Source organism: Peromyscus leucopus, chromosome 10, assembly GCF_004664715.2.
Source record: "Peromyscus leucopus breed LL Stock chromosome 10, UCI_PerLeu_2.1, whole genome shotgun sequence".
Classification (NCBI taxonomy): Eukaryota; Metazoa; Chordata; class Mammalia; order Rodentia; family Cricetidae; genus Peromyscus; species Peromyscus leucopus.
The window spans coordinates 88,702,940-88,775,028 of record NC_051071.1 but is presented as its reverse complement, the minus strand read 5'-3'; the positions used below and the strand labels follow the sequence as shown (position 1 = coordinate 88,775,028).

The window sequence follows — 72,089 nt, the reverse complement described above, 5'->3', positions numbered from 1 at the left end:
GTGTCAGTAAGCCTTACACCGTGAAATCAGGGTGCATTTAAATTACTGAATTTATATCATAGTTGGGCTTTCCTTAATGCTTACATTAGCCTGTAGTTGGGCAAAGCCACCAGCATAGCCTCTTCTATAATAAAGCATGGATTATCTCATGCAATTAGTTATTGAGCCTCTGTGTCTGAAAGATACTGATGACACACTGCACTGTAGACTGTCTGTTCTCATGCCCACGATTGCCTGCCAGCCTTCTGCTCCTGCTTGGAATTTTTGAGGGTCTCGGAAAAGATCATGATCAAAATCTGATTGCTACTTCTATGAAATGCAATCTGAGTTCATGTAACTGTAGAGTAGTTCAAAAAGTTAATCATAAATTGGGGAATCATCTGTATGTACTCAGTTGCCCCAAGATCTGAACTCAGGCATGCACATGTTACAGCTTCCTCTCTGGCATCTGTCTTCTTATGCTAGGGATCAAATCCAGAGCTACAGATTTACAAAGCAAGCACTCAGCTACTGGACTGTGTCTCCATCACTCTGCCCAGTAGTTAATATTTAATTCCCACCTTGGCCATGCTGTGAACTTACCTTATGCCTAGCCTAGGATGCTTTTTATAATACTGGGTTTATTAATGAATTATTAATTAAAAATAAATACCTGTCAACAGGGACCAGACTTGAAAAAATGTCAGGAGATCCTAGCATTGAAATTCTATGCAGCGTTAAAAAACCAGTGGGCAGCCATTGTATATAACTTTTGCTCATCTATTGTCCTTCAGTAAAGATGAAATTATGGAGAGTAAGGAATGTCAGCAGCATCAATGTTCAATAACAAAGCAATAATTCATAAGAAAATAATCTGGAAAAATACTGAGTCATCTCAACAATACACGGAACAAATTCTGGTATACTTATATAATCAAATTTAAGAAGATTAAGAAATAGTCACATGATAAAATGACATGAGAGAAATGCTAAAAAGAATAAAGTCCAATACTGTTTTTTACAATACATGTAAGCAGTAGACAAAGAACTAGAAAAAACATAAAATATTTTTCCTTTGTATTTTTTTGTTTTTATGATTTTACTTTTTCTATATTTTCTTTTTTAAATTTATATTGTTGTTTACATATGTATTTACATTTTATTTACTTTATTTTACTGTTTTATATATTTACTTTCATAATTTTACTTTTATGGTCAGAAATATTATTTCATAAAGTAGCTACATGTCAACAGACCCAAGGCTTCTTTTCATAGCAAGAGTAAGCTAAAATAACGAAGCACCTTCATTCACTTGGGGCTCTGAAGAAGCCTTGGGCCACATCCAAGAGTTAGAGACGAGTTCTTTTTCCAGCGGTCAAGGGACCAAGGGAGCTTTCACACTGGTATACTCCCTCTTCATTCCACCTGTTGTTTTGAAGTCTGGTGGTGATTGGGGCCCATGCCTGAGGAGAGCTCATAGCTTCACTTAATCTGGACGCTTGTGGACCAGAGAGCTTCAACACTGACCAAGGACCAAGGCCAGCTTGGCGGGGGACTCCCACATATCCAAGGAATATTACTCAAAGACTCTACAGACTGAAGTTTCTGCTCACAGTCAGCAGATCTTGTCAGCACTCGGAGCGTTGAGCCATGTGAAGCAGGACACGCCACTGCCAGCTGCACACGTAACTCTTGCTCTTTTACACTATCAAAGGCCACCTCAGTTCCTCCTTCTCTCCTCCTCACACTCCGCTGTCTTTTACAGAGACAGGTGGTGTTGAGCAATTTGGGATATCCTTCCTGAATTTCCATTCAGTGTGGGACCAGCAGCACATCACGTCTGATACCTAACTTTTTACACAGAGTTGTGAACTAAGGGAGGCAGGCATACACTTCCAACAATGTCTCTGCCTCCTGAGTGATAGGATTAAGGGTGTGTGCCACCACTGTCTGTTCCCCAAGAGCTGGTCTAGGGCCACCTTGACCTGTGTGATTCTCTTTTACTTGTTGATGTGCGATGATATCTATAAAGAAGAGTTCTCTTCATCGGAGACTGAATTATCCCCCAGTACCAGGTTAGTAAGAAGTCTGTAGGTCCATGGACCTACAGGGGACCCAGAAAATGATTTGGAAGTCACTGAAAAAAAAAAAAAAACACCCATGGTAGTGATTTCAAATATGGGCTCATAGTCATCTGAAGACCTGTTACAAATGAAAACAATAGATTCCCTATTCATGACCTTCTATCATACATGTTATTCCAAGATTGGTGCCAGACCACCCCCATCAGAATTGGCTGATAAAATGACTGCTTGGTTTAATAGGACACACCCGCCACAGCTTCCAGACTCCCTCTGCCTCACTGTCTTCAGTTTAAAAAAAAAGTTTAAATTAAAATTATTTAACTTCTGTTACTAATCCATTAACAACCCAATCTATAAAAAATTCAAATACAGCACCAGCTATATTTCTAAGTATGGCAGTGCATAATAAACTATACCATGGACTTTAAATCACGGTACATTGAGTGGCAGCATCTGCTTACAGTTCTTCCTTCTTGGCCTTTCTTATCCAGTGTCCATGTATGAACTTGCCTGAGGATCAGAGGACAGAGTCAGCCACTAGATGAGACACAGAAGCCAGTCAGTGGTGGCGCACACCTTTGATCCCAGCACTTAAGATCTCATGCCTTTGTTTGGAAAGCACACACACCTTATGTACCTTTCTCTGCCCAGACATCACTTCCTGGGATTAAAGGCATGTGTGCTTCCCAGTACTGGGATTAAAGGTGTGTGCCACCACTGCCTGGCTCTGTTTCTAGTGTAGCCTTGAACTCACAGAGATCCAAACGGATCTCTGCCTCCTGAGTGATAGGATTAAGGGTGTGTGCCACCACTGTCTGGCCTCTGTGTCTAATCTAGTGGCTTGTTCTGTTCTCTGATTCTTAGGCAAGTTTATTAGGTACACAATGTATCACCACACACGTGTCTAAGGTGAGTCTTCCTCCATCCTGCTCTCTTGAGCCCCCTGCTCACCACTGCAGCCTCCCAGTCCTCTGACTGAGGGAGCTTTCTTAAACTCTAAAATACATGTTGTACCATTTAAGGCCGTCAACTGCAAAGTTCTTATCTACCTGTAGATATGTAGTCTGTGTAAACATGTCATTCTTAATGTCCTCTGCCTTATCCTGTGTGTGTGTGTGTGTGTGTGTGTGTATGAGCGTGTGCCCGCACGTGCGCATGCTCACACACGAGTGCCTATCTGTGTGATGTATGTACATGTTCCAGATTGTGGAGTGTAAGCATGTATTAGTGAGGGTGTGCATGCACATGGGTGTGTGTGAGTAGGCCAGAGGTTAACTTAAAGTATTTTTCATAGTTGTTCTCCACTTTCTATTTTGAGACAAATTCTCCCACTGAACTTCTGAACTTGGAGCTCATCAATACATCTAAGCTTGTTGGCCAATAAGTTTTGGGGCTCTGCTTGTGTTGGCATCGCATACCCAAGCTATCTCCTTGTATCCTGCCTTGTTCTTGACCACCTTTCTCTTTAGTTACATTATCCATTCAGTAAAGCCCAGGAGCATTTCTTCCCTTTTGAGCTTCACAGAATTTTGTAAAATGTCTTCGTTTCGTGGTTTTTGTTCAAGCTTAAGAAGCTGAACGGGATTGCGTAGTCTGCCGTGATTGACTGGAGTATTGGGCGGCAAACGGAAGACAGACATTTACAAACAGAGAAACCCAGGCAAGTGGCTTGCAGGGAGTGCACTGCAGGCAGGCCGATAAATGAGACCCCACTGCCCCCACAGCTGGTAATGGACAGTGTTCCCTTTGGGGCGCAAGGAGGCAGACTGCATCCACTTTTCTCAGTCCTCCAAAGGCAGCTGTGTTTATTTATGTATGAATGAAGAAGGTGGAGCTGAAACATGAGTGTAGACACAGCAGAGCGTCCTGTGAGCTTCTGCAGTTCTGGATCTGTAGCAGTGCCCCCGTGTGGGCATTCACGGCAGCACGTTGTCATGGGGAAGCCCTCCTTCCTTCCTTCCTTCACTTATAAAGAAGCAGATGTATATACCTCACCAGGGCTTTGGAGGGCCGCACACTAGTGCTCAGACATGGGGAGAGGGAACACTCTAGCAAGGGAACTGAGGTGTGCAACCGTCCCCCTAGATAACAGATAAAACCACGGCCCTTGGAGTCCCCACAAGTAAAGAGCTAAGATGGCATTGCTTTCTTCATCTATTTATGACTTTCTCTCACCATCCCAAGAGTTTCCATGTGCTCAGACCATTCCTGTGTAAAAGCTACTGGGTTGGTTTCAATTTTTTTATTTATGATTTAAATTTGGTTATGATTTCTCTACTTAATTGCTTTCAGTGTGCTTTTTCTTTTTGGTCAAATAGAATTTTTTTTATTTAAAAAATGAGAGTACCAGGAAACAAAACACAGATTCCACACAGAACACACTGGTCAGGATGTCTGTTGTTTGAGAGTCTATGAAGAGCAGAAGAAATAATGCCCACATTTCTTCCTGTATCTTCCATCCCTCCTTTCCTTTCCTGGATGTTCACTGTTTAGGAGAACGTTGAGAAAGGAGAAGTATATTAGTAATGAATTCAGAGTGGGCATCGGTAACAGCAACACACTGACGCCCAACATGAGGAGAGCCAGTGTTCCGGCACACAGGATGTTTGAGGCAGGAGACTGATGGAGCTGACCCTGTGGCCTTTCTATGCTTACGGGCACACACTGGCTCCTACACATCCAGACATCATGCTCATGCTAAGCCAAGGAGAAGGTTGAAAAAAGAAAACGAGGCACCAGCTGGGTATGTTTCTCTTGCCATGAGACAAAAGCTTTCCTCAGCAGGAGACCTAGGTCCCCTCTCCAGACCTGTGCTACAAGACCATCTTGACCAGAAAACCTCCTCTGCTCAAGAACGGGAGAAAGACACAGAGCTGGGAATACTTTGGTAGTGGTCAGCGCGTGGTATCTGTGAACCGGTCCTTGTCTGGCTCTCTCGTTTGTGTGTCTCTCCCAGTCTACCATGGCACTTCATCCCAGGTGGAGGCAGAACCAGCCAAAGTGATCATGAGGTTGGTTTCAGAAACAAAACCTGCCGTGTAGGACACTGTAAATGCACATCGTGAGGGAAGAGCACAGCCAGGCCACCAACCCGGAGATGCCGTTATAGCACAGTCAGGGAGTGGTTCCAGCCTTGCTCTGGGGAGTCCTTTCACACATCACCTCTCTGCTCGAGGTGGATTAACCTCGTTCATTCTTCCATTACCGCCAACAGTCCCCTAGAGATCATTTAACTACAGACGATCATAGAAAAAGCACATTTATTTTCACTCTGAAGAGCACACAACACATCAAGGCACACATGACATCCACGGGCCATTTTAAGGTGTCAGCTATCCAAATATCACCTACAATATCAATTCTTAATGAAATTTTTATTTAAAAAAAAAAAAAAGCATTAGAACTTTGAGTAGAAATCCTTCCTATAATGGTTATAACAACACAACGTCCCGGAGGGAACCAGGCTTGTTAGCTTGCTCGGTTCCGGCTGTGACCGCTCTTCCTCCAGGACGGGAGCGGAGGACTGGTCCAAATTCCTGGGGACTAGTCACCTTCACTCTCACTTGAACTGTCACTGGACGACTCACTGCTGTCTCTCCTGACCGGGCTAAAGCGCCTGTGGGCATGAGGCCTTCGGGAAGGCCAGGCGCCTCTCCGCTGCGACATCCCTTTATTCCGTGTGGAATTATTTTGTCCATGGAGTACATAATGGTTTTTTCTGCTGTGTGTGATTATAATCCCCTCACTACTGGGAGCATTAGAGGAATCGCCCTTGCTTTTAATCTCATTGCCAAGACTGTGAGAAGGAAGAACCTGGCCCTGGCTTTTGCCTTTTCCTGGAAATCTTTGTTTTTCAGTCCAGGTCACTTGGTTCCTGTGGGATTCTTCGGCGTCTTTCCTAGAACTACCTTTGCCTCGCTTGGGAATCTCATTGTAACTGGCGCTCCCGGTGCTGTCCCGGCTGCCCCCTTTCGGTTTCTCTTTGGAGGGCCCTCGTGGGTAGTGAAATTCAACTTTCCCTTGATGGGCATTTTGGCTGCCGGCATCAACTCTGTTTCCTTCTTTTCCAGGGAGTTCCCTAAAATTAGTGGTGCCTGTGATGTCGTTGCCGCCCTCCGCAAGCCTCACACCAGCAGCACCTGCCCGTGGTGCGGTTTCCTCTCCGGTTGCAACGACATCGCCACCATGTCTTTCGCTCTCTGGGATCTCGTTAGAATCCAGTCCACTTGTTTGTGGGTCACCAATCTCAGCTTTGTCAGAGCCCGAGAGGCCCGTGTGACTAGTGGAGCTGTCCAGACCAGGCCCGACAGCACCTCCTCTGCCAGGAATGTCCAGGAAATGTTGCCCATCCCCACTGAAAGGAGGGACATCATTGTCCCCCCTCACTTGAGTGTATGGGGAGCCACTGCCTTCAAAGTCCCCGGGGATCTTTCTGATTTGGGGCAGATAGTGAGTGCTCCGTCGGACCTGATGGGTATGTTTGCTTTTTACTGAGCTGTTCTGGGATAGCAGATACCTCTGTTGATTCTCTTCATCTTTGAGGTGGTCTTTAGCATCGTTGATACCTGCTGGAATCATGCCTGGAACACTCTTAGGTTTCTTCTCTCTGTTTTTGTCCCTCCGTAGTTCAGTCCTCGTCATCAGTCTCTGTATAGGCTGTGGGATACTTCTGATGAGAGCGGCACCATACCTTTCCTGGCCAGGCCGGTTAAGGAGGGCATCCCCTACATTCTCCGCTCCTTTATCCCCTGTGGGCTCAGGATGCATAGATGCTGTTAAGTCCCCATGGGCGCTGCCTTGGTTGGTGGTGCAGTCCTCTTCATTCAGCATCTGTGGATTTACAAAAAGATTGGGGGGGGGGGTTGCTACTTTTGTTACTTCCATTGGCTTCAAAAAGAGACAAAGCTTTCTCTATTTTCTGGGTAATGATTTCTTTAGGTGTTGACTTGTGATTTTTTTTTTCCTTTGCCAAGCTGGTGAAAAGCAATATTGTCTCTGCCTTTCTCTTCTTGCTACAGTAAAATTTTTAGCATAAAGTGATTACTTTATGTTAAATTTAAAAAATCTGATAATTTATAAAAAAGTGTTTAAAGCATAACTCATAAAAAGTGTTTAAAAACTGTAATATATTTAATGAAAAGGCTGCAACCCAGTGAGGATGGAATAGAGCAAAGCAGGTTGCATGGGAAAAGAAGAATGAGGCAGATTTGATGGCCAGGCAAGACTCAAACATTCAGAAGCAAAACAGTGAGAAAATTTTAAGACTAAGTGGCAGAATCAATGTATTTTTCGACACGCTTCAGTGTGTTGGCTTTCCTTGAACATGTTAACATCTTGGTCATGGTAATTAAAGATATGAATAGATGAAAGCTCCCATGTGGAGAAAAAGAAAAATCAGCTAGAAACTTACACCTTTACGAAGTACAAGTAACTGCTAAAGTAGTTCGGGCAAGCAGGGGCCGTGGTGAGCTGCATCAAATCAGACAGCAGAGAGAAGGGCCAACCGTTTTGATTCTCACTGTTTTTAATGTGTGGAGGTGCTTTGCCTGTATGTGTATCTGTGATGCCCACAGAGGCCAGAGAGACCGTCAGATCCCTTGAAAGTGGAGCTACAGATGGCTGTAAGCTCCCGTGGGAGTGTGGGAAGACAGACACATCCTGATCCTCTGGGATGGGCAGTAAGTGTTCTTAACTGCCTGATCATCTCTCCAGCCCGCAGACAGTTTCAAATCTCTCACTTCAGTGCATACTGAAGCAACTGTGCTAAAGGTACCACCTCATCTGCCATCCCTCTTCGGGCCGGGCGAGCTGTGGAGACATGTGACCCAAAGGGGTACATGACCCAGGGACGCTACTTTGCTTTTTTGAGCATCAGATTTTTCACTACAAAACAAGAAAATAAATTCATTTCAGGATTTTAAAAAGACATAATTTTGTTAAAGGATATAATGCAAACAAAGCATCTATCACAGTGTCTCTCATCAACCAAGATCTATATAAATGATGCTAGCAGTCATTCAGACAGGATCATGTGATGCCCTTGATGCAATGCTAGCTTGCTTTCCTACACAGTGGCAACAGCAATCATTTCCTCGTAGGATGCACAACTGTCCTCTCCTGTCTTTATGGTTTGCACAGTGGCAGCCAACTGTGGACTCTTCCTTCACTCCCCCTGCATTCTGAATGCCACCCTTTGGCTGTGGGTTCCCGAGCTTGTGGCCACTGATCACACATGGTCTAAGATAGAGTTGTGAGATCTTCCATCTCTAATTAGTAATACTGTGTGTGCGCACACGTGTGCGTGTGCGTGTGCATGTGTGTGTGCATGCGCGTGTGTGCGCGTGCGTGCGTGTGTGTGCGCGTGCGTGCGTGTGTATGTGTATGCACGTGTGCGCGCTGAGGGGCTGGGAAAGCCTGCTCGTGTCAATACCCACATATGAATGGATGTTTAACTTGTGAGAGTTTCATCTCACCTTGCACCGTGTGAGTTCTGGTGACAGTGTTCAGGTTGTCTGGTTTGGTGGCCACTTCTGAGCCATCCTGCTGTGCCCCTCCACCCCTGCTTGCTTTAAAATGTATCCGACTAAGTGTTTGGAATTGTGAGCCTGTTAATTCCGCACACACTTGAACTGCAGGTAAGAATCTGGCAGAACTTGTTAGCAGGAAGTCCCCAGAAGTGTCCATTTGTCTGTCTGAACTGTAAGATATAAACTGAAATGATCTTACATATGGAAATGATTATACCATTATTACTCACTAGCTTTTATAGTTCCAAGCTTATTTGGGGGAAAAGGTAAGATTTTTGTTATGAGGAAAAAAAAAAAGAACTGCAGTGGTTTACTTCTGAATAGAAAACATTCTAAATACTTCGCTTAAGCCTTTGAGTCTCAGGAAGCTGGCCTTGGGCATTTATGTTTATTTGCTCATTTCTGATGAGACATTTAGAGCTGAACAGGTGGCTTAGAAAAATCAGCATAGTATCTTAAATTAAATTTAAATTAAAAAATTCTGAGGTTTTTTTTCCTTCTTACTCTTAGAGGAAATTTTGTTCCATTTTGGTGTTTCTATTAGTTTTTTTTCTTTTTCCTCTTTTCTCTTTAGAAAGGTAGCATGCTTACTAATGACTGGTGTACATTTAATTAGAAGAGCAAATAAAACTGTTGTATAGAAGAGCAAGAGGCTATGTTTTAATTTTGGCATAAGACAGTTAACCACTTGTCTGAGAAAAATATTTTAAAATACAAAAGCTTCTTGTTGTACATGTACTCAGGAAAGTGGTTTCCAGTCCATCATCAGCTGCATGACCGGCTATGAGTCAGCCGGCTGGTCTGTCTCCTCCTTCCTTCCTTCCTTCTGCGCCTTAGTCCAAGGCATTCTTTCATTGGAGAACAGCCCTCCCACTCACTTCTGTCTCCTCCCCCCACAACCTAGCTCACAGTTTCCATTCTGTAGCTTTCCCTGAACACCAGCCCAGAACTGCTATCTTTCTGCTCCCCACCCCGATGGAGATTTTTTATCACTTGTACCACTCACATGACACTTTCCACATCCTGTCTTGGGTTCTCCGTATCTCTCCTCTATCTTTAAGTTCTGAGAGAGAAGGAATTGTATTCCCTGAGTTGTTTCAGCTGGCATTATATCTCACATAGCAGGAATCACTAAAAACCTCTGTCACCCCAGAACCAAAATTAACTGACATTAATAGACAGATCCATACAGCCGTAGAATTGGCCATACAAAGAATATCTGGCCAAGGAAAACAAAATTCTACAGAAGAATTCTCACTTCTGGGGGGAAATGAAGCCGGATTTAGGAAAGTAAACTGTCTTTTAGTTGGAGGCATTTGAAGCTGTTTGAAGGTCTTTGGGCAATGAGTCTGCAAGAAGCCACTGAGTGAAAGAATTATTGTCATCCCAGTGACAAGTGCCTCACTCTCTCCAGTGAGACTGGACATGGATGAGGTCATCTGTGGAGTGAGTTTAAGATACAGAGACATGTGCCACTCTTGAGTACAGGACGGCCTGTCGTAGTAACTTCCTTCCCCTGGGAGTCTACCCTGTCCTAGTGTATGGTGGAGTCTGCTCAGAACACCTCCTCCTGAGAAGCAGTGCTATTGAGACACGGCACAATGACATTTGCGGGGCTCTGGGGCCCACCAAGGCCACACTTGCCCAAGTAGGTCTGCTGTGGATATCACTCTATATAAATAAAACACTGGTGGCCAGTGACCAGGCAGGAAGTATAGGTGGGACAAAGAGAGAGGAGAATTGGGGAAACAGGAAGAAGGAGGGGAGACACTGCAGCCACCGTGAGGAGAGGCAAGCTGTAAAGACGCCGGTAAGCCACCAGCCACGTGGCAAGGTATAGATTTATAAAAATGGGTTAATTTAAGATAAAAGAACAGTTAGCAGAAAGCCTGCCACGGCCATACAGTTTATAAGTGATATAAGCGTCTGAGTGATTATTTTATAAGTGGATTGTGGGACTGCGGGGCTTGGGGAACCTGGAGAGAAGCCCTCCAGCTACAAATGGCGCCCAACGGCTCGAGTTTCCACCTTAAACCTGAGAATATTTAATAACCAATTCTAAACAGAGCCAAAACCAGGTTCCTGCTTCTTGTCTCATACGGGCAGCTAGACTCTGCAAAACGCAGGTTTGAACACTGGCGGGTTCCTGGCGTTTGCGTTTGACCGGCAGTATGGCGGGGATGAGGCGTCTGCCAGCGGCACATTACGCTGTGTGGTAGATTTAGTCTTTACTAGTATTTAAAAAAAAAAAGAGGTTTCTGGGCTACATGCTGCTTTGATAAAAGCTTAGACCCACTATTTCTGAGACTTGATGACTCCCAGAGCTGGCGGAAAATGTACCACTGCCATGTTGGGAAGCTGAAGTGGGCGGAGCCAGCAGCCACAGTGCCTTTTCAGTCTTAGAATGGTACAGTTTAAAGCAATAGGCTCAAGGCTCAAGGTAATATAAAAATTAAGCCACGTAAAGATGGCTACCACACAGAGAATCTGGATTATGTTCTCTTTGATATTCGTAACTAAAGAAAAACATTTGATTACAAAAGCTGTTGAGTTATGCCAAAATGTATATTTTAAAGGTACCTTGACTTCAAAATTTGGATATAAGGATATGTTACTTTGGAAAAGAGGTTCTGCTTTTGTTTCCACAGAAAGCCAGAGGCTGTGGATTTGTTCCAGATTAAGATACATCAGGTTTGACCAGCCAAGACCCCCTGAAAGGTCTCCGATGACACCATGGCCCAGATGATCCAACATCCAGAACGGCTTCAAGGCAACTGGCTCCCACAATACAGCCTCACGGACTACCCCATAGGCCTAAAATTTTCTTTGCGTCCCCATAAGATACAGCGCCCCCCTCCAGCAGGAAGTAGTAAGAGATGCTACGCCCAAATTCCCAAATATACCAAGCTGGCTTTAGAGGTGGAATTGGCTCACTCCCCCTCTAAACCCAGACATATTGCTTAAAAAAAAAAAAAAAAAATGGTTAAGAGATTCTTGTGTCCCAAATCAGAAGAGCCCTCTGGTGTGGGACAGAGAAAAACCAATATTTTTATTTAAAACAGGTTGATTATAAATGTGATCTCTTTCTAAAAAAGAAAAGGGGATATGATATGGATATATAGGATATGGAGATGATAAGATAAAAGGGTAGATTAATGAACCTACTTTTAAAGAACAACTTGTTTAAAATGTTTTACATTGGTATAGATTTTAGTTTATGTTTAAAATGTTTTACATTGGTATAAATTTTAGTTTATTGATACAAACTTGAAGTTAATTTTGTTATACTATATATATATATATATATATATTTCTATTCTTGTTTGAGGTATTATGTTTATGTAACTCATTTAAAATTGTAATGATAATTAAAAATAGATTAATAATTAGTCATCTATGATAATCATATTTGTAGCCATGTTAGTTAAGTCTTCTAGGTATACATAGATATATTTCAGATAGATAGGTAATCTTCAAACACTTCATAGACCTAGAGAATATGGCATTTAAATAACTTAGAATTCTGTTGACGTGAGACACAATTGCTCCTGGCTACACCAATTGATCCCGAGAGAATGTTGGGCTTCTAAGACATTTCCATTTGGAAGTTTGTCTTTTTGGCACAAAATGGCCTACTGGGCAAAGAACTGCCCTTGCCTTGACGGCTAACAGTATGAATACAATGCTGTCCTTTCTGGACAAGCGGGACACAAGGAAAGCGACCACTGTACTCTGCCAAGACAGGGTAAGATGGTCTTTCAGAATTCCTGCTTCTAAAAATGGTCTGTCATATACTCTAGGCCTGTAGCCAATTTGAATGCACCAACAATGCTGAGAAACATCATTAGGTGACTGTCCAGGCTGCCAGCTGTCTTGGTCTACTTTTGCAAGATTCCCGAAAGTTGCTTGCATCCATCTACCATTTCTCAGGTACCATTATGTTCCTTCTCAGGTCTTTGATGTGGTTGAAAACTAGATAGTTGTAATTTCCTCAGTTATGATAAAAGATAAGTTAGATATAAAACCTTAAACTCACAAATATAAGATAGATAGGACATCTTCTTTAATATTGTAACTATAATTCTTGCTCGGTAATTGTTTTGTTATATGTAATTTTACCATGTTAAAGTTAAAACCTTCCTTTTTAAAAAAAGAAGAAAGGGGAAGTGCTGTGGATATCACTCTATATAAATAAAACACTGGTGGCCAGTGACCAGGCAGGAAGTATAGGCGGGACAAAGAGAGAGGAGAATTGGGGAAACAGGAAGAAGGAGGGGAGACACTGCAGCCACCGTGAGGAGAGGCAAGCTGTAAAGACGCCGGTAAGCCACCAGCCACGTGGCAAGGTATAGATTTATAAAAATGGGTTAATTTAAGATAAAAGAACAGTTAGCAGAAAGCCTGCCACGGCCATACAGTTTATAAGTGATATAAGCGTCTGAGTGATTATTTTATAAGTGGATTGTGGGACTGCGGGGCTTGGGGAACCTGGAGAGAAGCCCTCCAGCTACATAGGTCCTAAAGCGGAACATGGTTTTGGCCAAAGCAGTAGATGGGGGTAAGGAGGTTCTGGAACGCAGGGTTGCATACCACAGTGGCTTCAGAACCTGGTGGGGGAGGGAAGGAAGGCAGCATCCACAGCTGGAAATGCCAGACCACCTTGTCTCTGCTGAGTTCCCCTTGCGAGTCCAGACTCAGGCACTCATCTTTATGTTACTTTCAGAGTAGACATATTTTTCATGGTGACCCTTATCAATGACGCAAAAACCTACACCATTATATTAAGGTGGTGTTTTTTGTTTTTTTGTTTTGTTTTTTGTTTTGTTTTGTTTTGGTTTTTTTTTTTTTTTTTTGGTCTCAAGAAATTTTCTGGATTTCTTCCTAATACTACAGGATATTTTTTAACTTGAGAAAAATCTGATTTTGCTTCTGAAAATGGGTATTACCTCTTATAACCACAGGAGGGCGAGCGTTGGCCACTCTAGAAGACAGCCACCTCGGCTCTCTTTTGTATAAATCTTGAAATATATTTTTCCTGCATGTCACTGTCAACTGTTTGTCATAACACGCTGTGTCAATTTCACTACCATATTTCAGTGGAACAGCAACACAAGGAAACACTTCCAGAGCAGGATGGAGAGGACATTAGAAGACAGACAGCTTTTACTGGGCTCGTGGCTGAGGTCCAGCAGGCAAATGCCACCACATGAGCATTCTGGCTTTCAGGTTTGCTGTGTGGACCTTTGTAATTTTCAGCTGAGAGTTTCGGAATGAAGAATTGGAACTGCCAGGACAAACCGTGGAAGAAATGAGCTGTAATGTGATGACATGCAAATCTGATGGTATTTGCTTACCTTTCTTGATATAAGTGGAAAACCAACTCCATGGGAGCCCAATTCTCTACAGAAGCCCATTAACCAGCCTCCCCCGACTTTCTTCGCTGCTGGCTGCTTTCACATACAGCACACATGGGGAATAGCGTTTGCTAGTGACACTGTCCCAGAGGTCTTATTGTGACAGTGTCCCAGAGGTCTTATTATCCCTCTGAAAGTTGTGCAGTCGACCATTGTTCCATTTGAAGGGTGAAATCCCACTGACAAGAAGCCATCAATATGTGGACATTTTCAATCATCTACCGTAGGAATTATAATTATAGATAATTATAGCATGTGTCATGATTCTGCTGGATGATGTGCACTTCTAACCTAGGCACCCAAGAACATTTTGGCAGTTAAAAATATTCCCTCTCTGGCTTTTTTTTTCTTTACAGAGCATTTTAATAGGTATTGGAAAGGAAAAATTCTGTTTGCTCTCTGTTCTTCTACACAGCCTTGCCTAGTTTTCACAGTCTGTGGTTGAAATTCTGCAAGAAAACAAGGAACTCAATTTCACCACACAGAATATTCTTTCATTCATTTCTTCAAACAACAAACATTTCACTTCTTTTTCTTTCTGTGGATTATATTAGTGTGGAAAATCATCCTGACTGAAAGAGGACTGGACTCACTCTTCCTTAAATGTGTGCTGGGAAAGAAAACATCGTTTTCCTCCCCACTAGGTGGCAATGTCATCTCTACCACAGAGTCAAGTTCCAGTGTGGAGAAGTGTCCCCACAGCATGGAGGGGAAAGGCGGGCATGGTGCTCCAGTGTCGCGGAGTAAAGGCCACTGGAATCCACAGGAAAGAGGCGTTCACTTGCAAACCCGAGTGTTAGGTGTAAGGGAGGTAACTCGGAGTTCAGAAGGTGTGGTGGTAGTGTAAGTCAACGGCTGGGTTACGATGTGGTGGTGCCCAAGAAGTGCAGCACCCACCATAGCCCTGTGTGCACAGGGGCACAGTCGTGACTAGTCACCATCACAGCCCTGTGTGCACAGTCGTGACTAGTCACCACCTCAGCCCTGTGTGCACAGTCGTGACTAGTCACCACCTCAGCCCTGTGTGCACAGTCGTGACTAGTCACCACCTCAGCCCTGTGTGCACAGTCGTGACTAGTCACCACCTCAGCCCTGTGTGCACAGGTACACAGTGAAGCCTAGTTACATGGCAAACCATTTTGCTCAGGCAAGTCTCTTTGATCAGTGTCGAATGTCAATGTTTTTCTTGAGCATAGGTGACTCATCTACTGAAGCTTACTGAAGTACATAAAGGCCAGACACTGAGAAATAGATATGATAGCTGCCTCAGGTCTTGGAGTCAAGGCCGTGTGAGATGTCACACAAAATAAAGGACCTAAGGATCCTGGGGCAAGTTTTCTGTGAACAAAATCGTGTAACAATTCTTTGAATCTTAGTATTTCCGTTTCCTTATTTCTTTTGGATATTTCTTGCTTATCGCTGTTGTGGCAAAGGGAAAAAATGGGTGGATTATGCTGGTGTCATGTGTATGCTAAAGTGAAAGCAGGCATCATGATGGATCAGTCACAGAAGAGACAGAAGCCCCAGGGGAAGATTTAAAAAAAAAAAAAAAAAAGGCAAGCAGTCTGAGGACCACCTTGTCCACCTGTCCTATTGGCCTGAAGTATGCTTTTCCTAAACAACACTCAAAGCCTTGGGATTGTATTTCTGTGGCTCTGCTCTGATTGATAAAAGTCTTCACAGAAATATAAAATAGGTGGTTAGTGAAAGTATCCCATTATTTGGACTACTATTTCATTTCATCCTAGAAACAAACAATTGCTTTGTCAGTAACATCTTATATTTCTAGGACACAATATATTTCAGAGAATCTCACAGTTTGCAAAGGACTTTTGCGTAAAAATTTCACTTGAGTACTTTAGCAACCCCTTGGGATGAGCAGTAGCAAAGAGAGCACCCACACAGACACAGGTGGGATGGAGAAGGGGGGGTGCCCCACCCCCAACCTCTTCTTCCAAAATTCCAGGACTGAAGCAATAAAAACAAAAAATTAAAGTAGCTTTATTTGAAGGGATGTTTACTAATATGGAGATATGTTCCTGAAGTTTATGTCAAATCTTCAAGATATATTTCATAATTTTTTCCTTATTGCATCTATTTCTTATTGTTAGTTCTTCCATGGTTCTGTGAAAATAAATTTAAACTGTTACCTCATTTTAGTACTATCAGATGAGCTATAGGAGGAAGAATATAGAAATAACATGGTGAGGTCTAACAGTGAGGGTATTACAGCAGGAGAGTCTTCTAACAGAGCTCGCTTGCCTGCACACTGACGTTTGTGTTAGAACATGCACTTGCTGCTGTGGATTAACCCAGTATAGTTCCTAATCCACTGTGACTTGGATCAAAGCCTCCCTCACTGAACTGCATATGATGGATATTAATCGAATGTTACTGCTTGATCTGCCCCTTCTCTTTTCTCACACTTGAAAACTGTTTGAATTTGGGTTATAATTATGATGCATGCACATGACTTACTATAGACTCATTTTTTATATCAACGATCTACGACCAACTAATTGATTTAATTTTTCAAATGGAATGCATATGTCTGTGAGAAAAGATGACGCTGCAATTCATAGTGCCCAATTTTGTCCCTGTTCCCCTACTAAGACTCTTTAATTTGAGATCTGCAATCCTCCCTGTTTCTCTGATACCCACTTGGCAGTTGCCTTGCACTTGACTGTGGCCCTGTAATGGATAGGACATTGTCTGCCCCAAGAAGGAAAGCTGGCAGCCTCTTTGGACTGGCGGTCACTGGATTGATGTTGGTCTAGCACTTTACTGGAAGCTGGTTAGAAAGGACACTTGGGCCGTTCCCTGGAATGTGCGGTTCAAAATAACTCAGCCTCAGTTGGTTGGACTGAAGTAGGTCAGCAAGACCCACTCGACCACCACCCTGCTTAGTGCATGCCTGTACGGTCCTGACTGACCTCATGTGGGTTGGGTGGGACTGACTGGTTCAGTCAGCACAGCCCTTGTTGCAGTTTCAGGGCTGTGCATGAAGGGGGTGGTGTGATTCCCTCAGTCCTGCTCCTTCAGCAGATGGTTCGTCCTTGTCAGTCTGGTTACCCAACTGCTCGCCCACTCCCTCGGGACCTATATTTAAGCATGGTCAGCAATGCAGTGAGTACTTGTTTCCGTAGCCACTCAACCCGGAAGGTGACTCTGAGAACTCGGATGCTGGTAAGACGTTATCTAATTAGCCGCATGTCTGAATTGCAGAAAAAGTCTGTAGGGCTCAACTTTGTCACAGGATAATTTAGTCCCATCCTGAGTGCTCATCTGGGTGAGTCAGAAGAAAGATACAGGAGGCAATAGAAGCTTGATTTAGGTTAGGTTCACGGGTATCAGTTCCATTTTAGCCTCACCAAAGAAGGGAACATCTTCTAACAGGCATCCACTGTGCCAGGATACTGCCAGATAACAGACATTCTAGCTCCCTCCCAGTCCCATCTATTTGCAAAATGTATTTAATTAGCCTTACACATTCATGTCAAATTCTCCAAGGTTCTGGGAAAATATTACAAGGCTCTTTTGATACATTATGGTTCCAGGCTTTGAGCATAACTCATGAATCTGCTCTGACTTGGAACACAGTGGCCGGCTACTAGTTTTCTCAGAGATTCCTGGAAAAGCAACGTGGTGCCATCCTATAGTTTACATGCTATGCTGGCAGGCTTCTGCACTGCATGCTCCATGCTTCACTTTTTAACACACACTGCTTGAAAACTAGAGAGACAAAGAGAACATGGGACACATAAAGGAATTGGCAAATGCTTACCGGTGCTGCCCAGGTCACACTGAAGAGGAGCAGTCCAACACACACGGCCATGGCCTGCGTCATCACCAGTCTCCCTGGAAAAGTAACAAAACCTCTCTTAGCAATGCCAGTTATGAGCTACAGACACAAACACACATGTGTGCAACATCCCCCCCCTGTAGTTCATTTCCTTTTAATATATAGATTACATATCTTATATATAATTACATCTATAAAATTAGCATCTATATAAATATATGTAGTTTGCACAGTTAGTTCATAGTTAAAAGTTTATATTTTAATCTATTTTTATGTCTGATTATTATATAAAACAAAAATCATTGACTATAATTATTCCAATTATCAATTAATAGAAATTAATTGTATAGACATAATTATTTGTTCTGTTGGTAACCTGACATTTCCCTATGTGCGTAGAAAACTATCATTAAATGCTTGTATAATTGAAAGCAGTAAGGCAACATTTTAGCTCCTGACTGAATCATTAAGTGTGTCAAGACAGCAGATACAAAGGTGAGCAATGAATCTTATCAATTCGAGGCTAGTACCCCAGTGGCACACCTTCATACTCATTAGCAACATTAGTCACTATGTAGGGGCCAGAGAAAGAAATGGTTGGAGCAATTTTTACTGTAAGCATAAGCATTACTAAACAATAAAATTAGCTAAACATCATTCTAAGAATTTTCCATGTGTTTATTTATTTGAGTCCCAATACAAAATTATGAGCTAGGTGACTTTACCAGTTTTATAGACTAGGACACAGACTCAGAAATGTCATGTAACATGTTCCATAATTCATGAATATTAATGAGCAGAATTGGGGTTAGTATTCTGGCAAAGTAGCTGTTCCTAACTCTATGTCACCTAAAGTAAGATTCTGTTATTCCATCTAATTAAATAAAAGCCACATGCAGTCAACTTAAAGAAGATCCTATTTTATATAAAGTTCAGCAGAGCAAACTTTGGAATACTCGCTTTTAGTTATGGAGTAAAGCACATGTGTGTGGTGTGATGGATATTTCACTGGGACCTGGTGAACTCAGCTAACTCAAGCAGCCATTACACTGAAAAATTACCAGCGTAGCTCTGGACAGCAATCTGTTGGTCTTGATGAACATTACATATTTTACTGACACATAAACATATAACAACCAATATAAAAATAATAATGTGATTGGTTGGAAGAAAATACTTTTATAGGGAAAGTAATTTAAATGTTCTTACAACATTTAAACATTTCATAGTAAAAACTTTTGCTCAGCAAAATAATGCAACTAAGATATATTGTAAAAATCCTAGTTTGTATTTTTCTAACTTAATGTTGTCTTATGGATCTACACCTAAATTCAAGCTACAATTTTGGCTCCTAAGTATGTAGATAAGGACAGTCTACACATTCATCAAACAGCTCCGTGCTGGTAGATGCGTCAGTGCGGTGTTTATCACAGCACAGCTGGCTTCTCCTGTGTCTGGTGTGTCCATGGTGCAGCTCCCAGTTCTTACCTGATGATAGTGATAGTCAGTCCATGGGCCAATTTGCTGCCAAGACACGCAGTTTAGTCAATGATCTCTAGCACTCTACCTATCGTATAGACCAAAGCGCTGAATTTAGACAATTATCCTCAGCTGAGAACAGTCCCAGTTTGCACTTCTTTTCAATTAAGCAGACCAGTATGGCAAGGAAACTGGAAGCTTAAGCAAGCATTTTCAGTCAAGAGCATTTCTCTGTAAGGAGTAAATTACCTGGTGTCATTGGCCTTTGGCAAAGCTCGGCTTCTTCAGGTTTAGCAGTTCCTGGGCACTTGCCGAAATTTAAAGTTTGTTAGAGCCCCCAGTGTCCAATCAGCATGGCCCACTCAGGACCAGCGAGGAGTCTGTCACAAGTGCCCACAGATGACCACAGGGGGCAAGGTAATTTTAATCTAAAAATGTTTTTGTGGTGGAAAGCTGCTATCAAATGTTCCAGAGAGTAGAATAAACAGAAAAATATAAATATCTCAGTTTGGACATTATGCTGCTAGATAATTAGAATTGATTTCAGAACTATTAACTAGAAATGGGTGGATAGCTTGCATATTTATAAATAGAAAATATTTGTAAACCAACAAATTTGTAAGTATTTTTATTAAGTAAGTTTATAAACTTAATTGTGTCTGAATAAGATTCAGAAACAGCTAACAATGATGTTTTGAGTGCCTACTCCATGGCAGGCATTGGAGAAGCCTCAGTGAGTGAAACAGAAAATAACTCTGCCTCATGGGGCTCACCATCCAATGAAGAAAACAGACAACAAACTACATTGTATTAGAAGGTAACATAGATAAAGTTCAAGCAGTATTGCAGAAAGATATCTCAAGCATTGGGAGTAAGAACACAGGGTTGAAATTTACATAGAGAATCCTTGGAAGGTCTTAAACATGTGTATTACTCCAAAATTTATATCATAGAACTAAAACTCTCATGTGATAGCATTAAGCTTTTAGAATCTAAGTTATCAGGTGAGAATCGTCATGAGTAAGATTAACCACTTTAAAAGAATGAAGGAAACAACCTCCACCCTTCTGCATTCCACCTGTCTGCCACGTGAACACACGGCTTTCATCCCATCATATCCCGGGGAGGAAGTAACAAGATGCCATGTTGGAAGGTAAGACAATTATCTTCCACTGAACAGTGAACCTTCCAGCACCTTTATCCTAAACTTCCCAACCTCCAAAGCCTCAAGAAACTGAAACAGTGAGATGTCAACTTTTGTTCTCTTTAGATTACCAAGTCTGAGGTAGTCCATTACAGTAGCATGAACAGATTATGACAGAATGGTAGCTGCATGACTTTGCATGGGAGAACATTCCAGACAGAAGGTCTAGGAAGAGCCAGCTCCAGTAACAGGGACCTGCTGGCTTATTCCAGAAGCCAGCCACTGAGCTGGAGAGGCCAAGCAAAGGAAACGGCAGAAAATATGAGACAGGAATTCAACAGCAGAGGGCCAGAAACCTGCAGGTCTTTGCCCTAAGAGGTAAAGCCCCTACAGGATTGGGAAGGAGCTGTGACATAGAGGACTTACCTACTCTACCCATGGCCTCAGATTCATTCTCAACACTACTTAAATAGAAATAAATGGGCAAAATTTAATGAACTCATTAATTTAATTTTAATTCCAAGTCGAGAAAGCTACTAGAGATTTTTGAGCAGAGATGAGATTGAAGGTGTGAAGTCTGGACAGAGTAGAGAAGGCAGCCTAGAGTTATTGCAATGATCTAAGCAAAGGCCAATGGGTCTCAAGGCAGGCAGGAGCAGAGGAGTGAGGAAAAGTGGTCATATGCAGCATGGTTTCAGAAGAAGGACCATAGGACTTGGCTGCACCAGGGACACTCACACCAAAGGATGCTCACACCAGGAGAAGCTCACACCAGGGGATGCTCACACCAGGGAAAGCTCACACCAGAGGATGCTCACACCAGGGGATGCTCACACCAGGGGATGCTCACACCAGGGGATGCTCACACCAGGGGATGCTCACACCAGAGGAAGCTCACACCAGGGGAAGCTCACTGGGAGACTCAGGCAGAGGCAGAACGAACCCAGGATCTTGCCTTGTGATGGGAAAACTGAAGTTGCTTTTTATTGAAATGGGAAAATATTCAAAAGATACTTTTGAAGGATGTGTTGTGGTTTTAATTTGGATGAAGATTTTTATTAAATGGTTAGGACATTGAGTCTGTGCTTCCTTTCCTTGGTGGTAGATGCTAAAATCAAATTGCAATTCATGTTCACAATAGTTAGGGAGGTTTTATTTGGTCTAAAAATATAGTAATGTCTAGTGGGATGACTCACATTAGGTTTATGTGTAAATCTACCAATAAAATGTTATGTAAGTTTTTAGACTTATACTTTATAAGAGCTACTTGTGCATAAATACAACTTTATAATCCGCTATAAATAACATGTAATGAATTTTAAGCACAAATCTCTGATTTCCCCAAACTCAAATAGGCAAAATAATAATAATAATAATAATAATAATAATAATAATAAGCAGAAAAAAAGCAATATATCGCTGATACAGTTTTGGTTTGGACAATGATAGTTTGTTTAGTATTAGGGTACACAATCCTTCTTGCTTCATACACATTCTACAGCTTCTCTTCTAAGGATCCTGAGTTGATTTTAAAGACCTAAAGAACTTCAAGCTATTGTGTGTGAAGAGAACCACGTTGATTTGAAACCATCTAACTGAACGTTAAAATATTTGGTCACTGTCATTGGCAGTGGAGACTCTTAGCCTCATAGTCATGTACTTAAACACATCTGAGCTCAAACCCAGATGTGAAAAATTGCTCAAACAATGAAATTGAATTTTTTCAGCCTCCTTTTCTCCATCCAAGTATTATTCTAACTTATTTAATCCATGTAACAACTCTGATGTAGATAATATTATTATCCTTATAGCTTTTAGTGATGAGACACAAAGTGCTTCAGGAATTTTTTTTAAGTTCTCATAACCAGCAAATCAAAAAGCCAGAAATAGCATAGAGAATCTGGCTAATTAAGGCCAGTGTGTTATGCTGACACATAATGTCAGCATGAACATTACCAAATTCTGCAGGGTGCTTAGTCCACTGCCTACTTGCCCGGCTCACCCATTGTTCCTGTTACTAACAACTGTCTGCGACCCAGGTGGAGCAGGCATGCTTCTTCCTGTTCCTGCCCTAGTCCCCTGTTGGTTTTCTTACCATGTCTTGTAGCACAAATCTTAAAAGGTCCTATTAATAAAAAACACTCAGAAGCCAGATACTGGGGTGAATGCTGAAAGATCAGAGAAGCAGAACAAGCCACATCCAAACTCATCTTGCCAACTCCTCAGCTGATCTTGTTTCCTCAAACTGGAAGCCTCTGAGTCCTCATCCGAATGGATCTCAGCTGAACTGCTGCTCAAAAGCCTAAAAGCTTAAAAAGACCTAAAAACCTCTAGGTCCTGGTCCTCATGCCTTATATTCCTTTCTGCTTCCTGCCATCACTTCCTGGGATTAAAGGCGAATGTCTTTCTGAAGCAAGACATGAGATCTCAAGTGCTGGGATTAAAGGTGTGTGTCACCATGTCTGGCTGTTTCCAGTGTGACTATGAACTCACAGAGATCCGTATGGATCTCTGCCTCCGGAATGCTAGGATTAAAGGTGTGTGTGTGTGTGTGTGTGTGTGTGTGTGTGTGTGTGTGTGTGTGTGTGCGTGCCACCATTTTCTGGCCTCTACGTCTGTCTAGTGGCTGTTCTATTCTCTGACCCCAGATAAGTTTATTAGGGTACACAGTATATTGGAGGACACAATATCATCACAATGTCTTCTGTGGTTTACCTAATGGGTGAACAAATTCAGAGAGGGCTGAAGTTTAAGGACTGGAAGGTGTATTTCCCGAGACATCATACACCAGCTTCATCAGTGCTGAGTATTTGGGTGACAAGGGACAGAACTAATAAGGAGATGGAAATCAAAAAAGAAAAGCAATAAGCAACAGTGAACCAAAACACAAATGGTAGAAAAGAGAAAGAAAAAAAAAAGAAAGATAAAAGCACTTATTTGTAACAATATTCTATTAAGCCAATAATCAATTCAGAAAATTTTACAATTGACAGGTCATTCAGTATTTTATGCTTTTAGACCATTCATAACTTTAATGATTCACACAGTGTTTTATTTGTGCCTCATATATAGATGTCAAATGGCTTTTCATTGCTATACGCTTATAAGAATTTCATATGTATGCAACTGTACTTTTTCTCTGTTTTTCTTCCTTTACAAAGAATGTTCCTGTCTATGAAAGAGATTTCCTATTATATATAATATGAGATATAATATATATTATTCTGGTTTGAAAGAGCACAAGTTCTAGGAAGAGAAAATTCACAAAATTTTAAGACTTCCTGACACAGCTTCTTGTCCTACCAAGGAGCGGACTGAGTGGAGCTAAATATACATGTTCTCAAAGCTGAAATGAATTCAAAGGAAAACATTCAACTTAAGTCTTAAACTTAGAACCTACAATTGACAAAAGCAAAAATAGTGAGACCCCTTTCTGGCTAGAGGTTTGGAGAGAGACATTCTGGGAAGAGGCATCTAAGTGATTAACGCTGATGTTCTGGGAGACTGGCATTTTGTTTCTCTTCTCTTAGAACCCTGTCCTCTCTGCTGAATTTAAAACAAACAGATAATAATCCTGGAAATCATGTCCTGTTTCAGAAGAATAAGATGTTTTTATTTTAAATATACTTGTTCATAAGTATCAATATTCATCCTAAGCTACAAAAATGTCACTTTCAAATACATCACTCACTGATGACCAATTTCTCATTTTCCTCCAAATTATTTTTATCTTTAGAAAGAATTATTTTCCCTCAGTGTTGGGCATTTCACTCAAGTGCAGTACCATGGAGTGCCACAGAACAGCATGAAGCTAGTTGTATCCATTTCCCCAGACCACATACCAGTTCAACTATTACTACCAAAGAGAGGGTATGTCAATATAATTTGCCTTTATTTTTATATTAGAAAGAAGTTTTATTACAACTTAAGATGATGACTCAGAGGATGTAGTTAAAATGTAATTATAATGGTATTAGCTTTTCCTTCAGGACGTGGTGACATCTTTGGAGGTGGCTACAAAGCTCTCTTGTGTGACTTCCAGGGAAAACACTGCTCATTCTCAAAACAGTGTTCCTTCCAGAGGTTGCTGCTGCTCTGTGCTGTGAGACCACAGGAGGCAGAATGTGACTTTTACCAGCTACTCTCTGTGTGGTGGATACACATACATTTTCTTACTATATTGGGGCGTATATAGTTTTCTCTTTATCTTTGCAGTTGGTGTTGGTTTGCATCGTGTTAATTTAGCTTTTCCTTAGTGATTTCCTTAACTCCTGTGGATGCAGAGTCATTCTGTCAGTCTCTGTCCTAGTTAACAACTGCTGTCTAACGTATTTTGAAACAGTACGTTAATTTCTTTCAGGGTTATCTGCATGGGTGTGGTTTGGCCTGTGCGTTTTCACTTGCTGTCTCTTACAGGACAGCATAGGAGTAGGGGTGGACACTGCCTGCAAAGCTGCCCAGGCTGAGCATCCAAGATGGCGCCTTTAATGCTGCTGCACACATGTGACCTTGTTTTCTGGCAGAATAAGCTGGACTTCTTTCATGGTGGCTCTCAGCATTAGGAATAAGTCTCAGGTGGCAAAAAAAAAAAAAAAAAAAAAGAGGCCAGGACTGCAGCTGAAGTGTCCACACAACGCAAACTTACATTTGGTCAGGAGGGTGTGCTTGGAAGAGTGAACACACGCCGTGCATTGGGTTGTTATTCCAACTCAGGTGGTGCCTCTGTCCTCCACTGGTCAGGGTCTGACCTCACAGTCTTAATTTAATTGGCAATAATTGGTACACAGGAGAGGAGGTAGGGAGAGGAGCCACTGCTCCAAGAAGAAAAGGATTACAACTCCACGCCACCAAATTCCTGGAATACAGTGATAAGCCTTTGTGAATACAATGGCTTCCCTGGGTGGGCAGGGGATTCAAACATTTATATAAAATCTTAAGAGGTGGGGGAGATAAAAAGATTGGAGTTCCTTGTCCTAAACACCAGTTGTATGATATTTGCTAGAAAAGATTCATATTTGATATTTCTTACAAAGGCACAAAATACTCTGGGTTGAAAACTCTTTAGCTAGAGTTGTGTTCCATGAAAATTACATTATTTTGTCCTTTCTCAGAAGATTCTCCTCTTCTTGTTTGAGAGCCTCAAGTCCCAAGAGCAGAAAACAGGGACAGTCAGTCTGTTTTGTGGACTACAGCTGTCATGGAGTCACATTTTCACATTGTGTCAGAGCAGTCAGGATGAGTGGGGTGCAGGAGTAGGCCCCCACACTCTGACTGTGGAGTGTTGGCATCACACTGTAGCTCGTAAAATGGGAGTATGTGTTATAGCCATTTTGGGAGAATACAGGATGCCCAGGTCAAGACCTGGTAGACAGTTCTGCTGTGGAATGTCGTTCTATATGTTGTGAATGTGTTGCTCTGATTGGCTGATAATTAAAGCTGTTTGGCCAATGGTGAGGCAGGATAAGGTTAGGCAGGACATTCCAACTAGAGAGAGAAAGGCAAAGAGAGGAGACGCTGTTAGCCACCACCAGGAGAAGCAAGATGTAAAGTACCAGTAAGCCACGAGCCACATGGCAAAGTATAGATTTATAGAAATGGGTTAATTTAAGATAAAAGAGCTAGCTAGCAAGAAGCCTGAGCCATTAGGCCATATAGTTTGAAAATAATATAAGTCGCTGAGTGATTATTTTATAAAAGGCTGCAGGACTGTGGGTGAGAGATTTGTCCCCACCGTGGGCCAGGCGGGACACAGTTCAGGTATTTGTCATCCAGTCAAGGTTAGTTTAAAGAGGACAGGAGGACTGACTTTGACGGCAACCCTGTCTGCACAACTTGAGCTGCGGTTCATGTCTTACCGTTGACTTCACATGATGCTCCCGTTGCTACAATCAAGATCAAGATTTTTTCAATGCAGTCAGTGATCTACAGAATTTCAAAGGATGACATAGTGGGAAAATTATTTTTAAATATTACTTATTAAAAATTAGTATGTTTATATCCAGAAATGTTGAGAGACAGCCACCGATTTCCACCAAAAATATTAAATAAAAAAATTCACATTTTTAAGTAAAGTTTGAAATGAAGATAAAAGCTTCAAGCTTAAAGAGGAAAAAAAATGAAGAGAACAAAAAATGAGTTCGCTCACAGTTTGTTTATAGCTTAAATAATTAAATGTGCATCAATTTTTAAAAATAATCGTTACAGTTTGGCTTATCTAAAATCAAGGTTGGCAAACTGTAGCTTGTGGGCCACATTTGAAACATCACCTCTTTTCAGGATCCAAGTCTTCTTGGTGTTCTTCTGTACCACACATATTTACATACTGCCAAGGGCTGCCTTCAGCACAGTGAGAAAGAAACCATGTGGCTCCTAGCTATGCTGCAGAAATATTTGTTATCTGGTTCTTGACAGAAAGAAAATTGCTGAATTTGACTTTACAGAAAAAGAACAAAGCTTGACTAAAATACTTAGGATAGAATTTATATTTCAGAAAGAAATAAGCAAGATCTATCCATGTTACTGGATCATTTTTCTTCTTAGATGTTTGGAGTCATGACATTAAGGGTAGAAGCCCTGTGAAAAAGAATATAATGTAATAAAAATTAACTTACATGAGAACTTTTTATTATTTAATCAACAAATCAATAATGTTAAGCCAGTGAATATTTTAAAAAACATAAAGGCAAAAATACGCCATTGTTCTTAGATAAATAAAAGGTCTGAGTAATTATTCTCTGGTTTACTTTTAATAAAGTTTCATTCTTTTTTTAAAAGTAAGACCCATTATTCTTGACTTTTTTTTCTGAAAAAGTTTGTCTAGTGTTTTTAATTTTCCTCATACTTATGCTGTTTATTCTCTTCATTCAAAGAGTTACTTAGAATCGTGGCAAACTTTTTAGTAAAAAAAAAAAAAAAAAAACAGAATGCAATCCTAGCCACGTCTCTTTCTTTACTGTGGGATAAACTCTCAAAGCCTGCATTGAAAACGGTGATTTTTGAAAATCAAAATTACAGTTCAGCAAGGGGGAATATTATAAACAAGAAAGCATGATGGAAATCAACATTAGCCTGGAAAGATGTAGATGCAGAGCGTATATTACAACAATAAACTAAATCATAGAGAAAGGTTTTGTGTTCTCCAAAGCATAAACCTGGGTTGTATTTGGGTTAACATACAGAACACTTGACTGAGACGTGAATTGATGAAACTCAGAAAGACTGGAAATGAGCAGATAGGATACAGGGTGACCACAGGGAGGGCGCAGTCATCTTTTAGAAGCAGCTGCTTTGTGGTCCTATCAATATTCCCAGGTCATCAACTCACATCCAGCCTTCCCTGCCTGCCCTGACTGTCTGTCTGTCTGTCCTGCCTGTCCTGCCCTGCCTGCCTGCCTGCCTGTCTGTCTGTCCTGCCTGCCTGCCTGTGTCTCCCTGGTGTGGATCAATTTAAATGCATCAGTCTAACAACTTCAGCAGCATCACGGGCCTGTTACAAACTCTTCTGTTGTTTAGTAACTGAGACACCCTAACAAGGTCTAAGAGTATGTAGTCCTGGAAGTCTACATTTCAGTGGGAGTGGAATATGATGAAACACACTTAATTATACAATTTACCAGAAAACTACCTGGGTTATTTTGGGAAACATGATGAATAAACTGATTTGGCTTCCTGGTAGCATCAAAATAAATGCAAAATAAGTGAATAAACAAATATACCCTGAAGCCAAGGACTGAGTGGAATTCTACAGCCACAAAGGGAACTCATTTCCACAGACAGACAGAATTTAGAAGGTGAGACTCCAGGAAGGAAAACAAACTGAGGCTTCTGATGCTGATGTGCAGCCTCTAAAGAGGAGAGAGGAGAGACGAGCCAGTTCTGAGTCCCTGAGGTGTGTCACACTCTAGCAGCAGCCTACTTGATGTTATAGGGGCCTGGGGAGCTAATGACTTACGGGGGTAAATTAGCTGGCAAGACCAGACTCTCTATCTCCAGCGTTCCTGAGCTCTGCACCATATCCTGCTGCCTACATAGCAAGATAAACCAATATAGGAGAGGATCCTGGCTCTGAAAACGTTCAGCATTCAAGTCATAAAACCTGGCTGGTTCTAAGCATGTTGTGATTCATTTCCAAGCAGTGTGCCCTGCACTAGAGGAGCCCTGCCCACCCACTGCAGACGAGCATGGCAGTGAGTGCTGGATAATGGTAGAGCCACCCTGACTCTGTTTAACCCTGCCTGGCCGTTCGTGATTTCCTCGTGCCAATTGTTCACCAGTAAAATTGAGGATGATAATAAGTGGGAAACTTAAGATGTTTATGAATGACACACTTTTAATATTACGAGATATTCTTGCCTATGTTAAAATTCTTGAGAATGAGACTAGTATTATGCTTATACAGGATAAGTCATTGTTATGTGGGGGAGGAGAGTGGGAAATAATCTTACCATGCAGACCATGGTGGCCTGGAAGTCGCCATCCTATTGCACCAGCCTTCTGTGTACTAGGATTATACGCATAGACCATCCTTCCTGGTTAATTCTTTGTAAAATTAATACTGAAGTATTGATGAACCATAATGATCTCTACAAACTCCTCTTCAATGGTTTTGCAAAGAATTGTGTACACAACACACACACACACACACACACACACACAGGGGGGTATGATGAGAATAAATGTGACAGAATGCTAACTAGTCATGAGTTTAGGGGTTTAATGTTAATTATCAACCTGAAAGAATCCCAAATCCTCTGGGAGATGAGCCTCTGGACATAGGACATGCCTGCTGGGGACCATCTTGATTTTAACAGAGAAGGGGAGCCCCTCCCACTGTGGGTGGCACCAATCCCTGGCTGGAATCCTGGACTCTACAGATGCAGAAAGCATTCTTGACCGATTGTGGCTACCATGTGACCTGCTGGTTCAAACTACAGCTGCCTCGACTTCTCTGCCATGAGAGCTGGCTGGTACCCTTGAACTGTGAGCTGAAATAAACACTGTTCCCTTTATGATGTTTATGCCAGGGTATTCTATCACCTCGACAGGAAGAGACACTAAGGCAGTGAGGGAGGTAGGAGGTGCTGTGAAGGCACTTACTGACCAGTCTCCCGACTCTGCTGTCAAGGTCACTGAGCCAGTGATGACAGAACTGACAGCAATCAAACCAAAACCATTCGGACAAGATTCTACATTTTCATGTGCTGGATGTCTAAACATTGACTATGTGGGTTCACATATGTCATAATGAATAAATTAAAGGATAGTCAATTATGGTCATCTTGCTTCTTTCAAATGTCTATATGCTTACTTGAAGTTTGTTTCTAGGTTTATATTAAGGAGTCAATTGCTGTCAAGACTTTGTATATTAATTGTATGTGTGGTGGGTGGTGGGTGTGTTTGCACGTGTATATGTGTGTGCAGTTTTGTGTGTGTTTGCATGCATATATGTGTGTGGTTTGTGTGTGTGTTTGCGTGTGTGTGTATGTGTGTGTATAGTTTGTATGTGTGTGGTTTTTTGTGAGTGTGTATGTAAGAGTTTAATTACCCCATTGTATGCCCTATCTCATTTAAGATCAAATTTTCTAGGGATAAGTTTACCAGAAAAACACAGGACACCCAGTCACAGTTGAATATTAGATAAAGAATAAGTCATTTATTTAGCATAACTTTGTTCCAGATATTTCAGAGACTAATTATTCATGAGGGGGCATTTGTATTAAAACCAATCATTGTTTATCTGAAACTGAAATTGAAGTGGGCATCATACAGCATGTATTCATGTTTGTTAAATCTCTAAGTGTCATTCATTCCCTAGTCTGTAAAGCTGATTCTGCCTTCAACTGTCAAGCCTTAGTCCTGCAGATTTATTGAAGAGAGGATGTTTCCAGATCCTCTGAGTTTTAAACCCTAATGGAAATAAGCTTGCTTTTTAGCTGAATTGTCCCACCCTCTTTAAACTCATGTGCTTCCCAATGCCCTCCATTCCTTCTTAATTATAATATATTTCAAGAACTGCGTATTTATTTGAGATAAAACCCATGCATACAGGTCACATAAAATACATGAGGATGAGAATTAAACCTAATACAGTATTGGCTAGGGGGTGTGATATAGGAACTACACAACTATTGTCTACAGTGTTGTTTATAAGTCTCTCTCTAGGAGCCTTGTTGCACGAAGAGTATGTTTGGTCTGTTAGCAATAATGCACACAGCACAAATACTGGAGAGTTACAACCTCAAAGCATTCCATCCGGTCCCAGCTCAGAGATGGTGTACTGTTTGACCAATGGCCCTGACTTACAATGACCTTTCAAGTGACATTCCTGGGAAAATTAAAAAGAAGCCATTACAAATAGAAGCATTTGCAGAGATCACTCGGGGACTGTAGCACCACTCCACATTGTAAAATGCACCTGTGTTATCTTGCACCTTCCTGAGTTGAACTTTGAAAATAAATGGTAGCCAGATGCAATGAGAGCATGGGGAATTCACCCCAGGGGGACCCTCACTGGTGGTAGTAATAATCTTGACCATCATAGCCTTCATAGCCACGCCCCTTGTAGTAGCTGTATTCGTCCTCATAGGCGCGGTAATTGTCCCCGCGAGGCTCCCCGTTCTCGTTGTCGTAGACTTGATACTCACCGTTGTCTTCATTGTTGCCCATTTGTTCGTATTCCCCCCCATACTCAGCGGTGGTGGTTTTTCTGAATGGTGGCGGGGTGGTCCCGTAGGCTTCGGGTGGTAGGGTGGTATGCTGAAACTCGTCCAGAAGGTCAGCTGTCTTGGGACCATCGCTGATCAGCTCCCTGCCCGCTGTGGTCCCTTCAGTGACACTCTGTTCCTGCCCTTCTTCTCCGTTGTCTCCTCCACTGCTGCCGTTCCCACCGTCCACGTCGGTGGAGTTGGTGCTGGTGCCGTTGACGACCTGCTCGTTTTCATCTACTTCTGCTTCTTCGTTTTCGTTTTCTTCCTCCTCTTCCTCTTCTTCTTCATCGCTTTCCTTCTTTTTTGCAGGCTCGCTTTCTGCATCTCCAGCCTGAAAGGCAAAGTTTGAAATCATTCAAATCTAGTTTCTGCAGATGGCCTTGTTATGGATGCTGTTTTGAGTGAATGATAACTTAATTTGTGAAAGAATTGGTGATGACTTTAAAAATTCAGAAGAGATACCTTTGTAATGGGTTTTGATGGGTTGGGGGCATGTACCCGATAAGCCTGCCCTCTGCACAATGCTTCCTTTGCTCTGCTCCCCCCCCCACCACACACACACACACACACACACACACACACACACACACACACACACACGCTTTCTGCCTTGGAAGTCGCACCTCTGAAGTGGGATGGTACAATAGCTTGGGGAGGAAATTCACAGAATATCATTCCTCATTTGTAATCAGGGAAAGCCTATCTATTCTTGCTTCTTTAATGAGGTAATAATATAAGTAAAGACGGTATGAATATTATACGAATAGTGTCAGGGAGACTTAGACATCAGCAGAGAGATCAACATTGGGACTCATTACCTTCTTGGGCAGTTGGAGTGCAGCCAGCTCTACAGTCCCAGTTCCCATCGTGGTCTCCGCCCCATAGGCAGCTGTTACACCAGAGAGTGTGGTGTTCTCCGCCTCGGCCTCCTCGTCTTCATTCCCCTCCGAATCTTCATTGTTTTCCTCTTCATTTGAAGTCTCCTGGTGAGAATATCCAGAGTTCAAAATTTACTATAGCTGGAATAGAGCTCAAGATTTGTTGGGTCTCCAAGGCACTATTTGGAAATGCCCTCAGCTGGCACATAACTGCCTGCCTGTGTGCCATTTCCCTTCTTACTTCTAAGAACTCAACGCTACTTAATCCCATTTATCAGCTGGTGGAATGCTGCAGTTATTTATACTTTCTATTTTATCAACTTAACAGTATTTGTGCTTTAGACATTTGGTGCACAATTATTTCTTCTGCACAAGAAATTCATAGTAGTGTGTATGATATTACATGAAGATGATTAAAAATTAAGACTTGGACAAATGTACATTATAATCTTTAATGTTTTATTCTTTTATTTATGCTATGAGATAATAGTTTGTAAACTGACATAATCTATCAGTATAATTAATACCTACTAGTAAAAAATCTGGATTTTATATGTTTAAATTTAAATAAATAAATTTAAATAAATGAGTAGTGGAGAGTTGAATTTACTTGAAATGTATTTCTGGGAGATTGTGATGTTAGGATAATGTTAAGATTTCAGGAAAATGAACTAAATCTGAGTTTGATCTTTCTTTTGAAAACAAATTGACTAAAGCAGAATTTTTCTTCTTAAGTTTGTGAATGCTATAATTTCAGTGTAGGGTTTGATACAACCCAAGCCTCCTTTCCAAGCTAGGTGTGCCCAATATCTCATGAGTGGTATACCATTTGTTTTTGTTTTTTTTCATAATTCATTCAAGCAGATTAAACTTTTTAGTGGTTTAAGGAGAAATTCTTAGTGTCATTGGAGAGATTCTATGAGGCTATGTTAGTTGGCTCTTGTTCCCTCATTTCATTGATGAAAATGCTGACATGCAGTGATACAGTGACCTGTATGAAGTCAAATGGGTAAGAATTCATAATCATTCATTGGTGGCAGAGTCAAGACTGAAGAGTAGCCATTGTACACAATTTCTCCTCTTAGATTCTTTCTTGGCCCAGAAACTTAATTTAAGAATGTTCTTGTGCAAACAAATTAAAAAGGAAATGGGCTGAACTATTACTATATTGGGCTTCAAATACCTTATTATATAGAAAAGTTATCCATATCCATGGCCCCTAGAATGGCCAAAATGAATGAAATAAACAGGTGTTGGTGAGAATGGGGATCAGTAGAAGCTTTGTATGAGGAGAGGGGGCGTTGCCCGACAGCTCCTACTTTGGAGAGCCTTTAGTAAAGCTGAACATATGCACATCTTTTGACTCAGAAACTATGCTTTTAAGTAAAATAGCCTCCCCAAATCAATGTGTAAAGTCACTTGAAGAAGTTCTAGAATTTTCCCAGCAGTACCACCTTTATAGCAATCCTAATTTGGAAACTAGCAAAATACCCATTTTCAGATGACTCATACATTGCAACACATTGATACAGTGAAATAATGATCGGAAACCTGGGTACTCAAAGAGGAGAGGATAATTTGGAAGAATCCCTGAAGGTCAGAACAACAGAAGCTCTTAAAAAAGAATATATAGTGTGTCGTCCTATAAGTAGAGTATGTATATGTATAGAATATATAAAATATATAAAGTATTGTGTATTAAAAACAGGCAGAAATTAACCTACTCAATTAAAGTCAAACTCATGGTAGTCCATGGTGGGAGTTGATTAATGTAATATTGGACATGTTCTATTTTTTCATAATAGTGTTGATTTACTTACATATTCAGTTTCTGAAATTTCAATGAGCTGATAATGTTATCATGTGTGTTTCAATTAAACAAGTCTGAAGTGCTTCAAGGTGTGTGTGGGGGTGTTATCATCAAATAGAAAATGTGCCCAAGTAGTTTCCTCATATAAATACAATCCCTGGGGTTTGTACACCTAGCTGGAACTCTCAGTTAAATTTTAAAGAAGACATTAAGATGAAAGCATGTGTAGAATCTTGCAAGTGGAAAATCCCCAAATCTATCCACCTTTCTATGATTACTGTAAATGAATGATCTTTGGAGCATCTCTTCCTTTGACATTTCAAAACCAAGTCATCAACTATTTCCTGGGCATCATATATGCATCAGAATTGTGCCAGGCAGTATGAGGAGTTACAGCAGGAGGCACGGAACAGTTCTTCCATGAACAGAGTTTAACACAGCGCTATTGGGTCTTAGGGGATTTGAACAGAAGAAATGGGAGGGCCTACATATTCAGGGGTGGCTGACAACGTTTTGGGTGGGCATAACTTTGCCAGAGGCCTGTCTTCACTTCCACCACAGCAACCAAGAACTGCTGCCAAGAGATGCATGGTGGAACTGGGACATGCAAAGTCTGCTTCACAATCGCTGGACAGAAAACAGCTGTAGTAACATGGATGAGGCTCCCTTAGCTTTGGAGTCTGACTGAGCTGCAGCAAGATTTTAAAGGATGTAGGCCATACAGGGTTTCTGGTCCTGGCCTGGCATTATTTTTAAGGCCTTCCCTCCACGGTCAGGGTAACTATAGCACAGGGAATGTTACTTAACCAGAAGGAAAAACTAATACTTGGTCACCATTCAAGTTGCCACATCTTTGGCTTTCAGGATACCTGACACAGATGTTCCATTTTTGGCTATAATTTTCTACTCATAAACACCACCCAGAAATAACTGAATTTGGAAGGTTCCCAAGCCAGGAGTAGTGAATGAATTTTAGCCATTAAGTACAGTAATTTAACTATTTAGGAAGATGTTTATACATATTGAGTATTTTTGTTTCTGTAATCTAATAATTAGACAAAAATCTATTAAATTACTATTAAAGAGACTGACCATATTCTGTAGATTAAATCAGGACACCACTGTAGAGGTATCAGTTGGCTTCACATCCTGCCCACCAAGGAAGGTGCATGGCGCCAAGCTTGAGATTACTTCTTTCTTGCTTACTGTCATAGGCATCCAATATAAATAAACATCATGCTGCTTTTCAGTGGGTGTTACACTTCCCTTAAAAATGCAGCCACCTTTGTTTTTGGGTACCGCATCTAGGTGGCTTCAACCCCACATTGTGATGGTGTTTAAAGTGAGTTGCTTTAGTTACTTATAACTCAAATAATATTCCGCCTGTCCAGGATAGCTGGTTATGGGGAGCTGGCAAGGCAGCAGTGGGTATTTGCTGGGCCCAGACTGCATGGAATAGTTTCCTCTTAGCTCCTTGTGTTGCCTGCCTTGCTACAGAAGATACAGAAAATGTCTTACCTCTTCCCCCTCTTCCTCTGAACTATCACCATCTTCGTTTTCTTCAGAAGAGTCACTGCCTCCCTAAAACATATATATAAATATATACATACACATATACATAGTATGTGTGCATGTGTACATACACATATGATGCATAACAGCAACTGAAGTTTCCTGATGATTAAAATGTAACAGGCAGAGATATTTACTTATGCTTATTAGTATTATCAGCTTGGTTGATTTGTTAGCACAGAACAGTGTCAAGCTAAAGTGAGAAAGATGTGAGCACATTTGGGCAAATATGAAACGAGGACAGAAACCGCTGTTTTCATAATGAACAGCCTATGAATGAGGTTACTCACTTTCAACCTCCCAAACATAGACAATATGTTGAAATATTACATTCTATGCAAAAACCAGAATAACAAATCACAAATTGTTTAGTTTTGAAGGAATGAAGGAACTACTGAGTTCTTCCTCCAAGAAGGAACTATTCAAAAAAGTGTGATTTCCCCAACCATTTCTAAGCAGGTCTCAAACTAAGATATAGATTGCATAGTCTTATTTTCTTACAAAATACAGGTGATAATGATTTATTTTACTATAAAGTGTAAAGTGTTATTTGACAGTTCTCTTAAATACTACAATCTAAATCATAATTTGATATAGAGAAACTAAATTTGTATTCCTAGATCCTCAATTTAATTAAAACTAATTTTAAAATTGTGTTCATTGATAAATGCACAGTTAAATTAGATGAAAGATATAAAAGCACTTACGATTTGACGGGGTGATAATAAAGTAAACCAAGGATCCTACATATAAAACATGAGTCAGTGAGCTTTATTGGGGTCTTCATTGTTGTTGCCTTTATATTGTTTTGTTATATTCTTACAGTGCTGGGATCAAACTCGGGGCAAATGCTCTACACATTAGACACACCCTAATGCTGGGCTTTCTTCTTTTTATTTTTTAATTACATGTAAATCTAAACATGCATCAGAACTTCCAAGTCAAGAGGAGAGACCCTTGATCTTTCTACCAAAGATAACCCAAAGGGAATCTCCCTTCCTATTCCACACTCAGCCCCAACAGCCTCAGAGATCCATGCACGCCTAGCTAGACTGCCATTTCTGATGATCTGATTCTGATGATCAGTTAAGCATCCTGTCCTGAAAGAACATGACTGAGAAGGACCATTGACTTCTGAGTTAGGAATAAGTCTGTAGAGGAGGCTCATCCCTGTGCTGCTCATGGAGTCCCTGTTGGCCTCATTCTCCAGGTGGCTGTGTCACCCAGCCAAGGAAAGGGAGCTTGCTGCCTTGGGCCAACAATGACTTTGGGTGGAAGAAGAGTAATTAGACCCTCACTACACTGCCATGACCTAGTAGTTACACTGTTCCACACCCAGGGAGGAATAAAATAAATTGTTATGTTTGAGCTATTTCCACTTATTAAGTCAAATATAGAGGACCATATATTTATCTAAGCAGAGCTGTTTTTCTCTGCTGGGACTATGTTAGGTATTCTTCATGCTTCCTTCGCTGTATTTTCCTCCCTAACTCCACCGTTATGGTGTGTGGTGGGGGCCATTGAAAAGCTATGTGGGATACTTAAGGGTTTGCATTTTACTTTGTTAATGTTTTGAATCACTTTCCTTTTTTTACGTACTACCAGTTTATCAGAAAGTCTTGCTGATTCTTCCAGAGCCTTTCATGTATTTATATAGACACATGAGAGATGATGGGCAGATAAAAGACAGATGAACAGGTGTCTTAATGGAGGGCAATTCTGAAAAGCCACATTTGTATGCTAGCTGATAAAAATGATAAAAGAAATAAAATTGAATCTTGCTTTCTACAAGTTGGCACACTAATCAAATATCATCTTAATCATAAAATGTAATTTTTCACTAAAATAGCTTAGGATACTAATTAAGATGATTTACATGTCTGTTTCTATAGCTCAGCATGGAGACAGTCTATGGCAAACTTGGTGGCTTTGCAACTCATCTGATGCATCGCATGCAAGTTGCTATTTTATGGATGGCAGCCCATAAACAGACTTGCTAACTCACACGTGAATTTTGAAGTCAATAAAATATAACTCATGGGGTCAGGATGACAGCTTTGGACAATAAATAGATGTTGACATAAGATAAGAGACATCAAACTTTGTAAAAACAGGAGCTTGTCACAAATATCTCAGAAAGTTGTATGTGGAGATGTTCTTTTTTTTAAATTTTAAAACAACTACCTTACAAGTTCTACTTAAATTGGTCTAGCCTCTATGTATATAATTTGTGATAGAAGCATATTTGACTTCTATGGACTTTGAATCTATTGATATATATATATATATATTGATATATATAAAATCTAGGCGAGAATGGTTGTATCTAAGTATTAGATATTTCAGAAAAGTTAGCCAGCTACTTAGGAACTAGAATTTATATGATATCTGTTTTAGAAAGGGAACAAATTTCCAAATGGACCCTGTTTATTTTTGGGCCTGAGGTGAACCAAGGAACGGAGGACAATTCTGAAAACCCACAACTCTTGTATCACTCCTGCTCATATTTCTGCGGCCACACAAGTTCCCTATAATTATAATGGTGCTAGAAATACTTGAGGAGTATGATTTCCTATCATTGCATGAGCTAGAGAGGGGTTAGCCTGACATATGGTGAGACTCGGAGCCAAGCCACCGCGCCGAGGCACCGTTCACAGGATCCTGCCGCTTTCAGTGTCTTGGGAGTCCTGGGTCAAATGGTGCATAATTGACACTCTGAACCCAAACTGTACAGTCACGAAAATAGTGTCACGCTAGTGTTTTGTGTATTTAGGACCAGCACCACACCCTCCAGTATCCAAAGACCTCTTTCACAAATAACCCAGCAAAAATGGGATGCCTCATTTTTAGCTTTAGTTATTTTTCCTTCTTGTTTACAAATTTTACTGATTTTTTCCCTCATGGGCTTCCTACATTTCACAAGTTTCTCTCTGTCCTCTGCAGTGCTCGGGCCAGACCCCATTATGATTGTGCTCCATGTGTGACCCACAGTCCTGCCCCCTAACACGGTAAGGGTTCCAGACATCATCATCACTGCCAGGGAGTTATTAAGGCCTCTGGTTGTCTGAAGACTCGGGTGCTTATGAACTTAGCTTTTCGAGAGCTCAGGGGATGCTGAAATGTCAGATGTGAACAGCTGGGTGACAGTACAGAGCCAACCGTAATGACCGTTAGTGATCTTATCACAATTAGTGATCTTATCACAATTAGTGATCTTATCACAATTAGTGATCTTATCACAATTAGTGATCTCATCACCAGCTTCCTTGTCAGTAGTTGATGAAATGTTCACTTTTATCAGCAGATTCGAGGAACACTTGAACTCTAGATGTCAGAGTACTTGTTTTCATCACCCCAGTGCGCTCTCTCTCTCTCTCTCTCTCTCTCTCTCTCTCTCTCTCTCTCTCTCTCTCTCTCTCTTTCCCTCTCTCTCTCTCACTGTACTTTGTCTCTTGTGTTGAAAGAAAGCTTGGGTTTTTATAATAAATTCCAATTTCCATAGCAAGAAGGAGGGATCTGGATGAATGGAGTTGGGAGCGGATTCAGATGTCCGGGTGTTAAATTTAACCCCCATTACCAAAGTACGAGGGGTGAAAAGGGAAGTTTTGCACTTACCTGGACTGGAAACCGCTTTAGAGATGGATAAAAGTAGGCATGCTTGTAAAGAAAATAGCGTGGCCGGTACTTAAAGACCTGCCCAAATAAAACAAAGGTTATGATCACATTTAGTGCGCACTTATATTAGAATAAATGTAGGCTAGAGAATTTTTCTAAAATTACTTACCCCATTTTCCTCAGAATCCTCAGCTTTGACTCTGCGATGGAAATTTTTCATCTGTTCAAAAGAACATTTTATTGTTACAGACCCCGTTCACATAAAAAGTGTAACTACCAAAAATAAAGGTTTTTCCACAATGAACTTACTGAGAAAGCACAAGCCATTCCCAAAATGCTGAGCAAAATTAAAGCAGTCTTCATTTTGCAATTATTTCTGCAATCCAAGAAGGGATACAGTTAGCAGATATTAAAACATAGTGCATGGCTCATTTGCTCATAAAGAATTCAGTTGGTCTTATTTTGTCTAACTCTCATTTAAACTAATTAGAAGCGAATTTTCACTTGGAGAGGTGTGGTTACTTGTCTGGCATGAGTGAGGAGGACCTGTGTATGACCTCCAGCCTTGAAAAAGTCTCTTTATTTTTCCAAGTCCTTCCACTTGTATTGTAGGTGTGTCTGAAGAGCTCTGAGCTCCACATTTGATTCATCCATTTTTCTGTGACTTGTTAGTGGGGGATCATTGGATCCCTGCATCAAGCTCTAAATACTCCCGATGCTTCGCACGGGGTGAAGAAATCTCCAAAGACACTGACAGGGGAGCATCAGCCACACCAGCCCGTGGGCATGTCAGTGTGGCTTCGTGTCCCGCTCAGTTGCTGATAGTTAAAAATCAAGCAAAGCTCAAATGTGTTGAGATGGTTCATTTACCCAGCGGACTGCAAGGAGATTCCAACTTCTGTGCATAGATTTTTGAACTAAGAGTTCTTTCTTAAAATAGACAGTAGGGGTCCTTTCCCTAAGAATACTTCAGAGTTGATTTTGGACCTGCAAGAGGGAGGGAAGGATGGAAGATGAAGGGAGGGAGGGAGGGAGGGAGGGAGGGAGGGAGGGAGGGAAGGGGAGAGTGGAGAGAGGAAGAGAAAGGGGAGGAGAGACAGAGAAAGACAGAGGCAGAGAGACAGACAGAGAGACACAGAGAAAGGAAGGGAGGGAGGGGGAAGAAAGGGGAAGAAATGAGAAAGGAGGGAAACAACCCATAATACATGAAATGCTACTCTCGTGAGAAACAGCACTCAAGAGTCTCCTCGAATCAGGTTTCCCCAGCTCCAGTTCAGCTTTGCGTCTCTTAGTGAGGAGCTCTGCGGTAGGTGTAGATGCTCTACAGAGTAAGGATGCAGCTGCCAGGGGGTGGGTGGTCCTGGGCGATCCTAGGTTTACAGCAACAGCTCTCCACGTCCACACAGCTTCATCATCAACAGAAGTGGAGTGTTACCCTGAAGTTCTGTTTTAAAACTCTGTCCTCTAGAGGTTGAACAAACTTCCCTGGAATCCTAACACCTATTCACTCACAGCTGATGGGAGTTGCTTCAGACACGGTGACAATTTGGTGATACAGCAGGAATGGCATTTTCTCTAAATACATTTTGTAATGAAATATTTAAAATGTATAAAGCTCATGTTACGTGTTGCACTCTGCGGAGACATTTTTTTATTTTATTTTACATCATCACTAGCATTCACTACAGCTTTACCGAGTATTAGGTACTAAATAACCAGTATGCAGAGTAAGGCTCCAGGCACATTGCTGGTGTGGGAATTTTGATTGGATGTGTACACACTGTTTTCATCTTGTATCTTGGAATTATCCATATTTGTTTGTGTGCGAACAAAAGAGGGAGGAAGAGAGCAGGAGAGAGAGGCAGAGAGACATACACAGAGATGCTTTAACAAGCTGAGAGGAGCAAAGGGGTTTAGCCCCTGAACATGGACCACCTGTTTAAGAAGACTGATGAGACAATCCGGGTGGTACACTTAGGAGGTGGATGCAGGAGAATCAGGAGTTCAAGGACATCCTTGGCTACATAGGAAATTCAAAGTAAGCTATATGAGATCCTGTGTTAAAAAAAAAAACAAAAACACTAGCAATGAAGAAAGAATAGAGGAAGAGGAAGGAGGAGGAGAAGGAATTTTGCTTTATCGATTCATGAAAATGTGATATTCATAATATTCAAAGAACTTAAAACTTAAATAGAGGGAACTGTAGATAGAGCTGTGATAAGAAAAAATTCTCACATGAAATCATGACCTAACCAGGATGAAAGCATGGCGGAAATGATGATATGTTGTATATAAAAGCAAGTGAAACATTAATACCTCAACTGGCTGCCCATGTTAATCTTATCTTATTTACTGTTTGATTCACCAAACAATAGAGTCTTCTGCAGTGGCCACTGCTGACTTGGACAACTCAAACACTCTAAACAATTGTGTTATAATTCCGTATACGGTAGCAAAATCATTTACTTCTCTGGTAGTATACATTTCCATACTGATTTTAGAGGTATAAGATATGAACACTTTAAAATTCAATACAGAATACATTGAAAAGAAATTGTGTATTATTGAAGTACAATTTAGGAATAACTTATGGAAATGCATATATCTAGTCAGTTTACAAATGTAAATACTACTGCAGTTAGATTGCCCTGAATTTATCCCACAGAGAGGAAGATGCAGCATTTTCTAGTTCACGTTCCCAATCTGAACAGTTTACTTGCTTGTTCAGGTTAAGAAGCCTGGAAAGAAAGCTAAATTCAGAGGTCCCATTTCGTAGTAAACAAAAATTCAATCAGAGTCATTGTGCACAATGCAATAAGACCCACATTTCAATAGAATAATCCCAAGCCAAATCCCCACACGGAAGCCTGAGGTGCCTGGCTGTGAGGCAAGGAAGTCTGTTGGCTGTCTTACCCTTTGGCAGTCCTGGCCGGAGTGAGTGAGTGGCGCGGATTGTTCCCTCTGCTGCCACTCACTCATTCACTTGCTCTTGCCGCCTATAAACCTTCTCTGCCTCTCAGCAGCCAATCACAGCCATGGTCAGCGTGATGTCAGGCTCACCAGAAAACCCCAAACTTCAACACGTTTTCAAGATTCGGGCTCAGTTGAATAAACATGAAAGGCAGGTCTAGTGCCAAGAGGTTTGCATTGTGGGATTTAATTGAAGGGTTAGAAGAAGATGGCAGTTAGGGTTCTGAAGATATATAATAATATGCTGGATTTCAAATCAAATAAACAGCAAAAGGCTTAAACATTTAAACTTTCACAATTGTACAAGTTTCCACTATGTCGAAAGAAAGGGAAGCTGGCTATTGCACACAGCACTGCGTTAGTTTAAAAGCACTAAATAAAGGGAATGAGTTGATGCCCAGTGATATCTCAATATCGATTCTTTTATATTTCTTACTGAAACATGTTTCAGAGGCTCATAAGTCAAAATTAATATGATTAAATCAGCCAGACTGCCTAAGGTCTGCTACTGTGAAAGTTACAACGTTTGAGGCTCAGACCAAGAAGCTGACGCAACCTTTCATAAAACAGAGTGCTTTGCATCATCTGGTACTGGGCCCTTTGATGTGCAAATGGAGCCACCTCGTTACACACTTGGGCTTGTTTCTATTGCTTATTCCTATGAACAGAGCTTACTAGTACTGCCAGAAAGTAGCTCATGGTTATTGAAATGATGACTGAAAAACAAACCCGCGGTACATGGGTTGGCAGAATGCTTTCTAAGCTTGCAAAGGAAAATCTGGTTCGGTGCTTTGCACACTTCTCTTGACCTGTCACGTTATTCTCCTCAGTTGGTGTCCACCTGACAGAAATCAATAAATCCATTGTTCCTCAGGTGCCAGTTACTCTGTTAGAGTCTTCAGAGCTAAAGAGAAGTATTTCAGCATTTTTTAAAGATAGAGCCATAAAAGAGAAGCTGAATAAGGCTCCTTCTGTTCCATTCAATCCCATAAGCTCGGTTGAGCAAAGTTTGAATAATTCAGTTTTCTACCAAACCGAAGTGTTTTATAGGACACCAGGAGCTAAACAAGAAAGCCTGGCCCTTGCTTTAAAGTGTCTGCAGCTGTGTGTGGAGAAGAGCACAGGCCGAGAGAAGGCACAGAAACTAAAAGATCCACGGAGTCCAGAGCTGTGTGAGGAGGGAAAGCAGCTTAAATTCTGGAAACGGAAATGTTCATGATGCCAAGAACCTGAGACTAGACAGGTCAGAGCTCCGGGGCAAGACCTGCTACAGTCGCTCTGCTAACTGAACAAGGAAATGACGTCTAATGACTATTACCCATAGATCAGCGTGGCATTCAAACCCCAGCAGAGAGTCATTCTTAGAGTAGATGGGAACTAATGCAGAGACCCACAACTGGGCAACATGAGGAGAATGAGAGACTTCAGAGTGCTCTCCTGAATGGGGTGATTGGAGCACACCCCTCTTCTCTAGGCTCAGGAATCTGTGAGGAAGAAAGAATGGGAAGATTGTAAGAGCCAGAGGTTGTGGATGATCTTAAGAAAACATTCTCCAGACACAGTGGGGCAGATGCACATGTGAGCTCACAGAGACGGACCCTGTACAAGCTCAAGACGGACAAATGCAAGCACAGAGGAAGGGGGGGCACAAAGTCCCACCATGACCAGCCAAGAAGCTATCGACACATATTATTAGCTGGTGGGAGAGGGAAAACCAGTTGTCTTCACTGAAGTGACACTGGGTGTATCAACCACCCTCAGGGCAGGCTCATGCTCAGGAGCAGTTATTCAGTGCAAATCAGACCCTATGTTTTTAGTAGCTTTTTTAAGAGAGGGAAAGAACATGAAATTGGGCGGGAAGGGACAGGGGACCTAGGAGGAGTTTGGGAATGGAAAAGAATACGATAAAACATACTGTATACATTTCTCAATGAATGAACAAAATAAAAAAACTGACAATACAGTAATACAGTAGGGTTCTAATGCGAAAGCAGAAACTTTCTGAGTTATCATGAGGAAAAGGTAATCGAAATGGAAAGGGGGGCAAGAGGAGATGGTTCAGCCAATGAGAGGACTAGTCCGTCAGGCATTAGGGCCTAGGTTTGAATCCAGAGCACCCACACTTGGCTGCATGTCCCTGTAACCACAGTATTGGGGGGTGGAGACATACAGATGTCGGGCACTCACTGGCCATCAACCTCGCAAGTGGCTTCTGCTTGAATGAAAGGGGTAGACTGAGAGTCAAGAATGGAGTGCTGGGTGCGACTCTGCTACAATCTTGATTTTATTGTGTGACCACTTGGAGGTTAAAAGTGAAGATGTTTTCACCAAAGCTCTTTAAAATTGTCAGCTAGTGTATGCCTCTATCACCCATAAAGTATCTGGCCAAATAATTGCACATAAATTTGGTCAAGTCTTGGTACCTACCAGGCCAGAGGAAATGTAATTATAGACAAACACATGAAATGGCACCATCAGGATGCGCTCAGCAACATCCGGAATATAGAAAATGCTGTTACACACTCTACCTGCTTCCTTCGGTAAAGTAGCAGGAAGCATAAATTCGAAAGAAGGGAAGATAGACCAAAAATACTCTGGGGGTCTGAAAAAATGGCTCCGCAGTGAAGATGCACACACACACACGCACGCACACACACACGCATGCACAGAGAGAAAGAGAGAGAGAGAGAGAGAGAGAGAGAGAGAGAGAGAGAGAGAAAGAGAAAGAGAGAGACAATTAATTAAAAATAATTCAGAGTTGAGGATATGACTCATTAAGCAAAGCATTTGCTGTGTAAGCAAGAGAACCCGAGTTCAGATGCCCAGCGCCTGTGTCTATGACCTCAGTGCTCCTACGGTGAGTTTGAAGGTAGAGAATCTCCTGGAAGCTTGCAAGACAGCTGGCATGGTCTACTCATGGTGAACACAAGACATTGCCTCAAAGATAGAAGGCAAAGAGCACCCAAGGTTGTTCCTTGACCGCCACACATGGGTTGTGGCACAAATGTGGTGGAGCACACACACACACACACACACACACACACACACACACACACACACAATTTTTTTCTTTTATTGAAAATAGATTTTTTCCATACAATGTGTTCTGATTACAGTTTCCCTTCTATCAATTCCTCTGAGCTTCTCCCCACATCCCCTCCCATCTGGATCCACACACTTTTTGTCTCTTGTTAGAAAACAAACATCTAAAGAATAAAATAAATCAGATACAATGAAAACAGCAAACTGGAATAGGGCAAAACAAACAAACAGAGGAAAAAGAGCCAAAGAAAAAAAGATGCAGAGACACACACATGTGTACACACAGAGATCCCATAAAAAGCACAAAATTGGAAGTCATAATATATACTCAAAGGACCTGTGAGGTTAAAAAATAAAATAAAAAGGTAAGGCCCTGCCAAAACTTTAGGAGACAAAGAACTCTAAAGACACCACTGAGTTCTTTTGTTGACCCTTTACTGCTGGGCAAGGGGCCTACCCTCAAGGGTGGTTTGTATCCCCAGTGAGACTGTTGGGGAGAACTGTTTTTTTGTTGGCTCATGGTTATCAATTGGAGATAGTTTCCCGGTTAGGGGTAGGGGCTGTGTCTACTCCTGTCAGCACTTGGATTCTATCTGGCACAAAATGTGTACATGTCCCATAATCCAGAAACAACAGACTCCAAGCTTATACCCAATGAAACTCACTAAAACCACCATGTTCTCATAATGCTGTGTCCTTCTGGGGTGGTGGTGGTGGGCCTATGCCTCCATGCCATCTGTTTCTTGTTGCTGTGCTCTGGAGGATAAGGGCTGCCTCTATTTCAGTTGCTTTATGTGGAGACTGAAAAACCACATCTATGGCTATTTACATGAGACTGGAAGTTCTCATAGAATTTGACATCAGGTGAACATTAGTGAGACACATCAACTGACTCTATTCTTATAAAATGAGGGGGTGGGGAAACTTGGCGGCTAACACATAATGCTATGTGTGGATGATAGACCCAAGGGCAGAGTATTTATGGCTCATTCTTGATGCAGTTCCTGTCTCAAAAGTAAACTGAATTTTTCTCTGGCCTTCCAAATTGACATTATTCAGAATCACACAGGAATGAACAAAGTTGACATCTGTTTGATCTATTTACAGCGTTCCCACGGACCTGTATCCCTACCATGCCATCAATTCCTCCCTATTGGCTCTTTTTCATTGCCATTTAGATTTTAAGGCTCTTTCATAAAAGAAACTACAAACCTTCTCCCCCATATACATCCCTGCCTAGCTCCTCCCATATGGCTTTCTCTTCAGGTTTCTTAAGAGTTACCAACATCTGCTATGGTGGTTGGAATAACAATTGTCCCCAGAGACTTGGGCATCTGAACACTTGGTTCCCAGTTGATGGTGCTGTTTGGAGAGATTTAGGAGGTGTGGCCTTCCTGGAGGAAGGATGTCACCCGGGTCAGGTTTTACTATTACAATGTCAGTCTGTCTCTAGTTTGCTCTCTCCACTTCTTACTTGCAGCTGAGGATGGGAGGTCTCAGCTTCCAGCTCTGGCCACCATGCCTGCTGCTTGTGCCTCGCTTCCCTAAGATGGACTCTTTCCCTCTGGAACCAGCGTTCAAAATAAACTCTTTCTTCCATAAGTTGCCTGTAGTCATGGTGCTTTATCACAGCTACGGAAAAGTGACTAACCAGCTGCTAAGGCAATCTCTTTCTCATCTGCTCATCTTTCAGCCTCCTCACTCAAGGCAGCCTTTGCCTCCCCCCTCTGGGAACCTGGGTGCACAAGGCCACTGATAACATCTTCTTTAACCATTGTGTCTTGCCTGTCCATTGGAATGAACACTTCCTGCCGCATTCTTGCGTGGTTTCTACGGTAACCATTTCTCCTCTTTCCAAACCCACAGCACTGTGCTCAGTTCTCCCCTCCCTTCTGTCCACCATCCCAAGCTTCTCCTCTCTGCCACTGTTGTTGGTTGCTTTTGCTCTTTTGTGTGGGTGTACCATCCAGCTCCCAAATAAATCACACATGAAGGCTGGTCTTCATTGTAAATGCCTTAGCTTGGCTTGTTTCTAGCCAGCTTTTCTTCATTTAAATCATCCCATCTATCTTTTGCCTCCAGGCTTTTCCTTTTCTATTCCTGTCTGCCTTTCTTTGTTTCTTACTCTGTGGCCTGCTGCGTAGCTGGGTGGCTGGGTCCTGATGTCCTCCTCCTTCTCTGGCTCCTTTCTCTCCTCCCAGATCTCTCCTATTAATTCTCCCTGTCTGCCAGCCCTGCCTATTCTTTCTCCTGCCTTGCTATTGGCCATTCAGTTCTTTATTAGACCATCAAGTGTTTTAGACAGGCACAGTAACACAGCTCCACAGAGTTAAACAAATGCAACATAAACAAAAATAACACACCTTAAAATAATATTCCCCAACATGCCACACTGTCATTTCCTGATGTTTAGATTTGTGCACTTTGGAGAGATTGTGTGTCCATCTTCTCTTTCCATTCTTTAATGTTTCAGATGATCTACGTCTTCAGCTCCACATCTATTATTTAATACAGACGCTTCTCCTTTGCTACAATACCATCCTTCAAGATGACCGTGAATAGCACTACCTGGAAGGTGTAACTGACTTTTCTTCTGCATTGTTTTGCCCAGTTCTTCAAGACAGAAATCCAGACGGCTTCCTTGTCATCACTTGCCTGGATCTATTCCTCCTGCATCAATGCATCAATGCGGGGATGTCCCTCCATCAATGCAAACCTTGCTGCTATCCATACTGCTCCTGCTGTCGTACTTGAGATATTATGGCCTGAGCTGGGCTGACACAGGACTTCTCACTGTTTTCCATGAAATCTACTTTTCACACCATAGCCTATGTGAACTTTCTAAAACCCTGAGAAGTTTAAAGCCTCTGTGTAAAGTATCCCACCACTCCAGTGCTGGCAAGACAGAAGTTTGACATTTCGGAGTTGTGTAGAGGGTTGGCAGTCACCCGGTTCTGGTGCACAATTCTCTCCAATTCCTCCATGTGCAGTTCCCTCCCTTAAACTAAGTTTGGGCATATTCAATCACTCCCATTCATTCCCTGAACTGGGAATCATTTTCTTAAGACTACACAGGCTTCCTTTGTCTGACTTCCCTGTCATTCAGTTCTGAAGTCCTGCCCTGCAGGAAGGAAGCCTGTCCTGGCTGCACTGAGATACCGCTGTACATCTCCATGCACCCCATGATAGCACTGATCCCTCTCTACTGTCACTATTTGCTTATTTCATTGCCTCCAAGCAGATTATGAGTTGCTAAGAATAGGGATGAAATCTTATCATTCAGTCTTTAGCCTGACACATTTAATAAATCTTGAAATAATGACTAACACTGAATAACTGAGAGACTATCATAGAGTTCTCAACCACTTTTTCAGTATTGTTTTACTAGAGACCAAAATTTAATTAATTGAAAGTTTCCTTGAGGAGAAGTTAAATACTAAGGAATCAGATCATCTGGGATAGGGCTGGACTTCAGAAGGCCTTGGCCATTGTAATATCTGAGATGTCTCTGATGGACAACGTCAGAAGGTCTGTTGAGATTGCTTTTGGTTGTAAGAGATTGAACAAGAAGTTCAGGGTTCATCTGTTACAATAGTGCTACCTCCTTATCCACAGTTGCTTTCTGTAGTTTCAGTTGCACTCAATCAGAGTCTATAAAGATGAAATGGAAATCCCAGAAATACACAATCTGTAAGCTTTTTGTGGCACACCACTCTGTGTGGCATGATGAAATCTCACACCGGCTCCTTCCTCCAAGATATGGATTATTGCTGTATTCACAGTATCCACATTATTTATGTTCCTGCCTGTTAGCCACTTAGAATTATCTCTATCATGAGATTCACTTTTCTACACTACTCGGCTCGTATTAAACATGCTAAAATAAAGCAGCAGCCTAATGCTAGGTCACAATGCCTTTGTTATTTATCTTAATCTTATTGTGTAGGCATTGTATTAGTGCCCATCATCACAAGAAGGGTGGAGACCATAGTAAGACAGTCTGAGGAGGAAAGAGTAAAAGAAACAGAGGAAAGACCATGCCCCATAATTTTTGCCACAGCGTGTTGTGATGATTGTTCTGTTATTGATTTATTACTCTGTCTAGTATATGAACTAGACTTTATCAGAGATAAGTAATAGAAGAAACCACAGTACCTACAGATTTCACTATTACCCATGAGCTCAGACAGCACTAAGGGTCTTGAAGCATATTTGCCGAGGCTAAGGGGAGATGTCTGTGTTTGCAAATCTAGACGCTGGGCTGAGTCTAGTGTTTAAAGCTTCTCAGAATTTCTTCATGGTAGGTTTGATATAGGTAGCCATTATAGGAACAGTTTGTGGCCAAAGAGATTGAAGATTTATCAAAACAAGGTTTATTAAGATTTAGCCCCCCCCTTTACCTACCAGATGTTTTATGGGGGTGTATCTTCTTCAGTTTGTGCTGCTTTAGAGGAATACCATAAACTATCTTCTGTTTCTCTTGGTTCTGGAGGTTGGAAGGCTGATGGCAAGGAGTCTGTTGATCTGACTGCAGGAAGGAGGCCCTCTGTGATTTATAGATTGCTTTTGTATCATGTCTTCATATAGTAGAGGGAGGTGGTTTATGTTTCTTCCTCTTTATGTAAGCTCATCAATGCTATCATAAAGGACCCCATTTTCATCACCTATTCTAATGTCAACTGTCTTCTAAGAACTTGCTACCAAATGCTATCATGTTGGGGATTAGAGTTTCAATATAGGAGTTTTGAAGGGGGCACATTCAGTTCATGGCCACAGGCTTACTTTTAACTCTCAAGCCTAACCTGTAGATTCTGTTCTATTTCTTTTTTTCTTTTTGACACTGTACCAGAAGATAGTATCTTTCTTTTCACTCTTTTATAAATGGTCTGGTTGGTAATTTGTCTCTACAGCCTGAATTCTCAAGACTAAAATTGACAAATCTAATCATGATTTAGCCACTAATAAGTGTGTTGCTTTGAATTACTTTTCTTTGAAACCTTTCTTTAAAAAATAAATAATAAGCATCCTGGAAGTTTTAAATATTTTTCAAGAAATGTCATCATTTACTGTAAAGCTAAAGAAGTTGTACTTAGAACTAGATAATTTCAGACCCTAATTCTCATTCATTTATTACTTCAATATGTATTTATTGGTTCCAATATACCATTACATTATTTGTTCTAAATGCTGGGAATAATTGTGACAGAATTTCCTCCATATACTTTAGTTGAGGGAGGCCAATGACAAATGCAATACATAAGCAAATCTGTCACATTAGTGCATCATGAGTATAAAGTGGGGGGAAAAAGAAAGTGTATACGATGATTAAGGAGGGAGTTGAAGAGTCATCTATAGGCCTTGTACTAAATCTAAATTTCGGTAAGAACTTATGTAATTCTCTGAACTTTGGTTTCACTCGCTTCCCTCAGAATATATTATGTCATTAAAAGCATTATTAATCTTAAGCATTGAAGAAAAAAACTGAAAAACATACATCCTAGTTAGCTTCAACTGTCAACTTGATGTGGCCTAGAATCACATGGGAAGGGAGCTGCATGTGAGAAATTTCCCAGACCAGATTGGCCTGTGGCATATCTATAATGGATTGTCTTGATTGTTAATTGATGCAGGACAGCCCAGCCCACTGTGAGCAGCACCATTCCCTAGGCAGGTGGTCCTAGCTATTATGACTAGAGCTGTAATCAACTTGAACGTGCAGGTATTTCCCTTGTAGGATGTAGTTATTTAGGAATAACCCCAGGAGTGGTATAGCTGGATCTTAAGGAAGTTCTATTTCAGCTTTTTGAGACACCTCCATACTGATTCCACAGTGACTGTATCAGGGGTCCCTTTTGCCCACAGCCTCACTAGTGTGTGTTATCATTGGATGGATGATTTTGATCATTGCCATTCTGAGTGAGGTGAGAGAGAATCTCAAAGCAGTTTTTCTTTGCATTTCCCTAATGGTTAATGATGTTGAACACTTTTAAGTGTTTCCTAGCTATTAATATATCTCTTTCAAAGAATTCCAGATTCAGTTTCAAGACCATTTTTTGTGTACTAAAGTTACCAAGAAATTTGCATTCCACTTTCTTGTTTAGACAACAGACCGTCTTTTATTATGAGACACAGGCTAAGTAACATGCAGTGCATTTAGTGGCACACTCAGACAATCTAGCCTTCTAGAAAACTATGGATTTCTTCCTTGTCCTATACCTGTTCCAGTTTAAGTAAAATTTTTAAAAAAATAACCTTTCTGAAGGATAATATTGGTCTACTCCTGATGGGATAACTTTCTCTCTCTCTCTTTCTTTCTTTTAAACTTTTAGCTGCATTTATTTTATGCTGAATTTATTCCTATGCCGTAAGTTTTTGTTTCTTCAGTTCTTCTGGGATGTCTTTTTCTTCTGCACAACCTCCTCTTCTGGCTTTAGAACACTTTGTTCCTTTTCAGTGAGGATCATCTCCATGTGTCAGGGGAGCTCATGTACCAGTTAATCCAGGCAAGAGCTCTCTAAGTTCATCAGCACATCTAAGCTGCTTTGTTCACCTAGGCGTGTTCAATGACTGGAGAATCTGCATCTAAACCCTTCAGTTCAGCATCGCTCTCTGCATTTTCAAGCATGTGCAGCAAAAATTCAGCACTCTTTTTTAGGCCACTAACCTTGTGTCCAGCTCCATTGTTTGGCCTGGGCGCACCTATGGACTCCATCATTATACCTCTAGAAAGACACACATTGCTTCTTTAAAGTGGTGTCTTTCAGATATCTGGTGGCTTTTCGGATATGCATACCCTTGATGGTCTGGGCAGTTTCACGGGTGTTCTTAAAGTGAACCAGAAGATTTGAACCTCTTGATTTGCATAATTTTGTAGGGTTTTCTGGGTCAAGAGAGTAGCTAACCATCTTCACAGGTCACCTTAGGCCGCTTACAGGAAGAGTGGGATAATTTTCTTCGACCTTCTGTATTTTTAATAAGAAACAAATTCTTAATTATCCAAGAGAGTTTCCCACTGTTACTTGATTATTCGATCACTTCGTGATTGGCCTGGAGGTTCCATGACTGATCGTTTTGTTTTGTTAAAAGACCTGATGTCCTTGTGTTTGGGTCAGCACATTCTTTGGTGAGTAAGAAATCTGTTCTCAGAAATTCTCTCAGGGATTCCACAATAGACAAACATAGTCTTCAGTTACTAGTGGGGTTGTATTTTGGGTGTTTCCTAGGCTTCCCACTGCCTGGGCCTTCTGCAGCAACCCGCAATAATAACAGTTTGTGAGTCCACAACAAGTAAGTCATGGCCAGGCTTTACTTATGGTGGTGTGGTACTGCTGTATGATAGAGCTCACTCTGTTGCATCAATGGTAAAAGTTACAGCATTGATGGAACAGCTGAAGTCAGCCGGCCACGTAGTCAACACTTATTAGGGACTACATTGGTATATCCTCCTTGAAATTGCAGAGTATGATTGTCAGGGATACCCCTGACCCAGGGTATTCCAAGAAACTCCTACATCTTAACAAAGTCCTCCCTTCCCATATGGCTCATGCTCCTGTCATGATTCTTCTGTTATTTGGGCTTTCATTAAATTGTCCTGTGTAAATTTTTTCTTGCTTTATGGGTTTTATTTCTTTTGGCATAATCTAATTTTCTCACTCTTCTACATACACACACACACACACACACACACACACACACACACACTGAAATGTTTGGTGGCTGACTGAATGACTAATTTCTTGTAGTATCTATCCCTACTGATATGTATGAGGCCTTCTGATTAAACCAGAATATGAGCTAATAATATAACTCTGTCTATGGCCCACACCAAAGATGAAAATATCAATTATTTAGATTGAAACTTAAATACCTAAAAAATACATTAAAATCATTATCTACATCTTTGTTCTCTAGGCACTGCCGCATTCAAAGTCAAGGTGCAAAGCGGCACGTCTCTGCCCAATGGTTACTAGTTCACTATAAATAGTTGTAATGAGGTCACATGGAATAAAGTAATGGTGACTTAAATCATAGACTAACATCAAAAATGAGTTAGGTTGAGCAGGAACTTTGACACCTCTAGAAAACTTGAACTTTGTCATTGTTAAGACTGGTACTATCAAATGTACTATAATGCCTGCTTTGACCTCACATCTGACAAGTCTCTGTTTGGGGAAAATAACAATTATATATATATGTATATTTAAAATATCTAAAAATGTGGCTACAGTAAATCTTTGACAGATTATACACTTTGGAATAGTTGGTCTAAACAGGCCAAATTCAGTTTTCCATATTGTAAGGGTGATAATCCAATGATGGATTGTTAGACTAAACAACCCATTTAAATATCATGATACGCCGGGCGTTGGTGGCGCACGCCTTTAATCCCAGCACTTGGGAGGCAGAGCCAGGCGGATCTCTGTGAGTTCGAGGCCAGCCTGGGCTACCAAGTGAGTTCCAGGAAAGGCGCAAAGCTACACAGAGAAACCCTGTCTCGAAAAACCAAAAAAAAAAAAAAAAAAAAAAAAAAAAAAAAATATCATGATACTTGACCTAATTCTACAAAGTCATAAAACAATTAAAACACGTGGACGACCTTATTTTTTTCAATCTGATGAGTTGGCACTGGGAGACGATGCCCTCCCTTGGTCTTGTGGCTTTGCATCAAGGGTGGGGGTCAAGGGATCTGCCTTCAATTTCAGGCTGTTTCAAAACCAGAGCCAAGTGTTCCTTGTAATTATGTGTTCCTGTAATAGCTCAAACTCTGCTCCGTGTTCATGTTCCTGCTTTCCTAAGGTAAACGGGAAGAGTCCTGGCTTCTGTTGGTGCCGTTGTATCAAACAGTGAGAAGCCACAGGCCGTGAGAAGCCAGAATTGGCCTCTGTGGTAGAAGGAGTATTGACCACCATGAGAGAGAAGTTTCCTATGGATTTGCATGTTTTAAAATTGGAAGCAGATTCTATGAAGCATCCAAGAGGAGACTTACAAAGGAATGGGTCATCTGAGAAAAATCAAACCTTAAGGACCCCACTGAAGCCAACGAAGTGCATTGAATGAGGCTGTAGATCACATTCCAGCTCAAGGCCTCTGGGGAAGCATGTTACACGCACAGCACCAGACAAAGCTGAGGTAGTGGTGGGAAGCACAGGTGTGGCAAAGCCAAGTGAATTCACTGGGGAAACTACACCATCTCTGTATCTAACCACGGAGACAGGCAGGGCAGATTCAAAGCTCGGCCAAGCACCGAGGAGAGGGGGAAATGCTTTGTTGATTTCTTAAGTCAGAAATCTAATTTCGAGAAGAAGGTAGGTAAGTTATTTCACAATCCAGAGAAAGGTCACAGTTTTCTGGCACAGTCTTGCTAAAGTATCTCATGTTATGTCTTCATTTTCGTCAGGTTCCTTTTCCTTACAATCCATGTAATTGTTCTATTTCATATAGAACTAGGTTTACTATTGGCTCGTTTTTCAATTAGCATTCATTTTATAATAATTAAAATAGACATTTTAAGGACTTATGCAGTAATCTATTATATAGGTCAGGGCAGTATCTTATCCTTTGTGAGTCCATATCACAGTGTCTTTTCATAAGTACTTCATCGTGACAGAAAGACTCACCATTGTGCTGTGAATCCTTCATCCCACCGGTCTACTCATTCCTGAAGGAGGCACCTCCAGTTGGTAAGGTCGTCCATCATCACTCACATGATTCTTGATTACTCTTAGCAGAATAATGAAGTCATTTGATAGTCTTGTAAATCATGTATGTGTCTTTTAGATACCAGAATAATATGGATTTTAGTGATACCTTAAGAACAGTGAGAGATGCCATTCCCAGAAGCAGAGTGAGCAACAGTATTATTCTTTGAGAACACAGACCATCCTGGACAGAGCAACCAGAGCCTTGGACATTTATGGAAAACATATGTTTTCTGTGTCTTTGAATTTAGTATTCAACAGCAACTACAACAAACACATTGTCTGTGTTTAGGTGGATCCAGTCCAAACAGTCATAACTAAAGCTCCTCTGTGAAACTAAGTTCTTTAATATTAAGAGAAGGCACTTGAAAGAGAAAATGATTATTCATATGTAGATTGTTTCACATTGACCCATACTTTAAGCTGTATCATCAGAAATGCATTGTCTCTACTGAATTTTTATACAACTGAAACAATACATGCCCCTTATGAATCTGGTTCCATTCTCTAGTTTTTCTTTGGGTCTTGTTTCTTTGTATGACTAATAAGTTTCTCTAGATACTAGAAGTTGTTTAGGAAAAACTATAGATTTTCTGCTGTCACTCACTATATTCCCCCAAGAGTAGTGTCTTAGTTAGATTTCTCTATATGATAAAACATTATGATTCAAAGCAACCTGGGGAGGAAAGGGTTTATTTCGTCTTACAACTTTTAGGGTTACACTCTAACACTAAAGGACACCAGGGCAGCAACTCAAGGCAGGAACCTGGAGGTAGGAACTGAAGCAGAGACAATGGGGGACTAGAGTCCACTGGCTTGCTCAGCCTGCTTTCTTATACAGCTCAGGCCCACCTGCTCAGGGGTGGCACCACCTCCCTTGGGTTGGACCCTCCCACATTAATCATTAATCAAGAAAATTAGCCAACAGATTACCAGTAGGCCAAACTTATGAAGATAACTTCTCAACTAAGGGGCCCTCTTCCCAGATGACTCTAGCCTATTTCACATTGACCAAACTAGGACAAGGAAGAAGCAAATAAAACGACCAAATTGACTAAATGAAGAAAGTTCCAGTCTTCTTTTCTTTCAGTACACATATCAGCACCCTTCTACAAACAGGTTTGCTAGCAAAAAAGGTTCATGAAAAGTGAACCTCTAGATCCTACCTCCAGGACTTAGGCTTGTTCGCCCCACTATTAGAAATGTGACTGCCAGCGAAGACCCTCTGTAAGGTATTCCTGAGGGAATTGCTTCACCCCAAGTCATACAGGGACACAAAGACTTAGACCCCTTGCCTAATCAAGGGTAAAAGCTCCAGGGCCACTGCTGCTTTAGAGTTCCCTCTAAATTGGTTGCAGCGCTTGCTGCAAGCTGAGGCACAGCCCATGTATCTGTTTTCTTCCATTTGCAGGTACTAACCTAGAAAGCAGTCTCCACGTGTCTCCCAAAGAATAGGGCAGAAGGGTTGTATGAAAATGCCTTGCGTGTGTGTAACTTGCCGGTGGCCATGTCAGAGGTGCAGCAGGTGGAAATGAAGTCCAAGGTGTCAACCCACCAGGAGGCAACTCCCTGGTGGGTGAACCTCAGATAGGCAAGACCCCAGACCACAGACTCCAGAATGTCATTGCTTCTGCTGTGCCTTTACATGTTTGCTGCTGCCATCTTTCTGTGGTATCTGGCATAGTGTGAATGGGTGTTGGGAGATCTCCACTGCCTGTGATGTAGTGTGTTTATATCATGGAAACATCCCCTTCTACTGGGCATTTTTACCTGTGAATTATTATGAAGATAATTCCTTCCTAAGCTGTACTGTCTAATTGATAATAATAATGTTAGTTTAAATAGAGTTTTGTGATATAAAATAATGAAGTGTCACACAGCTAGAACACATACATTTCTATTGAGGAACCATATAGATGGTGGCTTAGGTTAATGATTAAGAAAAACATTTGAGTCCCAATGGCCCTGCTAGCTTCAATACTTTTAATCTTAATGTTGGAGATGTGTTTATAGTTTTGGAATGCATCATAGCTAAAACAAAGCTTTAAAAATACTTAAAGTTAGACTAAGATGTTTTTTGTTAAATAGTTTTAAGGTAAAAAAAAAAAAACCAAGAAGACAATCTAAAGTTTTAGAAAGGCACATAGTTGAGTGAGGAACTCATCAAGGTAGGAAACAAGAACAGAGCAACCTAATTATTATTAGATGATGTACTTTCCTTGCTAGGATTGGTTGATGATCAAAGGTGATTATTAATTATTTGTACTCATTTTGCCCTCAATCTCCTGATATAAGAAACTATTGATGAGTGGGTATGTACGCTAGAGATTTAAAGTAGAGCTGACTGATGTTTTTTCATACATAAAAGTTTAGATTTGTGATTCCTTTAAGATTCCTTATAAGATTACCTTTTGCCGGGCGGTGGTGGCGCACGCCTTTAGTCCCAGCACTCGGGAGGCAGAGCCAGGTGGATCTCTGTGAGTTCAAGGCCAGCCTGGGCTACAAAGCGAGTCCCAGGAAAGGCGCAAAGCTACACAGAGAAACCCTGTCTCGAAAAACAAAAACAAAAAAACAAAAAAAAATTAGTATTCTTTAGCCGGGCGTGGTGGCGCACGCCTTTAATCCCAGCACTTGGGAGGCAGAGGCAGGCGGATCTTTGTGAGTTCGAGACCAGCCTGGGCTACCAAGTGAGCTCCAGGAAAGGCGCAAAGCTACACAGAGAAACCCTGTCTCGAAAAAACCAAAAAAAAAAAAAAAAGATTACCTTTTTTTTTTTTTTTTTTTTTTTTTTTTTTGGTCTTTCGAGATTACCTTTTAAGATAAGTAATAAAGTAATTGGCCCTTTCTTTGTGACCACAAAATGCAGCCTGCCAGTAAAAGAAGAACCTGCTTGCCTAGACCATTAATCTATAACCAGTTGCTTGAGTATGAATGTACATGGGTTTTTGGGATTATTTGTTTTTCACCTGTAATACATAAAATGTTTAATTGTGTAAGGGATATGGAAAACATGCTGTTTTTTACTTGAATTCATTGTAATCATTCACTTGAAAAATAGAATGTAATTACATTGTAATTTTTATATTGCCTGAAAGATTTTGCTGGGGTATATAAGCTATAAGTGAAAGAATAAAGATAGAGATAGCAGAAAGGAAAAGGAAAACATCAAGAATGAAAGAATTAGAAGAATTAGAAGGAAAATAACAAGAGAGACAGAAGGGACATTTTTTAATAGAGATAAGAAAAGAGAATATAGAATTCAGAATGGAGACTATAGAAGAATAAAGGAAAAAACTATCAAGAGTGTGTGTGTCTTTTTCCCTAACCCCCTCAGAAAAAAAGTCTCAGTATGCCAACTCTGTGGATTTCCCTTTGATCCCTGTGCTGCTGGAGGCTGCCCGCCCCCGCCCCCCATGCAGCCATAGTATGAACTCATGGAGAGAAAATAAAGCAGAAATGATTTTCAACAAGAAAATAGCTGACATACTTCCCCCAAAAGACTAAATGCTACATATTCAAGAAATGTACAGGGAATTAAATTAGAATGTCAAATGGATGTCTGCACTCTCACACTGATTCCTGCCTTTTCCCCAAACAGCCAAGAAATGAAGTCAGCCTATATATCCCTCACATGATGTATGAGTGAAGACAATGTGGTGTATAATCTCAAAAAGGATGGTTGTCTTAGTTACTGTTCTGTTGCTGTGAAGAGGCACAGTGACCAAGGCAACTTATAGAAGAAAGAGTTTATTGGAGCTTACAGTTCTAGAGGGTTAGAGTCCCTGACCATTATGTCAGGTACCATGGCAGTTGGCAGGCATGGTGCTGGAGCAGTAGCTGAGAGCTTACATTTTTATCCACAAGTAGGATCCAGAGAAAAAGATAACTGTGGATGACATGTGCTTTTGAAACCTTAAAGCCTACCCCACCTCCAGTAACACACCTCTTCTAACAACATCATACCTCTTAATCCTTCCCAAACAGTTCTACCAACTGGGGACCAAGTGTTCAAAAATATAAATCTATGGGGGCCATTGTCATTCAAATCACCACAGTAGTGTTCATCCATTTAAAAAAATGAAATGTCATCATGTGTAATATGTATTGAACTAGAGGACATTGTTTTAAGTGAAATGTACCAGGCACATAAAGACAAATTCCATGTGATCTCACTCAGATGTAGTCTCTCAAAAGTCTGACCTCATAGAAGTTGAAAATGGAGCGGTGGTTACCAGAGGCTGCTGAGAGAAGAAGAGATGAAGAGGGCTGGTCAGCAGCACTGCACTTAGACAGGAGGAAGAACGTGTGTTCTGCTGCCCAGTAGGATGACTATAGATCCCAGCATCCTAATTTGTAGATCATGATGAAAAATTAGGGAACGCAAAAGGCTTCTGAACACAAAAATGAGCAGAATAATTAATTTAAAATCAAAATGAAGTGCATCTGTGGTATTTCTGGCAGTCTTTCTCTGTGTTGCGTCAGGAAAATTCACTGACATCTTGAGTGAATACCCAACAGCCACACTCTGCACCACAGGTCAACACATGCTTCCCAAAACACAGCAGCTCAGAGTCAAGACTTGTACACTGTGAACTGGGGTGTTACCCTGAGTACTCTTTCTGCTTTGTCTAGTTACATGTCATGAGACTAGAAACAGTACCACAAGAGGGAAAAGGGCGATTGTAGGGAGCGGGGAGAGGGAGGAATAGAGAATATGTGAGATGCAAAATGAGAGAAAGGTCCAAAGGGGTCGGTCGAGGAATGAGGAGGAGGGAACGAGCAACAAAAACAAATTGTGTTTGGAAATATCATAATGAAAACTAATACTCTGTATACTGAGTTAAAACAAAAGTCATAATAATCGTTATGTGAATTACTGTTAGAGGTGCTGACTTGAGTTTCATAGAAAATGGCTAACTGGTTTGGGCTTGGGAGTTGGATAGAATTTCCAGTGATTTATGGCATGGCCCTATATATACGTCTACCATTTTTTCACGCTGTATTTATGCAATGTTGTCTCAGCTTTGACAATCATAAAATCAAACTATCAGTCAGCTTGGAAAACTGTTTGTTGTGTGAACTTTTCCTGGGGAGATGTGAGCAATTGTTTACTCAGCTCAGACACCAACAACAGATCAAAGTAACAATTCCATTCAAGTCTATTTGGTGAACCAATGAGTTCACTGAACTTCCTTATAGCAGCATGGGCACAGGGTTATTAGTGGAGTATGGGAGACCCTAAAACAGCTCCAGCAGTGAAAAATCTCATCTCAATGAGGATGACAGCTCCCCCACCCCGAGGCACAGAAAAAGTATCTGATTCTGTTATATATTACAGCACCTACCAATTACATGCAGCTCAGGCAAAATTATATCCAGCAAAAATGAAGTAGCATTGAGTGAGTTGAAAGAAAATAACTGGAAATTTCAAGTTCTATTTGGAGTGAAAATATCCTTCAAAATGAAAATTGCACAAAGATATTTAATTTCCATTTGTGATAACAAATGGGAGAATCTCTCACCCTCAGACCTACAGGAAAAAGCAGAAGTTCTTCAGCAAAGGCATTGAACCCAAGTATAAACATGGAAATGCAGCAAAAAATGGAAAGGGTAAAACATGCAAGCAAAGAAAGCTTAATAATGATAATATAAACAACACTAATGATTATAGTATAATCCAAATATATATTAGATAAAAATATGAGATAATAGAGGCAAAGATAAGGAGCAAATTGCTGTATATTGCTCTATGAACCTAGTGTTATCTGGGAAAGTACAAAACATCAAGTTTTACTAAGTCAGAGAGCTGAATTTTAATTTTGTGACCACCTAAAAATATTAGATATAAAGCCAGGAATGATTCTCAGTAGTAGAATATCTGCCTGGCATGTGAAGGGTCCTAGGTTTGATCTCCAGCATAATACATAAAAATTAAACCGATGCATGATGTGTGTGTGTGTGTGTGTGTGTGTGTGTGTGTGTGTGTGTGTGTGTCATGCCTGGCTACTAATTTCCATTATATTGCCACTTTAGTTTTGTTAACAGAGCAGAGCAAACTTAGAATCTGTTAGCACAACTCTTATGCCTGTTATTATAATTAAAACTCACTTTAGCTTCTCCAGGCCTTAGTTTCTGCATGTGTAAAATAGTGATAACAATATTTACTTCAAGGTCCTAATAAGATGGTATGTATAAAATGATGGACAGACAGACAGATAGGTAGGGTCTAGTCTGGTTTGGGCTGTGAACACCTTCCTAGTGTAACATTAAAAATACATTGACATTTTGTACACATACATTCATTTTGAAATATCTCCAAGAACTTGATGTTCTCATGTCAGTTACTTTCACCATACCTTAAAAAAAAAAACTATATGGTTTTTCAAATTGCAAGTATGTGCACTTAAAAGTACTCTTTAAATATATGTGTGAATGTATATTTATGTATGTGTATATATACCTAAATATAACAAATTGTGTATATATTTAAAACATTTCTCCTCTACTGTTTTATTATATCTATAAATATGTTGTCTTTTCACTAATTAAACATTTTGGTGAGAAAATTAGGGGAAGAGGATGAAAAAAATATCAGCCAGTGTTCCTTGAGGGGTGTCATTGAGAGACCAGAGAAAAAGGACAAAACAATTTGTGGAACACTGTAGCCCGAACCCCGCCATTAGCAAACCCAAAGGTCACTTGGAGGGGATGGGGAGACGGGGACCACTGGTGTCCGAGAATCTAAGGAGGGACGCTCTAGGGGACAGTGCTTTCTTTGTGACTCTGTGTTAACCCATGAACCACAGTTTATGCTCACAATGTGGTTGAAAATTTAAGTAGAAGCATGTAATGAGTAGCTTGGTGTCTTACAACTGTATATTTGGCCAAACGAAGGTGTGGCTGCATAGTACTTCTCTGTAGGTGCCCAATTTTTCTCAGGGCAAAGGGTCGGACCACTCCCAGCCATTTCTTGCAAGTGTGCTGTTTCCTTTCCTCTTATTTTCTGCCCTCAAATATTATTTTCCTGGCTTGGTGAAGGAGTCACCTTTTATGTCTGCCACCTCTGAATGTGAAGACTGTGGTGACTGTTTAAATAACCCAGGAGCTCCTCAAGAATGACCACAGTTCCAGAAATAAGCAAGGAAAACACGAAATAAATGAATGTGATGCCTTTTAGATTGCAGTTGTAAAGTTACTGGTAAAACAATGTATGACTCTACAAACATGCTCCCCTGTCTTTAGCATGCAAATATACTTAAGCATTTTTGTTTGCTTTTATTTTGGCTCCCTGTGAATGCCAGTGAGAGGTCAGAAGTGGAGACTCAAGAGGAATTTGAAGTGCTAGAAGATCACTCTGACCACCTAGGGCCCTGACCTGAAGAGTGGCTCATGCCATTGGCACACTCTTCTGGTCTGCCTAAAGAGGAAACACCATCCATATATCTCTCACGTAAGCTTCTGAACCTCTCATGGCTCATTCTAGCTGAGTAAAGGCTCCAGAAATTCTTACTCTTGTCATTCTACTTCTAAAGATTGGCAAAAATTAGATATTTGCTTCTTTATTTAGTCTATAATATCTGGAGACCATTCACTATGAATGTGGTCAGAGATTTCTAGGTCCCAAGGATAAAGAGCAATGAAGGAAAGAATCTCAAGTTGCAATGAGGGAAAGAATGCACGTGTGAAACACATTCATACACTGAGATGGTTACATTACAATCTAATTGTATCAATTCAAGCACATGCTGTCCAGGGGAAACCATTTGTCCAGCAAGGTGACCTTGAGCATGGCTAGTTCTCCCTACCAAGTATGGGAACCAAACTATCTGCAAGAGCAGGCCAGATTTAGTGAGTGGCCTTTGGTTTTCATTTTGTTTTGTTTTCTGAGGCAGGGTCTCACTGTGTACCCTCGGCTGCCCTTGAATCTCTCCGTCTGTTGCCACTGCCTCTTAGGTGCGGTGATTACAGGTGTGTGTCATCATGCCCGAGGGAGGGGGAAAATCCTCTAGAGTAGTGGTTCTCAACTTGTGAATCATGACCCCTTTGGCAAATTTTTATCTCCAAAAATATTTACATTACAATTCTTCACAGTAGCAAAATTACAGCTATGAACTAACAAGAAAAAATCATTTTATAGTTGGGGGTCACCACAGCATGAGGAACTGTGTTAAAAGGTCGCAGCTTTGGGAAGGTTGAGAACCACTGCTAAGGAGACTATTGGAGAACGATCAATCAAATTGGCGTGTTAGCTTCTCTGTCTCTCTCCCAATGTGACATCTCTCATCTTATCCGTTTAGTCTGATCTCAGTAAGCTAGCTTCCTCTTCAAGGTTCTTCGTTTCTCTCAGTCTCAGTTGAGATGCCCTAATATTTTCCCAAGATTCTAAGTTCGATTCCAACAGAATATATAAGCCTGAGCTTTTTTCACATTGTCCAAAAATATCCAGAGACCCAGCAATGGGAATGGAGAAATAAAATAACAAAATGGTTGTAGGACTAACAGGATGTAGAAGAGATGCAGCAGAAACAAATGAAGTCAAGTCATTGAACATATAGAAAGAAGGATTCAAAATAATGGAATCAAAACTGCAATAAGAAGCCAGATCTGTGAGCATATGTCTGTAATCTTGGGACTCAGAATGAGGCAGGGGGATTATGCCCAGCTCAAGGGAAGCCTGGACTATAGAGTGAGTTGGAGACACAGGCTACATAATAAGAATTCATCCCAACAGAAGATAGGAGGAAGGAGGGAAAATGGGAAAGTCCTGGAACGGAGTTGGGGACACTAGGTCAATGAACAGAATTGGATGGATTTTCATCTGTGTTAGATTTCCCGCAACACCATTTACACTAGTTATGTTTTTTTCTTGCTGGGTTACTGCACTAAATTGACATACATAACAAGGAATTTTCTAGGGAAATCACCTGCTATGGAGACAATGGTGTAGAAAGGCATGTCAGAGAAGTATCAATGGCAACCACATTGCCTGTGTGGGAGCAAACGGATTCATCTTATGTAAGTGGTGTGAAGAAACAATATCCGGCTGGCTTACCCAGCAGAAGATCGGTGCAGAAAGACCACTCTCGAAGCAACGGCACACTTTCGCTAACTGTTGGTTTAAGAATGATCAACGAAGGACACCAAAGTTCAATCTAGTTGGTAGAAAAGAGTTTTTAGACAGAAGCATCAGCTACAATATGAAATAGAATATGTCAATTTGAACACAAATACGGCTTCCGTGGGGGATTTATTCTTTTTTTTTTATTTATTCTTTAGTGTTATAGACACAATCATTTTGGGCAAATATTTCTGACCCTGGTTGTGAGCTTTTTATATTACACACACACACACACACACACACACACACACACACACACACACACACTTGTATTTACTTTTCTCAATAGCAGGTCATACCTGTGCTGATGCAGAATTCTTGAATGAGACGATCCAGTGTCCCAAGAGCTTGTTATCCTGTCAGTCCCTGGTGTCTAGGCAGCAGAGGAAGGGGTGGATCTCAGAAGAAGTCTATTAATGACCTCTTCGCCTCCAAATCTGGGGACAAAGCCAAACAAGGCCCAAGGCCAGGATCTTAAAATAAAAACCCAGAGAAAAGCCGGTGGGGAAAGGGCTCAGCAGAGACTTCAGATTACAGGTGTCGTCAAGGTTAATCACTTAATCTACCACCATGTATTTTGGATAATAATGGACCAAACTGCTTTCAAAGCAGGCCAGCAGTTTGATGCATTGCCATTTTGGATTCCTACTCCTTCACTGACAGTGTCTTCCAGTACTTGCCAATGCAGTCTTATTTTCTTATTTTGAAACATGAGGAATTAAATAAGTAGTTCTCAGCCTCTGGGTTGTGACCCCTCTGGGGGTGTCAGATGACCCTTTCACAGGGGTTGCCTAAGACCATCGAAAAACACAGATATTTACATTATGATTCATAACAATAGCAAAACTACAGTTATGAAGTAGCAATGAAAATAATTTTATGGTTGGGGATCACCACAATATGAGGAACTGTATTAAAGGGACACAGCATTAGGAAGGTTGAGAGCCACTGAATTAAATGAATGAAAGTTTAGGAAATGTTAGCTCAGAGCACTTTGTGGGCCATTGTTCAGCCAGAGGGATCTATCTCTGCATGGATAGATACATCCTGGTGTCCAAGGTGGCCGAGAGTTGAAATGGAACAGTGTCCAGAACCTGTGAATACTGGATCAGACCCAAATGAGTTTAAGGAAGTGTGCTAAGGTGAGGATAGTTTTTCAGAAATAGATTAGTGAGATATATATACTTCCAAAAAAGGTGAGTGAGAAATATATCCTTCCAGAAAAAGGTGAGAAATTTTATCCCCAAAGAAATATAAGACAAAATATTCTAGAATATTGAAAAATCTACCAAGAAAATGCATTAGCATTGGGAAGTTCACTGTGTGAATGTTAGCCAAGGATTGTTTGTGTCCATGTCTGTCAGCTAATGCTTTTGAAGACGTCCAACTGAGGATTGTTCTTAATGGTTAATCTCACAGTGAAGTAGAGAGACAACCTCACAGTGCCATGGGGAGATGACCTCACTCTGCCATGGAGACATGACCTCACAGTGCTGTGGGGAGATGACCTCACTCTGCTGTGGAAAGACGACATCACAATGCTGTGAGGAAATGACATCATAATGCCACGTCAAGATGACCTCACAGCGTTGTGCAGAGACGATCTCATAGTTTCATGGAGAGATGACCTCACTCTGCCATGAAGAGATGACCTCACATGGCTATGGAGAGCTGTGATACATGAGAACATGTCACTCAGACTATATTCATTTATAACATTCTTCATGACTCTTTTAATTGAGGTAAATTTTATATAAAATTTTATATAAAAGATAAACTTTTACCATGTACAATCCACGGTTGCCTGTCACTCCAGCTCCAAGCATCTGACTCTCTCTTCTGGCCTCCAAAAATCTTTTTAAAAGTTCAAAGTCTTTCAACTGTGGCTCCTGTAGAATCAAAAGTAAGTTAAATACTTTCCTACTTCAAGAGGGAAAAACCAGGGTACATTCACAATCGGAGCAAAGGAAAACCAAATTTCAACTGTGTAAACAACTGAATATCCAATCATCAGGAATTTATTCATGATTTTCTGGGCTCCCCCAAAAGACCCTGGGTCACTTCTCAGGCTCCTCCCCCTGCAAGATACAGTTTGTCTTGTAGGCTCAGGTGGGCTCCACTCCACAGCTGCTGTTCTTGGTTGTTCTTAATTGTCCCCTGGTAATGACATCTCCAAAGTGCTGGGATCTCCTATGTAGTGGGCAGCTGTTCCAGCTTTGACCTGGAAGTACTACCTCCATTGAGGCTTCCGGTAACTGTCATGCCTACCTATGGCCTGCCCCAGAGGTGAGGCCAAGACGGGAGCCTTAAGACTCTGGATCCAGATGTGCCGCTCTCTTGGTTCCTGGTCATTCTGGACGTTGGATGGTAGACTGAGCAGAATTCTCCAGAGAACAACACTGGACTGCACTTCACCTCTCCCAGACCCTGTAACCTATCCCTTTACTTGTTGTGAGTTACCCCCAAAATAAACCTCCCTTTTAACTACGTGGAGTTGCCTTAATACTTCGACCAATACTCCTTCACTTTCACTGAGAATCTCTCCTAGCTCCTCTTCATGGTGTAAAGTCTTAGTTTTTTTTCCACGATCCCTTCATTCCTGGAGATTTCACTGCAGCTAGAGTTTTCCTGCCTGGCCCACAGTCAGTACAAATCTCTCTCACCCACCAGTCCCACAGCCGCTCAGACCCAACCAAGTAAACACAGAGACTTATATTGCTTACAAACTGTATGGCTGTGGCAGGCTTCTTGCTAACTGTTCTTATAGCTTAAATTAATCCATTTCCATAAATCTATGCCTTGCCACGCAGCTCGTGGCTTACTGGCATCTTCACATGCTGCTTGTCCTGATGGTGGCTGGCAGTGACTCCTTCTGCCTTCCTGTTCCTTCTTTTCTCCTCTCTGTTAGTCCCGCCTATACTTCCTGCCTAGCCACGGGCCAATCAGTGTTTTATTTATTGACCAATCAGAGCAATTTGACATACAGACCATCCCACAGCATTTCACTGCTACTTTGTCTGCTCCTTCACTAAAGGCCCCTCCTGGTCTTTCATAGCCAAGCCTCAGCTGCTCTCCATAACCCCTTAATGCCTGCAAAACCAGTACTACCTTGGTGACTCTTACACATTACCAAGTTCAGCTGCCAGCCCAAGGTACAACCTTGGCCACCTCTAGAACACAGCTTCTGTGCGCTAACTCTAAGCAAATGCTTCCCAGAAGATTTCACCTCAGTGATGCCAATCTCTGTAGTGGGTAGCTTTGACCTGGAAGTACTACCCCTTTGAGGCTTCCGGTAACTGTCACACCCACGAGTCAGGCCAAGACAGAAGCCCTTAAGACCCAAGATCCAGATGTGCTGGCTCTCTTGGTTCCTGGATCCTGCATGCTGGATATAGACTGAGCAGAGTTCTCCAGAGCATGCTGCTGGACTGCAGTTTACCTCTCCTGGACCCTGTAACCTATCCTTTACTTGAAAGTTACCCCACAAAATAAACCTCCATTTTAACTACGTGGAGTTGCCTTAATATTTCCACCAATAGGTCTCTTCACTAAATTGTAGTCAATTCTGATTAGGTGAAGTAACTCAAAAGTTAATAATCTGTAAACATGATTATATATAATACTAAGTCAAATAACAGCACAAGTAATTATATGTAATGAAAGAAATTTCTGGCTAATTTCATTGAGTTTCCCCTTATCTGTTATGTGTGTGTATTGTTTCCTAGTATACTTTCTCTTAACTTTTGTCCCCTCCCCCAAACTAGATGCTGCCCAATTTTGGAAGCTCTAGACCCCAGAAGAGCATCTTGCCTCTCTTCTCCACACACTATGAATAGCATGGGCCTTGGCCATGGGCACAGCCCACACAACCATGGAACTGACTTAAGCCTTGCCTGCAGAGGCCACCCCCAGTGATGAAAAGGAACTTGTCCCTCACAATAATTTCATTCTTGGCTTTCCTTCTGAGAAGACACAAGTGAAGGACACAATTAGTGTCAACAATGGTGGAGTGTGTTTATTTCTCATGGAGTAGACACCCAGGTCCTTAGACCAACACTGAGGTCAGAGCTCAAAGGACCACCCAATGCTTGCTTTTTTTTTTCCCTTTTTCTTTTAGTCTTGGTTATCTTAGAAAAGCAAAAACTAAAACAGTTAAGGTCATGAAATGCTGATAATGTGGCCTGTTACAAGAGAATAAAGCTAGTTATGCTACACCAAACATCAAAATGAGTGGTCAAACCTCCAGCAGAAAACAACCTGGCTGGCCTCATTAAGGCAGCCAGGTGGAGTTACCAATCAGGAGAGTCCTGAGAAGAGGCGAGAGTCTCTCAGATGAGGCTTCCAGGTGAAGAACAGTAACAGAAGAGTAACATCTGAAGGGGGCTACAAACAGCCAGATAAACGGACTGAGGAAGCTGAGGCTGTCGGGTGGAGTTGACTGTGCTTGCTTTCCATGGCCCAGCCTCCCATGCCTTCTATTTCCACTGCAGGTACTTTCATATCAGGGGATGAACAGTAGCGACCTCTGTTGGGGATGGTTCACCTTCTAGCTCTTCTCAAGGACACAATATTTTTTACTCTTCGATTGTTTTGCTGCCACGGAGTCAGAGGAAGGTTGGGGAGGGAAGCAGCCCACCCCACACAGAGACCTTGGAGGACACTTTGAGACAGCCATGCTTGGGTCCAAGATGGGGAGTGCAACCCTGATTCCAGAAGCAGGTTCTCAGTGAGGTCAAACAACACATGGCAGCTTATCAACATGATGGACATCACACCCATCCCTGAGGTCACCCATAGGTGGTTATGGAACCTTCCCTTCTCTAGTAATTATTTTGTAACATATAAAATCAATTGATTTAATAATACACTCTGGGCCAAATGTAACAAAAGAATTAGATAACTCTAAAGCCTTTGAGTTTTTTAAATTTAACTTTTAGAATTTTGTCTTTTATCTCATTAGTTTAACTACCACATCTAACAATAATGCCTTTTATTAACCTTTTAACTATAGCATTTTGATAAATGTAATTTATATGTTTGTTTTTATCATAACACTTCCCCTTCAAGAATTCAGAACCAAATTCTTTGGGGCACAGGATGTCAACATCCCTTGGCTGCTTTGGAACTGAATAGGGATGTTGAGGAAAGTTCTGGATGTTTTTTCCCCAGAGTTACACTAAGGAGGTGCAGGATGCATGCCAGTGTCTTGGATGACCAGCTGCCCTCGGGAGGAGGAAATCACCAACACGGTTCAGTGTTGGCATTTCTTAGTTGGGGTTAAAGAAGTTTTAGTGTTGACCTCTTGACGACATCAACCATAAGCTAACAAGGGCCAAAGAGCAAAGCAAGTTAAAACAACCACAGAGGTGCTGCTCTGATTAGAGTACCAGCCAGTTTCGTTGACTGGGAAGTGACAGATTCATTTGACTAGTGTGATTTCACCTTGGATCCAGTCTGGAGGAGATGTGTCAGGACCTCTATTATATCAGAGCGTGTTGAATTCTGAAAGAAACAAGCCTGGTGAGCCATTTAATGAGGCAGAGAGTGCTTACATGAGGATTTGTCTGGTGGGCACAAGTACTTAGCTGCCCTTTGTTGACCTTTGTATCTTTTGAAGAGAGCATATGAGCCTTCTATTACTGTTGTAGTAGGTCTCTCATTTCTCACTGCAGAGCTTTTCTGGAAAACAGGGATTAATCTTAGACAAGTGAACACAGCTATATATTTCGTGGAATGCGATAGCTTCTCCCTCCCCCCCTTTAAACCTGCAAAGGTTGACTTGGTGGCAACTACTGCTTTGCTTATACTTTCCTTTTGAGTGTTTAAGACCATGTAGTAGATCATGGATAAATTTTAATAAGAGCCAGCTGAGATTCCTTTGTGGTTACTCTAGGGAACTCAGGAGAAGCCCTTGGCAACTCTGTGTTTTTCTCTATCATTTGTGCCATCAACAGACATGGGTTGATCCTATTGACTATGTACTTGCTTTGGAACATAGAGAACATGTCCCTCTCTGTTACCTCTCTTGTCTGCAGGATATGAATCACATAGAATCTAATGTCCAGAGACTCCATAGCCTTTTGGATCAAAAGGACAGGAGATTTCCCAGAGGGGTCTCAACATATTCTAGGTCTTAGCTGACCTTAGAGGGCCAGAACCAAAATGCCGTAGTCATTTTAGACCCTCTTATCCTCATTGTCAGAGACCGACAATGTAGGCAGAAGTTTCTGTCCTGCCAGCAGCACCCAAATAAACAGACTGAGGTTTATTATAAGTGTTTGGCCAATAGCTCAGGCTTATTACTGGCTAACTCTTACATTTAAATTAACCCATATTTCTTATCTGCACTTTGCCATGTGGCTCAGCACCTTTTCTCAGCACAGCATGCCCATCTTCCTCTCTCTGCATCTGCTGGTAACTCCTCACTCTGCCCTTCTTCCTCCCATCATTCTCTTTGGCTCTCCTGCCTAACCGTATCCTGTTGAGCTATTGCCCAGTCAGCTTGTTTACTAAACCAATCATAACAACATATATTCACACAGTGTAAAGGAATATTCCATATTTCCCCCTTTTTGACTAATTAAAAAGGAAGGTTTTAACTTTAATGTAATAAAATTACATACAACAAAAACAGTTATCAAGTAAGAATTACAGTTACAATATCTAGTCCTTCTGTATTTGGCAAAATTAGAGAAAATATTCTATTATCTATTTTATCTTTGTGACTCTAAAGTTCTTATACCTAAATTATCTTTTATCTTAACTAAGGAAAACTTTAACTATGACTATCTAGTCTTTAACTCCATCAAAGACCTCAGAAGAGTGAAATGTTATCTAGCCAAACCGGGACATCTGGCTCCTGGACAGTTACCCAAAGTTCCATAATATCGGAGCATCCAACTTTGGCCTATAGCTCTAGTATATCTGACAGACATTTCTGAGAAGCAGGGAATTTTGAAGGATTATCCTATTTTGTATTGACAAAGTCTGGCAGTCACTGTCTTTTGTGTCCAGCTGGTCCAGTTTGGACAATATACTGTCAGTAATTGAGGCAAGGGCAGTTTCTTTGCCCAAATCACTAGCTTTTGCCATAAAGAAAGCGAACTCAATATGGAGGTTCTCAATGCTCATCATCTTTTTTGAAGTCATTGATGCCACCAGGAGCAGATGTGTCTTGTGTCAAGAAAAGTCTAAGTTATTAAAACATTTTAAATGTCTCTGTAGGTCTTTGAAGTATTTGAAGATTATCTATCTATCTGAAATATATCTGTGTGTGACCTTGAAAACATACCTAATATGACTATAAGATTGACTATTATAGATTATGATTAATCTGTATTTTAATTACACATTACATTTTAAAATGAGTTGGATAAGCACAATACCCCAAACAAGATAGAAATATACATACAGTATAATAAAATCAGCTTTAAATTTGTGTCAATATACCAAAATCTATACCAATGTAAAATATTTAAGACTAGTAGTTGCTATTTTTGTTTAAAAGTAGATTTAATAATCTACTCTTTTATCCTGTAATTTCTATATCCCTGTTTTTGTTTTCAGAAAGAGATCCTTGAATCTAATCTCCTTTTTTCAGCTTTTTTTTCTGACTGTTACCAATAACAACTTGTAACCAACTTCCCTTAAATGTTAATAAATATCCATAATCCATTTTAGGGAATATGGGCATCATTCTCTAGGCTACTTCCTGTTGTTTGAGGATGTTGGAATCTTTAGGGGAACCTTGAGAATATCGGGATAATTGGTAAAGTATTGGCTGGAGTATTCTGTGAGGCTGGATCATCTCAGTCAGAAGCCTTGAAGGTGTTCTGGATAATGGATCACCTGGGCCACCTATCTTCATTGGTGTCTGGTCTAAGGTAACATACATATCTGCATTAATACAAGCATAGATTGTGTGTTGTACACAAGTCAGCCAAAGATGATTTTTTTGTTTTGTATTTGAACAGGTAAAATACACATCATATGTCTTATATGTTCTTCTATGTTTATTTTTTTATTATTGTAGCCAGGATTTTCAGAGGTCTTCCTCCATCAAATCTGATCATCTTTAACCTGGAATGAATCCACAGCCTCTCATTTCCTGTGAAAACAAAAGCATAACCTCTTTCCCAAAGTAACATATCTTCTGACTTAAATTTTGAAGTCAAGATATTTTTAAAATGTATAAATTGGTTTAATCTAGTACCTTTTATAACCCAGGGTCCCTTAGCAGCCAAAAATTTAA

General features: G+C 41.1%; 2 protein-coding genes and 1 pseudogene across 3 annotated transcripts; all 3 read right to left on the bottom strand.

The window, feature by feature from the left end:
* Nucleotides 1–5,377: 5,377 nt before the first annotated feature.
* On the bottom strand, nucleotides 5,378–19,559 carry Mepe (matrix extracellular phosphoglycoprotein). The gene is made up of 3 exons (XM_037209344.1): nucleotides 19,535–19,559; nucleotides 17,789–17,862; nucleotides 5,378–6,893 (listed from the first exon to the last, which is right to left on the bottom strand). Exons 1-3 carry the CDS (start codon nucleotides 19,542–19,544, stop codon nucleotides 5,607–5,609), a joined length of 1,371 nt encoding a protein of 456 aa, XP_037065239.1. The 5' UTR covers nucleotides 19,545–19,559; the 3' UTR covers nucleotides 5,378–5,606.
* Nucleotides 19,560–30,064: 10,505 nt separating this feature from the next.
* LOC114691862 (integrin binding sialoprotein) lies at nucleotides 30,065–42,021 on the bottom strand. Of its 2 annotated transcripts, XM_037209236.1 has the most exons (8): nucleotides 41,924–42,021; nucleotides 39,320–39,386; nucleotides 39,180–39,230; nucleotides 39,011–39,088; nucleotides 36,103–36,138; nucleotides 35,342–35,404; nucleotides 31,954–32,118; nucleotides 30,065–31,466 (listed from the first exon to the last, which is right to left on the bottom strand). In XM_037209236.1, the coding sequence occupies exons 2-8, from the start codon at nucleotides 39,371–39,373 to the stop codon at nucleotides 30,936–30,938; spliced, it is 978 nt and encodes a 325-aa protein (XP_037065131.1). In that variant the 5' UTR covers nucleotides 39,374–39,386; nucleotides 41,924–42,021; the 3' UTR covers nucleotides 30,065–30,935. The 2 variants fall into 2 exon arrangements, with proteins under 2 accessions (XP_037065131.1, XP_028723288.1); XM_028867455.2 differs by lacking the exon at nucleotides 36,103–36,138.
* Nucleotides 42,022–51,374: 9,353 nt separating this feature from the next.
* On the bottom strand, nucleotides 51,375–51,927 carry LOC114691860 (annotated as a pseudogene).
* Between the last annotated feature and the right edge of the window lie 20,162 nt (nucleotides 51,928–72,089).

Bases quoted from the DNA above. Each gene is read 5' to 3' on its own strand.
- Mepe (XM_037209344.1), bottom strand. The intron at 6,894-17,788 runs GTAAGCATTTGC...GTAAATCCACAG, and splicing joins GTGTGACCTGGGCAGCACCG to ATGCTGAATGAAGAGGACTG.
- LOC114691862 (XM_037209236.1), bottom strand. From the start codon at position 39,373: ATGAAGACTGCTTTAATTTTGCTCAGCATTTTGGGAATGGCTTGTGCT. The intron at 39,089-39,179 runs GTAAGTAATTTT...TTATTTGGGCAG, and splicing joins AGGATTCTGAGGAAAATGGG to GTCTTTAAGTACCGGCCACG. The intron at 31,467-31,953 runs GTAATGAGTCCC...TTTGCCTTTCAG, and splicing joins CACTCCAACTGCCCAAGAAG to GCTGGAGATGCAGAAAGCGA.